Source organism: Pseudorca crassidens, chromosome 15, assembly GCF_039906515.1.
Source record: "Pseudorca crassidens isolate mPseCra1 chromosome 15, mPseCra1.hap1, whole genome shotgun sequence".
Lineage (NCBI taxonomy): Eukaryota > Metazoa > Chordata > Mammalia > Artiodactyla > Delphinidae > Pseudorca > Pseudorca crassidens.
The window spans coordinates 74,155,522-74,212,077 of NC_090310.1; the positions used below are offsets into that span (position 1 = coordinate 74,155,522).

Below are 56,556 nucleotides of genomic sequence, written 5' to 3' on the forward strand. Positions count from 1 at the left end.
TTTACACATAAGGAAACAAACCCAGAGTAATTTGCCCATAATCACTCTAGGACTGGAAGTATTTTCATCTTTGCACTTGGGAAATTGTACCAGTTTGTGCTCTTTACCTAAAGAGGATTCGTTTTTATTTTGTTTTTTTGGAGGTAAAACACAGGCTGGGAAGGCTACTCTGGGCCAGAGGTCCTGGCTGACACCCCCTCCTTTTCCTATCTAGTGCAGGGAGATAAAATCCAGGCGAAACTCACCTATCCTCCCCGCTCCCGTCCCGTTAGGGGATTCGATTACCGCCTCCCGCTTCTCGCCAACACCCCCGCCCCCGCCCCGCCCAGTTCGAACAGTTTTTGAGCCAGACTCGGGGACACCAGGAGATAGGCACGGCCAGAGAGCGAGGTGTCCGATCCGCTGGGGGATGGAGGGGCGCAGACTTGCCCAGACCCCCAGGGTACCCGTGGAGCCCCCTCCCTTCCCGCTGCCTGCATAAGGAGCCATCTGTTCTCAGCTGAATAAACAAGCGGGGGGAAGCCGCTCCCGGTCCCCTGCCCCCCGGCCCGACCCCCGCACAATGCGCCTTTCTCCGAGGAGACGCCGCCCGGGCGCCGCCGGAGCGCGCTCCGTCTGGCCTCCCCTCCGCCTGGCGGCACAGCAAGACACGCACACCGACCCCGTGGAAACCAGATTTTTTTGTTTTTTTTTTTTTTTTTGGTAAGAAAAAGAAAACAAAAAAAGAAATCCTACAAAGAACTGAGCGCAGCACGCGTCCCCCACATCCCCTCCCACGATCCCCCGCAGTCCGGCTTCTGGTCCAGGCGAGGCCAGCTCGAGCGCAGCGCTGGAAGCCCGCCAGCGCCTCCCCCCCGACAGCCCAAGCCTGGGGGACCCAGCTTCTGCCCGGCCCCAGCGCCCGGAAGGCGCACGAGGGGGCCCAGTCCGCGGGGCCGCCCCCCTTGCCCGGGTCCGGGCCACCCGCGTCCCTCACTTCTGGGTGGCCAGTTGGTTCTCCACATCCTCCAGGCGCGCCGTCAGCTGGGCCAGTGAGCGGTTAAGGAAGCCACCGGGGCTCGCGGGGGTCCCTTCTCCCCTCCAGTCCGCGCCCCTGGACCCAAAGGATATGATTCTGCGACAGACTCTCGAGCGCCCCCAGCGTGCGGCCCTGGAACTCCACAAGACTTTCGCACTCGCAGGGGCTCCGAAGCTCTGTCCCCGCGCTGATGCCCTCCTCTGGCAGCCGGGCACAGAGAGTGGGGGAGTGAGAAGCTGGAGGAGGACCAACCAGCCCTGGCTGAGGCTCTCCGATATCCCTCCACCCGGCCTACGGCTGAGTGTTCGGGTTTGGGATTTGGACAGACCTGGGATGAGTACCAGCTAGGTAGCTGTGATATTGGAAAACGCCCTCAACCTTTCTAAGCCTTAGTTTCCTTACCTGTAAAAATGGATACAATGAGAACACCTTTTCGTCCGGCGGTGCTCAGGATTCAGTGATTTTCGTGTGTGTACACATCTTAGAAGGTTTCTCAAACCTTGATGCTCATTGGAATCACCAGATCTTGTTAAAATATAGATTCTTGTTCTTAACAGGGAAGGGGCTGAGACACTGCATTTCTAATAAACTCCCAAGTGATGCTGCTGCTGGTCTGTGGACCACACTTTGAGTAGCAAGAGTCCACAGCAGCACTGTCCAAATGAAACTTTATGTAGTGAAGGAAATGTTCTGTATCTGCCTTGTCCAGTGCGGTAGCCACAAGACACAGGCGGTTATTCAACTTGAAATGTGGCTAGTGCGCCTGAGGAACTAAATTATTTAATTTAATGTAATTTAATTTAAATGGGTGTATGTAGCTAGTGGCTACCTTATTGGAGGGTGCAGATCTAGAGCATTTCCTGATGCAAGGAAACACTTTATAGGGTATTTCAACTAGGCCAATGGTTCTCCAAGTGTGGTCCCTGAACCGGCAGCATCAGCAACGCCTAGGAAGTTATTAGCAATGCAAATGTTCAGATTCCACCCCAGACCTACTGAGTCAGAAACTCTGGGGTTGGAGCCAACAATCTGTGTTTTAACAAACCTTCCAGGTGAGTCTGAGGCACACTAATGTTTAAAAACCACTGATCCAGGGGACTTCCCTGGTGGTCCAGTGGTTAAGAATCCCCCTTCCAATGCAGGGGACATGGGGTTAGATCCCTGGTGGGGGAACTAAGATCCCACATGTCGCAGGGCAGGGGGGGAATAAGCCCGTGTGCCACAACTACAGAGCCTGTGCGCTGCAACATAAGATCCCATGAGCCCCACGCAGCCAAAAATAAAAAATAAAATAAATAAATATTTTTTTAAAAGACCCCCTGATCCAAGTCTATTTCCTCATACATTTCAACATCTCTGAAATCCAATTGGTTGCCTTACAATTAAATTTGGCATCCTTTTTTTCTTAGCAGTATAGAAAATAACGAATCTTACAAGGGGTGGTATCTTAGAGTCACTGAATTATGTAAACGTGTGCCATTTTTAATATTACAGTACAATGCCTGGCACTTGGCCTTCAATACAGAGCTGCTGTTATGATTTAAAAGTTATATCTTAGTCTGTATGTCGTGTTTATCAATGGTATTGATAACAGGTCCAGAAAGGCTCCTAACTTTGCAGATGGGGAAATCAAGGAAATAAATATATATTAAATATATATACTTAATACACATCTTTGTGTACCTGAAACACAGCCAGTCCTGCCGCTTTGCCAGGTCTGTAAAGTTGAATTCCAACAAGGTAAAGGGCTTATGATGTGGCTCCCCTCACCAATGCTGAGTTGGGCGTGCCTTTGAAAAAATTCCCCCCAAATTATTCTGAACGCCCACTAATTTGGGGAACAGGTAGTTTAGTCCAGTGCTTCTTACACTTTAACATAATGCTAATCCCCTGAGGGTCTCGTCAAAGTGCAAAACTGTATTCGGTAGGTCTGGAGAGCGCTGGAAATGCTGTAGTTTTAACAAACCATTAGGTGACAGCCCTGCCGCCGGTCCACGGACCACACTTTGAGTAAAGAGGCTCTGTCCAGCGAGCCCATCCCCTGGCTGTCACTCAACGAAGGGGGCGGGAACGAATAGGACCGGGAGATCTCGGAGGGTAGGCAGTGAGAGAAGGGGAGGGGTCCCGAGACCAATGTGCTCACCCGGGCAGATGCTGCCTTTGAGGTTCTCCAGCAGGTGCGTCATGGTGCTGAAGTCGGGGGAGTAGGACACGTGCAGCTCCGCTGGCTCCGAGGCGATCTCTCGCAGCTCCTCCTCCACCGCCTTGCCTACGCCCACGGCGTACATGACGATGCCTGCAGCGTCGAGGGACTCAAGGGGGCACCCTAGGCCTCGGGAAAGCCGCCTCCCCGCATCCAACCCAACCTCAGGCCAGCGCGGCCCGCGTCAAGCCCACCTTCCTCCTTGGCGCGCGCCGCCCACACCGAGACGTCATCCTGGGAGCGGCCGTCGGTGAAGACCAGGCCCACGCGGGGCACGTTGAGCGCCCGGGGCCGCGCGCCCTGCGCCTCTGAAAAGCTGTGCTCCACCATGTGGCGCAGCGCAAGCCCGGTCATGGTGCCGCGCTCCATATACTCCACAGCCAGGACCGCCTGCTTCACCTCGGCCGCCGTGCCGTAGCGGCCCAGTGGGAACTCGGTGCGCACGCGGCTGGAGAACTGCACCAGCCCCACGCGCGTGCCTTCCGGGGACACGTCCAGGAAGTCCACGATCTGGTTCACGAAGCGCTTCACCAGCTCGAAGTTCTGCGGACGCACGCTCTTGGAGCCATCGACGAGCAGAACCAGGTCCACGTGGCCTTCCTGGCACCCTACGCCCACCCGAGCAGAAGAGCTGGGATTAAGGGATCAGATCCTTGGCTGGCAGCAGCCACCTGCTCATTCATTCACTCGCAAACATTTATTATATTACAGATACTATGTGTGAAGTCCTTCCTATGCCAGGCACTGTGCTAACTAATAATAATTATTATTATCATCAGTGGCATCATTATAATCTTTGCCATTTATTAAGCTCTTACCACAAGCCTGCTAAAAGCATCTTTTTAATCATCATCATCACAATAGCTACCATTTATTGATCACCTACTGTGTATCAGACAGAATTCTAAACTTTACCACTACTAACAATAATAAATAAAAACAAAAACATTACTATTTGACAGCTTACCATGTTACCAGGCACTGGGCTAGGTGCTTTATATATTTTTTCTCAATTCTCCCAATAACCTTGGGTATTATCCCCATTTTCTAAGAATCTGAGATTCTGAAGGATAAAGTCATTTATTTGCTCTGGATTCCACCACTAGTAGTGGCTGAGCCAGGATTTGAAGCCAGGTCTGTCTGACCCCAAAACCCAAGCTCTTAATCACTCTACAAGATTGCCTCCCCTGTTCTGAGACAGGGACCTTGCTAGGTCCTGAAGGAGGTTCGCCAATAAATGAAACATAATCCTGACCCATAGGATATCAGGATAGAGCAGAGCAGCGAGGCATGCCATTTGCTACCATCAAGGAAAGTGCTTGAATAAAGGGGCTTGCAGGGAGCAAGGTAGGGGTAATTCATTCTTCCTGGAGCTAGTGAGGAAGGCTGCATGGAGGTGGTGACATGTGATTTGATCTTCAGGGATGAGTAGGAGTTCTCCAAGGCATGAAGGGACATTCTAGATGTTGGGGGCAATGTGTGTGGAGGCATGGAAGCTGGGAGCCCTGGACACGTTTGGGAATGGGCAGGCCAGTATGGCTCAAATGTTCAAGTTTGTCAGGAGACAGGCTGATGGGGTTGGCTCAAGCTAGATTATAATGACCTAAGGCGGTGGTTTCAAAAATTTGACCACAACCCACAGTAAAAAAAAAAAAATTAATAATAATAATGTAACAATACATCATGATGCACTTATACTCACATATAATTAAAACTACGTTTCGTGAAACAATACTTACTCTTTCTACATCCATGCAGTAAACTCTATTTTCTCTCTCTCTCTTTAAAAAAAAATTCTAGTTTTTAACCCACTAATTTGATTTTGTTATCCACTGTGGTTACACCCACCATTTGTGTATCCACTGTGGTTACACCCGCCATTTGAAAAACTCAGGGGTAAGGCATTTGATCTTTATTTTGTAAGCACTGGTGAGCCACAGAAGGCTTTCGAGCAAGGGAGAAATGTGATCAAATATGTATTTTTGAAGTTAACCCTGGCAGCAGTGTAGAAGATTGAGGGGAAAGACATGGAGGCAGGGCAAGGCACACCCTCCAACTCCACCACCACCAGCGCACACACACACACTCATACCACATTCTTGGGCCACAGCAAGGACAGGACAGAGTCAAGGATACTCAGAATGTGGGCAGTGGGTCAGAGGCAGACAGAATCCCCTCCCACCCATAACTCACGGCTGCAGCTCTTGCCATCTGCCTGGAGCTGCCACCGCTCAGGGCATAGGCAGCGGTAGGAGAAGCCCTCACTCACGCACTGGAACTCGCATCCATGGTCTACGCCATTGCAAAGGTCCTGGGCTTAAAGGAGAGACAAGACAGAACGAGTCAGGGTGGACTCCACCAGCTAAGATCCCTCGTCGCTCTGCACAAATGCAGGAGACCCCTCCTCACCCTGACAGCTCCTGCCGTCGGGCAGCAAGTTGTAGCCCCCTCTGCAGCGGCACCGTGGCCCACCAAAGGTGCTAACACACTCATGCTGGCAGCTGTGGTTCCCAAAGCTGCAGTGGTCAATGGCTGGTGGGAAGGAAGAGACAGCAAGATGTCACTTCTGACTGGAGCCATCAGAGACCTTGGTCCAGGTGCTAATTGGGGGGTTCACTCACCCCTGCAGCTCCTCTGGTCCTGCTGGAGTACAAAGCCAGCTCGGCAGCGACAGAAATAGAAGCCCGGGGAGCTGACGCAGTGATGCTCACAGCCATGGGTCCCTTCAGTGCACAGGTCGAGGGCTGAGGAAGAGGTGAGGTCAGGCTATGCCCTGGGGCTGCCCTTGTCAGCCCTGACAGCACAACCACCTGGGGAGCTTTTTAAAAATACCTATGCCTGGACCCCAACCCCCCAAAATCCTGACTTAATAAGTCTGGGGTGGTACCCAGGCTTCTGTAATTCCTCCAAGCAAAGGCCCCCTTCCTACTGAGCCAAGCGGCCCTCCCAATTCAAGCTCCAGATGTATCCCAGTGGGCCCATGACTGAGCCAGGCATAAGAATGGGAATCCACAGTTGTAGAAGACAGGACCCCTGCCCTCAAAATGTTCACTAACTCACAGAGGAGGACCAGAGTTAGTGAGGCTCTGCCACTTTACCTGTCTGAGCCTCTATTTCCCCATCTGCAAAATGGGGATATAATGGAAGAGAACAGTTGTTATTTACAACTGCCTTCTGAGGAGGATGCACTATTGCCGCGCTGAGTATCTTCATGGTTTCGATGTGCAAATATGGCCTAGAGCTGAGCTGGGGAATAGGGGCTGGAGAGAGATGAGATGCCCTGCATAAAAGTGTGAGAATGTGGGGTTCCTAGAAAAGAGATGGGGAGTGGAGAGAGGAAAAAAAGGACAAGAGAGATGGTGTGGAGATGATTTACTGTGGGTTGAGTTTGCCAATGGAAAATCCCCTATAGAGGGGTGACTGAGGACTTTCGGGATCAAGGGTGCCTAATATCCAATTATAAATAATGGGTGTTTCTTTTTCTGTGTGTATGTTTGACTTCACTTAGACGTAAGTCACACCTCTGTCCACCCCCCATCTTTAGTAAAATAGACGTATGCGCGACTTAACATATACACGCCCTTGTGTGCACAAGTGTGTCAACCAAGGAAGAGGCTGAGTTACATCCACAGGACAAGAACAGCACGTGTGGATTGAGAAACTGCGCGAGGACCCATAAATCGAATTCAGCAGAAGCTCAGAGCTAGAGGTGACCACAGAATGTAAGCACTTGGGGAATTCCCGGAGATCTTGGGAAGGGTTTTGAATGTTCACAGGTCATCAAATGGGGCTTCACGCCAGCCTTTTCTAAGCCCCAGAAACAAGAAGACCCCAGCTGACATCTGGGTTATTGGAAACACAGGACCTCTTTTTCCAGAATGTGGTGAGCTTGAGAGATGATGCACGTAACTAACGCTCCTAGCTTAATGTCTGATGCTAACCTGGCATACAGTAAATGACAGCTGCCGTTATGATCAAAGGATTGGACATATATACACAGGGGGAAAAATCCTAACTGCATAAGCAAGGCATTGTGTGTCATAGCTTTTCAGAAAGCAAACATGAAGAACCAGGCCTTGAGAGATCTGCAGCTGCAAAGAGGAGTGGCAAGAGCAGCCCAGGTGAGCAGCCCGGAAAGAACTGAGATGCAGAAGCAGGAATGAGCAGCATATATGGGGGTGGGGAATGTAGGAGATGTATGGAGACCCCAATTCTGTCAAGTAACAGAAACAGTAAGGATATGCCTGTGAAATTACACAAGTTTGGGAGCTGTTTTGAAGCCAGGTAGGAGATGAGCCTGAAAGAGGGGGGAGACAAGGCTATAGAAAATACACTTAACTGTATTAACTGTATGACCTCTGTGAGGTCAAGATTTCTAGCCCTGGTCCCACCAAGGACTTACATGACCCCAAGCGACACCTTCCCTTTCCTAGACTTGTAAAGTGAGGGAGCTGGACTCTGACCTCCAAAGGCCCTTCCAGACTCATTGTACTGATGCTAGGCCAATGGGGAGCCACAGAAGGCTCAGGAGCAGTGAGACTGGAGGGTGGGGGTAGCTCTCACCCAAACAGCTCTTGTCATCTGCTGCTAGCCGGTAGCCGGGGTTGCAGGCACAGTGGAACGTGCCGGGGGAGCTGACACATTGGTGCTGGCAGCCGTGTCCCCCCTCAGCACACAGGTCCTTTCCTGAGGACATACAAGAGTAGAATCAGCAGGGGACAGATGGGGAGAACCCTCCAACAAGAGAGAGCTGAATGAGGTCAGAGCAGACCCCATGCTCAAGGATGTCTTTAGATGGAATATGACTTGGTTGAGAGGGGCCAATACAGGTGGGAGGTCTTAGGGAAAGTATAGGTCCTCAGTGGCCCCTGTGAATAGGCTCGGAAGACAGGAGCACGGGGCCAGAGCTGTCAGTGGGATAAGGGAAGACTATACGGTGTAAAGTAGAGGAAGAAGAGAGATGCTAAATCAAGGTAAGCGGCATAACTCAAGGTGTGACGAGAACAGATCTTGCAGCATTGTGGGAGGGGCTAAAACGAGAGGGGGAGGGGTCATCCCCAAGTGGGCGGGGCTTGACGCCCGAGTGGGCGATGGCTCTCAGCCTTGAGGGGTGGTGCTTCTTGTGTAGAGAGGCGGTTTTGGAGTTAGACATTAAGCCTGTGGTAAACCACAACAGCTCAACAAGGTACGCGGGCACGCTAAACGTTGCTCCTTGTGGGCGAAGCCTTGAGCAAAAATGAGCAGAGCTGGAATTCCACACAACCCGTGGTAGGCCAGGGCAACTCCACGGCCTGTTGGGAGGGGCTAAAGATGGCGTGGGCGGGGCCAGCCGGGAGGGGGATAGGATTCACTGTGGTGGGAATGAGAATCGGAGCGGTTGGAGAGTTCGAGTCTCGCTCCAGCGCTCCCCTCACTCACGACACAGCCGGCGCTGGAACTGAAGGCCAAATTCCTGGATACGGTCGAAGGACTCGACGAGGAAGACGTGCTCGTCCAGCGGGGGGGACGCCATGGCGCGCAGGGAGGCCACGTCAGCGCGCTGAACCCCCACGGCGTAGATCTCGATGCCGCGGGCGCGCGCCTGCGCCGCCACTTCGGCCACGCGATCCTGGGGCCGCCCGTCGGTCACGATTACAGCGACGCGCGGCACGCGCGCCTCCGGCGGGCGCGCGCCCTCGGCCACACTGAAGGCCACGTTCATGGCGTACTGGATTGCCAGCCCGGTCATGGTGCCCTGCGCCAGTGGCACTAGAGTGCGGATGGCGCGCTCCATATCCTCGCGGCGTGAGAAGGTTCCGAGCGGGAAGACGCTCTGCACTTGACTCGAATACTGGATCACGCCGACGCGCGTGGCGTTGGGCCCCACGTCCAAGCTGCGGAGGAGGCTCACCAGGAACTGCCGCATCGTCTGGAACTCGAAGGGGCGCACACTGCGCGAGCTGTCAATCACGAACACCAAATCCAGGGGCCCAGTACGGCACCTGGGACCTGCGAGGAGATCAGGGAGGACTTTCCTAGGTTAGCCAAGCCTCACGTCCCGGGAGAACCCCACAGAAACCCAGGGCGGAATGGTGCTCTCACGGTGTAACAGCGCCCAGCACAGTCTTAACCTAGCAAATGCAGGTTAGCTCCATCCACTCACGCAGCATTTGAGGAGGGCCTGGACTGGGAGACTGCACCAAATCTCTATCCTACAGCTCTGAGGGCTATACTGAGGAGGTGTTATCCACTTGCAAGGAGGGCGAGGGGACGTCGCAAACTCAAATGCCTACAGGAGTTAGGCAGGCAATATAAATAAATATAAATAAATGAGTGAATGTGATGGGTTAGGACGGAGGACCCAGAGAGCCTCTATAGCTCATAAAGTGGGCAGCTCCAGACAAATGTTGCCTTGCAGCCGTGAGATCTGCCAACCCCATGGTGGCAGATCTTGGGTCTTTTCAAGAGAAGCCCAAAATTAGGGTTTTTATGTGAAATCTCCTGATTTTTTTCAATTAACTTAAAAAAATTAAACACCAACTGGACAGTTCTGCATGAGCCCAACTTGGGTACCTCCAAGCCACATCCTACAGATGGGAAAGCTGAGGCCCAGAGAGTTGAAGCTGTGAACTCGAACCCAAGCGCTATGGTTCCAAAGCTCTTGTTTTGCTCTCCCCAGCAGGCAGTTGGCTGCAGATGGAGAACCTGCTTTTGCTCCCCTCCCCCTGCTTCTGAGGGCTGGGTTCTGGCTCACCTGCGAACTGGAGCTGGGTTTCCCAGGGCTGGAGAAGGAGCAGGAACATGGGCAGCTGCGAGCATAGACGCCCCCTCATCGCCCTCGGGGAACAGAGAACAGGGGTATCAGAGCCTGAAGGGAGGAAGGAAAATAGCAAAGCAGTAGAATTTGCAGAGTTCTTATTCTAGGTGATGGGCATTTTGAGGGGGAGGAGGGTCATGGGTTTATTTTACTAATCTCTCTAGTTTTGTGTATGTTGAAATTTTTCGTAATAAAAAAATTTCATCACGGTGAGATTGCTGGAAACACAAGGAATTCTGCTTTGCAGAACTGCAGAATAGTAAATACATAGAAATGAAGAGTGGCCCCCGCTCGCCACAACTGGAGAAAGCCCTCGCGCAGAAATGAAGACCCAACACATACAAAAAAAAAAGATACAGAATTTAAAAAGGAGAAGCCTTGGACTTCCCTGGTGGTCCAGTGGGTAAGACTCCGCGCTCCCAATTCAGGGGGCCTGGGTCTGATCCCTTGTCAGGGAACTAGATCCTGAATGCCACAACTAAGACCCGGTACAGCTAAATATATAAATATTAAAAATAAAATAAAATAAAAAGGAAAAGCCTTTCCTTAATGCCAGCCACGATGTTAAACGTTTTTCATGCATCGTGGCATTCATTGAACCCTCTCGACAATTCTATGGGTCTAAGGCTGTTGTTGTTCCCATCGCACAGATGAGGAAACAGGCTCAGAAAACTTCAGCGCTAGTACCCGAATTCGCGCGGCAAGAAAGTGGCTGCACCAGGATACAATCCTACGCCTGCGGGGTTCCGAGAACCAGCCCGCGTGAACCTTTGCAGAGGGAAACGATTCCCCACCGCACCCCCTCCTCTCTGCATACAAGGCGCCTCTGTGTGACTGTCCTCCCGCCCACCCCCCCAACCCACCCCACAGCCAAACAGGCACCGCCCCATTGCAGGCCTGCATCGCGTTGGTCTAAACCCTCCACGCAGATGAAGTCGCGACTTGGCGCCGCCCCTTCCCGCCAGCTCTCAGGAGAGGCCGCCAGGGGGCGCCTTCGCGCGTCTGGCTGTGTTGGCTAGGTGGCCGTGGGAAGCCCACATCTGCCCAGCAGGTGCCCCTGCCCAAAGCAAATAGGGGGCTGGGAGCCCCAGGGCCTTGGAGATAAGGCCCGGGCAGAATATATCCGGCGTTAGGGCCAAAGAGCAGAAGTGCGCAGGGTTCCGGGGACAGTGGCATTGGACGCGCCCCGGACGCGAGCCGGCCCGGGCCTCGGAGCGCAGCCATGGACCCTGTGGGGGCAGGTGAGCGCTCACTCTCCCGCGGCCCTTGGCGACGCCCCTTGAGAGTCATGAAGGACTCCCATTATACAGATGGGAAAAGTGAGGCCCAAGAAGGTGGCCCGCCGAGCTGCAAAGGAACCTAGGACTCCTGGCTTCCCTTCTCCCTTCTGAGCTGTCTGGCAACCTGGCCCCTAGGCGTCACCTCTTTTCCTTCCATTCGCTCCCTGGGTCCCTACCCCACCCCCACCCCCGCACCCCCTGCTGAAGCTGTGTTAGCCATTTTTCTGTTTGTGTTTCTTGGCAGAGGGGGCCAGCTGACCCTAATCCAACCGCAGCCCCGCCCCCTCCCCAATTCCGTGAATGGTCCTATTCTGAGCAAGGTCGGGTGCCTGGAGGGAGCGACAGGCGCCCTTCCCGTCCTGGATCCTCACCGTCTTCGCCTTTCAGGCCTGGTAGAGGAACAAAAATCCCTCTGGCAGGACCCATCGTGGGAGGGTGACTAAGCCAGATGTGCCAGCTGGAGGTGGGAGGGTGTGGAATGCCTTCTCCAGCTTGGGCCACAGTCAAGGCAGGCGAGCACCCTTGCGGAGTATGAGGGTAAAGGCACAGGGGCCTTCGCTGCCTCCCATCCGTTCCTACCTGCAGAAGCCTCTAAGCCCCCAAACCTTGATTAAGTTTCCCCTTATCTTGCTCTTGGCCTGAGCCAACATCTCGCCTGGCGCCCCACCTCCACCCAATCCTAAAAGTCGAAATAGTCCTTGCCTCAAAGTTCATCACCTTTCCAACCCCTCATTCTACAGAGGAAGAAAGCAGGACCAGAGAGGGTAATGTCTTGCCCGGGTCACACAGCAACGTGGCAAGGTGACAAAGTTGACACTAGAACCCAGAGCGCCTCTGAGGCGGTTAATCATAGCTTTAAGAAGAAATGCCCTTAGGGTGGGGAAAGTGGACTCTTGAGGGAGGAGAGGTCTGCGAATAATTCCTCAAGAGTTGGCTGAAGAATAAACACTTTGAGGACGTTCCGGGGAGCGGTGGGGGGGGGAGGGGAGCCGGGGGGGGAGGTTCCTGGAGGGAGGAGGTCAGGGAAAAAGTCCCCCCCTCTCCATTTTGGCGGCCGTGCTGGTGGGGCCTCAATTTGGAAAGGACCCTACATAGGTGGGGAAGGGCACAGCAGGTCGGACGGGGGCATCGTAGGCGGTGCAGCTGCGCTTAAATATGGTCGCCTGGTCTGGCTGGATGCCTGCTCCCCGCAGACCCCTCAGCGCACCCAGGCCCTCTGACTCACCTAAGCCTGCCGGACAGCTCGGAGGCGCGGCCGCAGAGCGGAGCCGACGGGCGGAGCCTCCCGGACAGTTGGACCAGGTAACGGCGCAGGAAGCGTGCCCGAGGTGCGGACGGCCAGGCAGCTGGAGCGAGCGGAGGCGGCGGCCGCATTTAACCCGGGGGCTGGCGGGTGGGGAGGGGGAACGCGGGCCGCGACCCCTCCCACTGGTAGGGAGCGACTCCCCTTCCTCCAAGGGCTGGGGCGGGGCCAGCGCGGCGCCCCCTGCTCCCGCCACCCCTGGAGCCGCAGACGCCAGCTGCGGGGCCAGAATCGGGCTACGGTTGGAGGCTGGGCGGCTACGCTCTCCGCAGCTGGAATGCGTTGGAAGCCTCCGAGGCCCTTCCCCGGGGAGAGCCCCAAGGGGCGGAGCGGGGCCTGGCTCGGCCGCCGGCTGCTTGGCCCCGCTTCCGAGGGCGCGGCCCGGCTCTTATCCCCCGCCGTCCCCTCCAGGGGTGGGGAGAGGTCCCGCACTCTGATTCTGCGAAGAGGGTAGCCTCAGGGTTCATTGCTCTTCCCAGGCCCCACCTGGTAGTCCCTCAAATTCCGCCATCACCGACGCCTTTCCACGGTCTCTGCAATTACTTAGGTCTTGGGCCCATCACCCTCACCCATCAAAACTCCCAGGCGAAGGCGCCACCAGGCCCCTAGGCTCTAACTGGCCCACTCCACAGGGCCGATGGAGGCCCTGTAATCAGGAGAAGGAAAGCTAAGACAGCAACAGGCACCTTCTCTTGGGAGAAAGGGGGCTGAGAGTGTTGCTTTAACCTGGAAAAGACGAAAATATTCCCCCAGGATCCTGGGCACACAGTTTGGGGGCCCATCCATTTTCCCAGGCATCTGCAGGTACGCGAGAGACCACTCTGGTCCAGGGGTCCAGCAAAAGCTCCCCCCCATCAAGACTGCACCGGGGTGGGTCCCCCCAGGGTGCAGGGAAGCCAGGCGCCCTCACAAACTCTGCCTCCATCACAAGACCGGCACAAGCGGGGCCTTTGTGGCTCTGGGGCCTCTCCCCAGTGCTCCAGGCTGCAATGGGAGTGGAGCCAGACTTGCAGAATGGCGCCTGGGTGGTCCCGGGTGGGCTCCAGGCAGACCTCAGTGAGCACCACGCAACCCAAATATTTAGCCCACAGCTTGCACCCAAGTCCCCTCCCTTGCCTAAGGCTTCTTCTCTTTGACCCCGAGGGGGCAGACCTAGAACAGTCCCTTCCTCCCATTCATTGCATTCCACCTGCCCCCTTCGGGCGCGCGCTATGCCACCTCGCCCCTTGACGCTCCCTGCTGTGGGCGGCCGGTCTGTCCCCACTCCCAGGTCATCCCCAGAGCCCGCCGCGGTCCTGAGGGAAGGTGTGCGCCAGTGCCTACAGCAACAGTGCGAGCAGACGGTGCGGATCCTGCACGCCAAGGTGGCCCAGAAATCATATGGAAATGAGAAGCGGTAGGTCCCTCAGTGGCCCTCCAAGGTCCCTGCGACCCGACCTTCTGCCCTGTGTGCCCCTCCCTTTTTAGTGTCTTTTAGAACCTGGAGAGGACTCAGGGCTCAGCTATTGGCCAATCAGGGGCCTTTTCCTTCAGCCACCATCAGCCCTGACTTCGGTTTATAGCAGAACCTCCCTGTGAATCTCTAGTCCCCATTCACTCCCTCATTCACCCATTCATTCATTCTTTCATTCCACAACTACCTACTGAGTGCTTATCATGTGTCAGGCTCTCTGGCACTGCTGGGCACCGGGCATACAGTTGAACAAGACAGCTATGGTCCCTGCACTCCTGGCATCTTCACTGTCGTGTGGGAGAGACAGACAATAAACTCCTCACAAATCAGTAAACAAGAGGCTTCCAGATTGTGGTGAGAGCTAGAAGGGAAATAGAACCAGGAAAGGTGATAGAAACTGAGGAGCGGGGATGTACTTTAGCTAGCAAGGTCAAGGTGGTAGAAAGACCCTTTAAGGAGGTGACATCTGAACTAAGACTTGAATGTGAAAATGGAGCCAGACATGAGAAGATCACGGGGAAGCGTGTTCCAATTAGAAGGAACAGAAAACACAAAGACCTTGACACAGTACTAGCTTGGCCTGTTCCAGGACAAAAGAAGTCAGAGTGGCTGGGATTAGAGAAAGAGGTGGGCATTGCAGGAAGTAAAGTTGGAGAGGCAAGCAGCGGCCAGATCATGTGAGGACTTTGAATTTAAACGGCTGGAGGATTTTAAGAAGATGAGTAACATAGTCTAAAAAAATTTTTTTTAAAAACACATTCTGGCTGCTGTGTGAAAAACAGGTTGAAGCGGGTAGGAGTGGAAGCAGAGAGGCCAGTTGGAAGGCTGATGCAGAGGTCCAGGCAAAAAGCTATGGCAGTAGGGACTAAGGTGGAGGTGGTGAGAAGTCAGTGGATTCTGGATATGTTTTAAAGGGAGTGGATAGGACTTACGGATGGATTGAATGAGGAATGTGAAAGAAAGAAAGATTCGGGTGTTCATGGGGTTCACAGTCATGGAGAAGCCTGGGGAGAGCGGTGGGAAAGATGTGTGTAGGGGGGGAATCAAGGATTCTGTCTGGTCTTTGCTACCTTTGAGACGCCTACAGGACAGTCAAGTGGAGATGGATACACGAGTCGAGCGCTTACATGTCTCCGCAGGTTCTTCTGCCCCCCGCCCTGTGTCTACCTCGCAGGTCCCGGATGGAGGGTGAAGCCAGTGCAGGGCCAAGGTGAGGGAGGACTCCAGGGATGCCGGGCGCCACCCTCTGTAAGGGGACCCTCAGTAGGGCTCGGGAGCGGGGCGGTTCTCAGTCGCAGTCTCAACGCGCCCTCTGGCGGCGAGAACTAAGCTTGCCTGACACTTGAGTCCCTCCAGAGCCCGCTCGCGTCCCTTTCCAGCCCACCAGGCAGGGGAGACCGGGCCCATCGTCTGCGGTTACATGGGACTGGACGGCGCGTCCGGCAGCGCTGCCGAGACGCAGAAGTTGAATTTCGAAGAGCAGCCGGACTCCAGGGTGAGAGCGCATGGGAAGGGGGTTCGATTCTTGCTCCCATCCTTGCCTCTCTCTTTGGTGCAGGGGGGCTCCTTTACTCCCCTGCAGAAGCCAAAAGATAGGTGAGGATGCCGAGAGACCGGGGTTCTGCCTTGAGGGTGCGCCCAAGAGCTTGGACGTGCAGCTTCATGTCACGTCCGACGGGGCGGACGTCAGATAACTGGGGAAAGTCAGTTCATCCAGGGACTGAGGGCTGGGGTCAGACGACCCATCTCCGCCAACCCTGTAGGAATTCGGTTGCGCCAAGACCCTGTACATCTCGGACGCAGACAAGAGGAAGCACTTCCGGCTGGTGCTGCGGCTAGTGCTCCGAGGGGGGCGGGAGCTGGGCACTTTCCACAGCCGCCTCATCAAGGTCATCTCCAAGCCCTCGCAGAAGAAGCAGTCGCTGAAAAACACCGACCGTGAGCGGGGTGGAGCCTGGCCGCTGGGCGGGGCGGGGAGGTGCCCCTGGTCTGGAAGCTGCTAGGTTTGGGAGGGGGGAGGGGGAGATGCCTGGATTGTAGGGTTGGGGTCAGAGTGGGAGAGGTGGAGTTTGAGTCGGAAGGGGGCGGGGTCTGGGTAAGTAGGTGTGTGGCTTAGGTCGGGGAATGGGAAAAGTTGGAGAGGCAAGAGCAGAGGGAAGGGGACAGAGGCCGACTTGAGGTTGGGGGGTCCCCAAAATGGTCGGCAGGTGTTGAGCCAAAGACAGATTAAAGGTGTTAATGAGGGCTTCCCTGGTGGCGCAGTGGTTGAGAGTCCGCCTGCCGATGCAGGGGACGCGGGTTCGTGCCCCGGTCCGGGAAGATCCCACATGCCGCAGAGCGGCTGGGCCTGTGAGCCATGGCCGCTGAGCCTGCGCATCCGGAGCCTGTGCTCCGCAACAGGAGAGGCCGCAACAGTGAGAGGTCCGCGTACCGCAGCATAAAAAAACCAAAAAAAAACCCAACAACAACAAAAAATGAAGGGTTAGGGATGACCCGGTGACCCCCAAGATGGCTGAACTAGGAATCAATCTAGTTTTCAGCCTGGGTTTTGCTGCAGACTTGGTCTTCATTTCCTGATGTAAAACAGAGCTGTTACCAACCAGTCAGTGTGCTGATCCCGTGGGTTGTTTTGAAACACTCCTCAGCACTTTCACCCACTAAAAGAAAGGCGGGATTCTAAAAGAAAGGCTGGGCCTGTGAGCCATGGCCGCTGGGCCTGCGCGTCCGGAGCCTGTGCTCCGCAAGGGGAGAGGCCGCAACAGCGAGAGGCCCGCGTACTGCAAAAAAAAAAAAAAAAAAAAAAAAAGTGATAATGAAAAGGCAGGGGAAATTCAGTTAAAAATATTTATCCAGTGCCTGATGTATATGCAAGTATCTGTTCTGGAGGAACGGACAGCCTAGCAGAGGAGAGAGACACACACAGCTGATCAAAGAGACAGTTTGAGATAAGTACTGCCCTGGATGCCAAGTGACAAATCCCAGGGCTGATGGCTTTGAAAATACGAGGAAACAAAGCCTGAATGACAATGACTACATCACTGCTACCCTCACTGGAAGATGGAAGGGAGAAGTAGGGGACGGGGGACTTTCTTGGCAGGTATATACATACATCACCCTGTTTGATGCTCACCCTTGTAAGGTGAGTCATCGATGAGGAAAATGAGGTTTGGAACGTTCATGCATTCATTTAAGAAATATCTGGGCCTAGGACTTCCCTGACGGTCCAGTGGTTAAAACTCAGCGCTTCCACTGCAGGGCACGTGGGTACAATCCCTGGTCAGGGAACTAAGATCCCACATGCCATGCAGCGTGGCCAGAAAAGAAAGGAAGAAAGAAAGAAAGAGAGAGAGAGAGGGAGGGAGGGAGGGAGGAAGGAAGGAGGAAAAGAAATATTTGGGCCTGTCACCTTCAGGTGACTTGCCTTAAGTTTTCCCAGCTAGAAAATGGCCCACCCAGGGTTTGAACTTGAGTCAATGTGACTGTGAAGCCCAGCTCCCACCCCTACACCTTACTGTCTGTTAAAAACCTTGAAGAATGTCTCAGATCCAGGCAGTGCTCTGGCTGGCCCTTGGTGTCAGGAAAGGGCCAGGCAGGGGTAAAGTGGTGTAGTGTGATGGTTTCGAGTGCAGATTCTGGGGCCAGGCGGCCTGGGTTTCAACCTGGCTCTGCCACTGGCTAGCTGTGTGATCTAGAGGGAGTTGTTCTCTTGAGTAGAGATAATATTATCTACCTCCGAGGGTTGTTAAGAGAAGCAAAAGAGCTAACACATTTTAAGCATTTAAAACAGTACCTGAAACACAATAAGCATTAGCTATCATCATTATGCAATGGATAGGAACTTGGGTTAAGTATACATTGCGCACCAACAGTATGCCTAGCGCTGTGAGGGGAGAGAGGGCGATGACCCAGTGCTTTCTCCCCAGGTGGTCAAAATCCAATTAGAAAACAAAGTGGCTGCTCTGAGCCCGTGTTAAAAGGCTGGAAGAGATCAATGTCAAGCCCTAGAAATGTACTGCTGTTTCACACCACGCAGCCTTTGCTTACGCAGCCCCCTGAGCAACTCCTACCTACTTCATGCTTCCCAGCTGAGAGTATAACCTCCTCCAGGAAGCCCTCCTTAACCCAGCCAGCCCTCACTATATCATATGGAAATTTTATATTTATTCCCTGTCTCCCCTCTGAGACTGTGAACTCCTCTAGAGCAAAACTGGGTCTAATTCACCCTTTGGCACCCAGTACCCAGCACAGTGCCAGCCACCAAGTAGGCACTTAGTAACTACTTGATAAAATTCTGTTTATTGAACTGAAGGATGCCCAGGCAGCAAAAAGAACCAGACAAAGGTACAGAAGCAGGACTACAGCAGGTGCTAGATAAATAGCGGTGACATATGAATGCCCAGTGTGTCTGGGAATTTGAGCCAGACTGGCTCAGGGGACAGAGGATGGGAACTTACCTGGCAAGTCCAAGGGACCAAGCCAGTCAGGGGCACTGATTCCACCTCCCCTCACAGTGTGCATATCCTCGGGCTCAAAGGTCTCCCTCTTCAACCGCCTGCGCTCCCAGACGGTCTCCACGCGCTACCTCTCTGTGGAGAATGGGGACTTCGTGGCCAGTGCGCGCCAGTGGGCTGCCTTCACTCTCCACCTGGGTAATCCCACCAGCAGGCCTGGGGCTGGGCACTTCACATGCATTCCCTTTTTAAATCTTCACAACTCCTCAAGGAAAGTAAAATTTGCCCCATGGAACAGAGGCTCAGAAACACAAAAAGACTTGCCAAAGGTCCCAATGAGTTGGTGACTGATCCAAGCTATTCAGACTCCAGTGTCCAGCCCCTTCCCTCAACTCAGCCCCCACCCCAGGGGGCAGACATTCGCAAGGATGGCCACAAATGACATCTCCAGGCTGAGAATCTTCAGCCTTAGCTGCCTTCCTGTGTGCCAACCTTGCCCATAAGACCCATGTGCAATGTGAGGTGGAGCTAGAGGCAAGAAGGGTGGGATTTGGGGCAGAAGCTTGGAACCCCTGAAACCCTCCTTCCTTCCCTCCTTCTTTTTACTCCCAGCTGATGAACACTGTTCCCAGGGAGACTTCCTGCCTCGAGAGGGCTATGTCCACTACGGCTCCCTGGTGCAGCTGATCTGCACGGTCACGGGCATCACACTACCTCCAATGGTATGGGAAGGAAGGGCACAGCTGGAGGGGTCCCCCCAGATCCACACAGAGGGTGTGACCCACAAGTGCAGCGCTGGAGAGTGAGAGCCCAAAGCATGATGACACCTATCCTCACTTGGGATACTCAGTGCTTTGTGGGGCTGGGTGGAGGTCGAGCGCTGGCGTGGGGGGAATATGCCAGTGTCCTGCCTGGCTACCGAAGAAAGAGAGAAGGGAAGCCTGTGGGCACCCAGGCAACTTGCTGCCACGCTTCCTCCCACCCTTTTGCTGTAGATCATCCGCAAAGTAGCTAAACAGTGTGCACTCCTCGACGTGGATGAGCCCATCTCCCAGCTGCACAAGTGTGCATTCCAGTTCCCAGGTGGTCCTGCAGGAGGAGGTGGCACCTACTTATGTCTCGCCACAGAGAAGGTGGTGCAGTTTCAGGTGAGAAGCAGAGAATATCAGCACCAAGGCGTCCCAGAAAGTCAGAATGCTGAGAACGTAGAACGTAAGGTCACCATCAGCATCATGGCTGCTACTTACTGAGCAATACTGCCTCCCGTGGAATGTTAGAATCGTAGACTATCGGGACAGAATCAGAGAATGTAGACAAAATAGTGATAATGGTGTTGAGCAATACTCCTTCCCAAAGGATATTAAAGTCATAGAATGTTGTGATATAAAATTGTAGAATGTAAATTAAAATAATAATAAGTAATAGTATTGAGTATTATCGAGCAAAGACTATTAGAATCGTAGAATGTTAAGACAGAATTGTGGAAAATTACTATTATTATCATAGTAATAATATATTACTATAAATACAAATAAACTATTATATTATCATAAGAGAGAAAACCATAACATGTAGAAAATAACATTATTATTCAGCAATAATCCCTCCCAAAGAATTTTTAAATTTTGGAACGTTAGGGCACAGAATTGCACAATGTTTAAAAACATGGAATTCTAGAATTCTAAGAAAATACACCTTTAGAAACCAGCTAGTCCAGCGAGCTGATTTAACTCTAAAGAGAGAACTTAAGGGTTTTGTCCAAGCTCACAGGGCAGGTAAACTGCAGAGCCGAGGACCAGAACGCTAGGAACGCGGAAGCCTCTGCACTGCGCTGGATGGACGCGCTGACAGCCACCATCCGCGGCTTCTGCCCCATCCCCTCGGATCTCCCCCCAGGCCTCCCCCTGCCCCAAGGAGGCGAACAAGGCAGTGCTCAATGACAGCTCTTGCTGGACCATCATCGGCACCGAGTCAGTGGAATTCTCCTTCAGCACCAGCCTGGCGTGTACCCGGGAGCCTGTCACTCCGGTGCCCCTCATCAGCACCCTGGAGGTGAATCGCGCGCTGGGGGACGCTGGCGGGCGTGGATACCGACCGCGCTGGAGGGTGGGAGTGCAGGTGAGGGAGGGCTGCGGGCTCTCGGCCACCGCTTCTCCCACACCCCCTGGTCTCACCCTCCCCCAGCTGAGTGGCGGGGGCGATGTGGCAACACTGGAGCTCCACGGTGAAAACCTCCACGCGGGGCTCAAGGTTTGGTTCGGGGAAGTGGAGGCCGAAACCATGTACAGGTATGAGGAGGGGGGACTCCCATGGGTCCCAGGGAACGAAGCAGGTTAGGGGTGGGGGGATGCATGTCATCACTCTCACTGCAGCCCTGACCTCGATGCCCCACCCCCAGGAGCCCGCGGTCCCTAGTGTGCGTGGTACCAGACATAGCCGCCTTCGGCAGCGACTGGCGCTGGCTGCGCACACCCATCACAGTGCCCGTGAGCCTCGTGCGTGCCGACGGCCTCTTCTACCCCAGCGCCTTCTCCTTCACCTACACCCCGGAGTACAGCGTGCGGTCCGGGCCTCCGGGTGCCTCTGCGCCCGCCGCCGACGCCGATGCGCTCCTGGAGAGCATCCATCACGAGTTTACACGCACCAACTTCCACCTCTTCATCCAGACGTAGCAGGCGCGGGGTGGACGCGGGGCCTGATCCCCGGCCGGTTTGCTGGGTCCTGGGCCCTGCCCTCTGCCCCTGTGCTGCGGAATTGAAGGCTGCAGCCCGAGCAGCAGAAGCCTCTCGCCCTAGAAACCCGTCCCTGTGGGTCTAACACGGGTCACTCACTCCTCCTTTTCCAGCTAGGAAGACACGACCTGAGTGACGCTCCCTTTGTGTCCAGTCAGGAGTGTGGCTTTCCCTGTCTTTGTTTCTGGTTCACTCTCTAAATCAATCACACACTCTCCGTCCCTCAGGAACTTTGTAAATCTCTCTTATTTGTGCATCCCTATCCCTCCATCTTTGTCTTTCTCCATCTCTCTATGTGTCTTGCATACAGTTCCACACACTCTGAAAAGTGTGTGAAATTCCAAGCCTAGAGCATTTCCCCTCCCGGCAGCTGTGTTTCCCCTAGAAGAGGAAATCCAGAGTTTCACACATCCGGGCAAGGGACAATGGACTCCTGAGGCGTGGCCTGCTTGCCCTGATGTACCAGGTCTTACGTGGAACACTGGATCCCACTCAGAGCACTGAGTCCCTTCTGGAGCATGGGGCCCCTGCCCCGGAGTACCGGGTTTCAGCCTGCAGTACAAAGCCCTAACCCTCCTTATTCTTCCTATGGCTGGAGCCAGGTACAGTACCCATGCGGGCTGTTTGGTCTCTGGTCCACAACTTTGGTGGCTGGTTAGATCCCTAGTGTGGTGGTCAGGTCTTGCCATCTAAACTGTCTACCCAGGCATTTCTCTCACAGGCCCAGTAAAATGCAGTCCTGAGGGTCAGAGATTGCTCTGCTGTCCTATCCAAGGCAGGGTCTGATCTGTATGACCCACCTCCACACAGAGGGAGGTGCCCCAGTGTACTTCGCCCCCCGTACACACAGAGGAAAGGACCACACGTGCGATGGAGAAGATAGCTTACATTTGTGACCCTTTCTGGAGGAGGAATGGGGGTTCAGAAGCAGCCAGCATCCCTGAGTCCCTGTCCCTGCCCTGGGGACCACCTGTTGCCTCTGGGGATAAGTTACCCTGCTAACTATCCCTCCACCTCAAGCAGAGTGGCACCCCAGGCCCAGGGGCAACCACAGGACACAAAACAAAACTTTCCGAAGACAACTCCAGGCAGAACTCCTGGGATCAACTGGGCGATAAGCCAGCCAAGAAAGTAGCTTCTTTGCTTGGAGCCCAGGGACCAAATCAAAATTCATCCCTGCCCAGCCTTCCCACCCTCTGCCAAGTCCATGCTCTACAGGGAGGGTCCTGGGTCGGGCTTTTGGAACAATGAGGCAGATCTCAGAGGTGCCAGCTACTTGTACCAGCCCCTGGGGGTGCCGAATGGGGAGAACTGGTCTGAAATGTGGGTTGAGAGCTCTCACCCCTCTGGGTCTTCCTTTGAACTCTAAGTTCATTTCCTGTGACACTCTTCCCCTAGAACACGGAAACCCCCGTGAAAAAGAAGCAGCTGACATTTCCCAAGGGGGCGAAATGGGCTTTGCTCTTAGGCTCCCCAAAGTCTTGGCTAAGTTCTGTCCTCTGCCATCAGCAAGCTGAAACCCATAATGATGGGAAAAGAGAAGCTTGTTCAAAGCCTGGCATGGCCCCGAGAGTGGATCCTGGCTGAGGAACGCAGAGAGCAAATTGATAGGAAATGTCCTCGACATGAGTGCCTGCCCGAGGAGAGTTTGAGCTCACTGCTCCGTGAAGATGTTGAAGCAGGAAGCCACTTGTATAGAGGCTAAGAGGAGTTTCATAGCACATCACATGGGGAGTTAGGGCTCAAGGGCCTTTCCAGCCCTGCCCTCAAGAACTTCCTCTACCACTCCACAAGGCAGGAGTCCTAGAAGCCAAGGACCTAGGTTGACCTGAAAGCCCAGGCCCAGCCATGCAGCTCTGTCTTTTTTTGCACTCCCCTCAGGGCACCCCAGGACGCTTGGTTCCACCTACGCACCCACCTGAAAGTCTGTGGCCTCAGAGCTCCAACCCTGGCCTCTCTTCTGAGTTCCAGCTGCTGGACTGTCCTTGGACGTCTTCCCTGCTGTGAGCCTGAATCCATCTAACATCAAACGCCCCTCTCTCTCTCCTTCCCTTTGGTAGAATAGGTTTCTTCCTCTACTCCACTGCTGCCCTGTTCTCCAAACTCAGCTCACAGAGTAACTTCTTCAAGATTTCCACAAGGCAAGACTGGCTACATAACTTGTAGGACCCAGGGCAAAATGAAAATATATGGCCCCTTGTTCAAAAATTATTAAGAATTTCAAGACAGCGATAGCAGAGCATGAAATCAAGGCAGGGCCCTGCTAAGCACAGAGCCTTGTGTGACTTTCAAGGTCACAAGCCCACGAAGCTGGCCCTGGCCCCAGGCTTTCCATCTCTTTTTCCCATAGAATCCCACTGGGACCATGTACTGCCCACCTTGGATCAAAGAGCTTTATATATGCGTCAATTGTCCCCTCTAGACTGTGACCTTCATATGGAAAGGAGCTCATTCAGGTGTGTCTTAGGAGGTGCATTACAACGCCTTGAACAGAGTTGGCGCTTAATAAATACCAAATTGCATGGCATTGCATTGGCAGGTATTTGGATTTTCCAAGTGCAAAGTGAAACCAGCAGATGGCACTGTTCTCCTCTCAAGAATTGAGTTTGTTTTGTTTTGTTTTGTTTTTTTGCGGTACGCGGGCCTCTCACTGTTGTGGCCTCTCCCGTTGCGGAGCGCAGGCTCAGCGGCCATGGCTCACAGGACCAGCCTGTCCGCGGCATGTGGGATCTTCCCAGACCGGGGCACGAACCGGCATCCTCTGCATCGGCAGGCAGACTCTCAACCACTGCGCCACCAGGGAAGCCCAAGAATTGAGTTTTCATTTATAGCTGGAAGAACTGTTGGGGTCCTTAAAGATAATCTTAACTCTTCCATGCTCTCAGGATTAGAACTCCACAGGGTTGAGAGTCATTACTGTGGTCCATATTTCCTCCTCATTTTACACATGGGGAAACTGAGGCTCTGAGAGAGAAAGTCCATGAACCTGAGAGCAGGTTGATGGCAGCACCTGATTTGAATCCTATATTTTTAATGCTAAGTCTGGGGCTCTTGAGATTCTTTTCGTTTTCTACTTAATACTCTTAATTCCCTGCTACGTGTAGGTAGAATGTGTGTTTTACAAGGGGCGGGGGGTGGGGGGATGAGGTAGGGCACATAGTGTACTCTCACTACGAATAAGGTCAAAATCTCCGTTCCAAAATCTCCCAATTTACCAGCTCTCATGCCGCCTGAGACCCCACTGGGAAAAAGCTAATCTTCCGGTTTAAGCATTGACCTTTGGGTTTCTCTCTCTGTTCCGTTTCTTTTCAGTTGTTTCCTCAAGTAGAAAGTCATTATATAACCAGTGTGGGTAAAATTCTCATACCCCTCCTCCCTGAGGATGCTGACAGCTGTGGGCACAGACCGTGAAGATGGCAAGGGAGAGAGGAATTAGCTTTAAGGGGAACGAAACCAGTAAGATGATATATACTAAGTTTTGCAACGTCAGCCCTGACCATATTCACCCAAAAAGGCCCCCCCAGGCAGACCTGGCTCTGTTCCAGACTCCAAGGGACAAAAGGCAGGCCGGGCAGCGGTGCTACGATAATGATTTCTGTGGTTAAGTGGTAAACACCTGTTACGGCTGGCTGTTCGCCTCCTGGGGGGACGGGGAGGGGCAGGTAAAGTTCAGGGATGGGGGCAGGGGGTAAGGCAGATCCTCGTGACCAAGTTCTCTATGGACTCACTCTGGTTATAGGGCATTGAAGTGGGCCTCACTCTGCCAAGCTCATCCCCAAGCCGCCATCTGGTTCTAAGTATCCTCCTCCCGACCCTGGCTGGGGTCCGGAAGTACACCAAGAGCCCCTCATCCAGCGTGGGAGTATCCTGGGCTTGGCTGGTTGTGTCCTGGTATATACATATACAGATGGTCCCCAACTTACCATGGTTCAAATTACGATCTTTTCACTCTGCGATGGTGCAAAAGCAATACGTGTTCAGTAGAAACTGTACTTTGAATTTGGATCTTTTTCCAGGCTGGCGAGATGCAGTCAGGTTTTCTCTCCTGATGCTGGGCAGCGGCAATGAACCTCAGTTCCCAGTCAGCCACGTGTTCGTGAGGGTGAACGGCTGATACACTGACAACCATTCTGTTTCTCACTTTCAGTACAGTATCAATAAATTACATGAGAGATTCAACACTTTATTATAAAATAAACTTTGTGTTAGATGATTTTACCCAACTGTAGGCTAATAGAAGTGTTCTGAGTACATTTAAGTTGGGCTAAGCTAAGCTAGGATGTTTGGTAGGTTAGGTGGATTAAATGCATTTTCAACTTATGATATTTTCAACTTAAAATATTTTCAATTTACGATGGGTTTATCGGGACATAGCCCCATTGTAAGTCGAGAAAGTATATATGTACACTATATGTATATATATACATTCCCTTCTCACACTAATGACTCATATGTATTTTCAGGGAAGTCACCTTAAAATGAAGGAATGCAGAGCTAACAGTGACATTTCAGACGACAGCCAAGCTGTATGTACTAGATGGGTGAGTTTGTCTAGTTCAAGGCACTTAACCTCTCTGTGCCTCAGCTTCCTCTTCTGTAAATGGGGAAAATAGGATTGGTTTCATAAGATGTCATGAAGAATAAGATAATACATGGAAAGTACGGTCAACAGTGGCCCAGAGTTAACCACTTTATATGCGCCAGTTGCTGCCATTGTTACTCCAGAGGCCCTTTTAGAGACGATCCAAACACTGCAATTTTCCTCCGACAGATGAGGAATCTGATGGTCCAGAGGAGGCAAGTGACCTTCCTGTATTCGTGTTTCATGTTACATAACTAATTAGCACAAACATAGCAGGTTGAAACAACATGGCTTACTGTCCCACAGTTTCCATGGGTCAGGAGTCCACACACAGCTTGGCTGGGTCTTCTGATGAGGGGCTCCCAAGGCTGTCATCAAGGTGTCAGCCAGGGCTGCAGTCTCTCTGAGGCACAGGGCCCCCTTCCAAGCTCACATGGTTGTTGGCAAAATCCACGTCCTTGTAGCTGCAGAACTCAATGGCAGCTTGCTTCTTCAGGGCCAAGAGGAGAGCCTCACTCTCATCAGGAAGGTCCCAGACCCTCTTATCCATATCTTCAACTGATTAAGCCTGGCCCACCCAGGATAATCTCCCTTTTTACTAACTCAAAAACCAACTAATTCAGGACCCTAATGACATCTGCAAAATCCTTTCACGGGTGCTACCCAATGTGCCCTTACCATGAGGGTGACATCCATCATATTTAGAGGTCTTGCCCGTACTCAAGGGGAGGGAATAGACAGGTTATGTACTCCAGGGGGCAGAAATCTTGGGGGTCACCTTGGAATTCTGACCATCCCATTCCCCAAAACCACATAGCAAATTATTGGCAAGGGGGAATCCATTTGGCCTATAGGCCTCTCTCTGCCCCAGGAAGGAACTGCCCCATACAGGGGTCAGTGCTTCTGGTGCTTCAGAAGATTGGCAGGATCATGAACAAAACTGGCCCAGTATTGTCCAAAACCACTCTGCATCCCCTGCCCAATTCTCAGAAATAATATGATACCAAGCTCCACTCAGAGTTAGCATTCCACATACATTAACCCCTGTCCAGAGTTGACCAGCTGGGGTGCTGTAAGAACCAGCCTTTAAGATGGCTTCTGACGAGTCCTGCCTCCTGCCTTCTGTAGTCCCCTCTCACAATGAATAGGGTTGACCCCTTTGATCAATGGGATTTAGTAGAAACGACAGTGTGCGACTTCTGAGGTTCGGCCATAAAAGGTGTTATAGCTTCCACCTGTCTCTCTTAGATCACTCTTTGGGAAGAGCCAGCTGCTGTGTCATGAGGACACTCAAATCAGCCCTATGGGGGTCCACATGGCAAGGAACTGAGGACTCCTGCCGACAGCCAGCACCGCTTGCCATGTACGTGCACCATCTTGGGAGTGGATCCTCCAGCCCAGTCAAGCTTTCAGATGACTGCAGCTCTGGCCAACATTTTCACTACAATCCCATGAGACTCCAGAACCACCTAGCTAACTCCTGACCCGTGGAAACTATGTGAGATATTTACATTGTGATAAATCCCTAAGTTTGGGGGTAATTTTACACGGCAATAAAAGATACAGGGCTTTCTGGAACTAATACCTCACCCAAAAGATGTGTTTATGATGAGGATCAGGTGCCACTTATGGAACACTTCCTATGGACCAAGTTCTGACCCACCTCCCTGGAGCCCATTGGAGCCCAAAGTAACAGCTAATGAAGGTGAAATCCAAACCCCGGGACCCTGAGCTAATCTCACACCATCCAGCCTAGCCCTACCGCAGTCGATAATGTTCTCTATCTGCTCTATCCAACAGAGTGGGCACCAGCCACGTGTGACTATTGAGTACTTGAAATGTGACTAGTGCCACTAAGGAACTGAATTTTAATTTTTTGAATTTTAATTAATTTTAATTTAAACACTCACATGTAACTAGTGGCCACTGGATTGGATAATGCAGCTCGAACAGATGGGAGGAACTGGGACTTCCCTGGTAGTCCAGTGGGTAAGACTCTGCACTCTCAATGCAGGGGGCCCGGGTTCCATCCCTGGTCGGGGATCCTGCACGTATGCCGCAACTAAGAGTCTGCATGCCACAGCTAAGAAGTCTGCATGCCGCAGCGAAGATCTCACGTGCCACAACTAAGACCCAGCACAGCCAAAATAAATAAATAGATAAATTAAATTAAATTTAAAAATAAAAAAAGGATCTTACCCACCTCAGAAGGTTGTTATGAGGATCGAGAGGCATCAATGGTATCTGACTAGAGCCTACCAGCTTCGATGCCCAGAGGCCAAGCAGGTGGACAGACTGTGGCAAAGCAGAGAGCCTGCATCTAAACAGGTACCCGCCCATCAGCAACTCCCAGCGGTTGCCATGCAGCCTGAGAGTTGCCAAATCTTGATTTTTTTCCCCCAAGGAGAAGTAGGGAATCAGTCTGGATTTTTATGGGAAACATCCTCACTTTCATAGTCGGCAACTAATTCAAGGATTTCTGCGTTTGTTTTTGAAACACGGTGCCGCTTAAACAAAAGTCCGAGGTAGGCAAGACATGGCCCACCGGCCAGTGTGCATGTGCTGACTTTCCTCCCTCCTGTCCGGGCTCTTTCCTGGCGTCTTACATCTCTGCCTCTGGTGTCTGGTAGCAATTACCTCAGGCTCCACTGAGATCAGGGAAAGGATGACGTCTGATGAACTTAAAAATGATAGAGGCAGGCGATCTAGAAAGTACCAGGTTTTATTATCTTTTTATCAAAAAATCAGTAACAGACAACAGTGTGAGGTGCTCACTCCCAACATGGCCAGAGGAAAAGGACACCAGGGGAGGAAGAGGACCCAGCCAGCTGGGACCCTGGGGTTATGGTGATGACAGGTGAGGGAAGCAAGGGTAATCCCCCCCCCAACCCCAGCCAATGGGGTCAGGAGGTGTCGCCTGCCCTGGCTAAGCCACTAGGCCTCTCCAGGCCTCTCCTCTCTGGAGAGGAAGGGTCACAGATAACAGGGCCAGGGCCTGATCAGTCCTCCCCCATCCCCCTTTGTCTAGGGAGACAAAGGTCATCTCAGCAAAACTGGGGCTGTGACTTGTTAAACCAGCTTAGTTCTCGAGCTGTGCTGTCCAACAGTCACCAGTGGGCTCTGCCCACATGTTTGGTACACCAGCCACCAGCCACGTGTGGCTGCTGAGCGCTTGAAATGTGGTTACTATAACTGAGGAACGAACGTTTGACTTCGTGTAGTTTTAATTGATCTCAATGTGGCTAGTGGCTGCCATATTGGATAGCACTGCTCTCCAATTTTCTCTTAAATGAGGAGACAGCAAATGAAGGAACCCCAGCTAGGCTCAAAGCAAAAGCTGGAGAGAAGGTTTCCAGCCCAATCAGGAGAAGGCACCAAAGAACAGGACCAGAGAAAGAGGCAAAAATCCACTCAGCCACACAAAAACTCACTCACTCACCCACCCAGCTTTACGTGGGAATATCATAGCACACTATTTCCTGAAAAAATATATTTATCTATTTTGCTAGAACCAAGGAAGAATAATAATATATTACATGAAAAAGAGACACAAATATCCCATCCCCTAGGTTATGTTTTGGGATCTGCTAGAAAACTATATTTCAGCAAAAGCTTCTTAGAGGAAGCAGCTTTAGAAAGGGCCAAGGTCATAAGCAGGGAAGTATGAAGAATTAAAAAAACAAAAAACACGGGGAGGGGATTTAAAGAAAAAGAGGCAAGAGGGAAGGAGAGGCCCTGTCTGAAGCTATAAATAGTAAAAAAAAATTAATAAAAATTATATCTCCAACTCTGCTCTCTCTTTCGAGTAACAAAAACAAAAAACATTAAATACAAACTTAGCAAGTACTGTGGAAAGGTGCAAGAGGGAGGAGAATGCCTCGGCTTCCGTGTATTCTTGCCCAGGTAGAGAGGCTCTGTACAAAGGAATGAACCATTAAAAAAAAATCCCACTAAAAATAGATTTATGAATATTCTACAAGTCCATTTCACAATGAACTTTCAGCTCTTCTCCCCACCCTCCCCAAATAAAAAATGTTGATTTCCAAAAGTCACTTGGAAGAGGCTAGAATGGCCCAAGGTGTACCACAGACTCTCATAGTGTGGTTGCAGGTGCCCTTTGAGGGACACATCTCCAGGTGCAGATAGATGGTTCTGGTTCCTTCTCCCAGCTCCTGGCAGAGGGGCCAGGCTGTGGAAGGAAGGGAGGGAGGGAAGAAGGCCGGGGGTGGGGGCCCCCCTCCAGCATGATTCACACAATAGCTTAGAAAGGCTCTGGATGAGGCCTGTTCAGTACAGGCTCTCAGCTGGGCCTCGATTCTAAACCGGAAGATGAAGAAACGATCCAATCCCAGACTTGGCCTTGAGAAAGGCCAAGTTTAACCCTGTTTTTCTGCTGGGACAATGGAGGCCCAGAGAATCAAGAAGAGGCAGGCAGGAACAGTAGAAGATGATGTCTCTTCTGACACTGAAACCCTAATCGGAGCTGGAAATGCTGATAGATCAGGACTGGGTTGCCCTCCCCCTCCCCTAATGTCCACCCTTCAAAATCCTTCAGCGGCCCTTCCCCGTGAAGTCCAAGCAGGTGCTCAGGAGGAAGCTTCAGGCATAGAACTCGTTGGTGGGGGCTTTTTTGTAGATAGGTTTCTTGCCCAGGTCGTAGCTGCCCTCGTCCTTCTTCTTCATGCGGTACACCAGCAGCAGGACCAGGAAAATGGCAAAGAAGATGCCCACGCCACCGCCCACAATCAGAGCTGGAGAGGAGAGAGGGGAGCGGTGAGGTGAGAGCTGGCTGCCCGTCGCGACCTCGGGGTACACTGGCCACTTCCGCCTGGTCGGTTCTCCTACCACTAGACGTCCTCGCCATCACTCCCCTGGGTGTGCTCTACTGATGCCTTACTGAATTTGATTCTCACAACCTCATTAACGAGAAGGGGGTCACTGTAAGTCACCGAAAAAACCATAGAACCAGAGTGACAAAGGCACCATTCCAACCCACATCTGCTTGAGTCCAAAGCCAGGCTCTTTCTCAACACCAGGCCAACTCCCAGCTCAGCCCTGAGCCAGGAAGAAGAGAAACTGCAGGCTGTGGAAATCCCCCTTAAACCTACTTACCCCATGGTCCTTAGCACAGCGAGCTCTCTAGCTGACCCCGTGGGCATGCATCCCTGTGCAGACCTACATGTCTATAGACTGGTATATACATTCTATACACACGCAGGTATATGCTACCATACACAGTTACCACATGCAAATGTGTCCACACTCCTACGTCATAGATAATTATATATGTGGTTTGGGACTTCCCTGGCGGTCCAGTGGTTAAGACTCCATGCTTCCACTGCAGGGGGCATGGGTTTGATCCCTGGTCGGGGAACTAAGATCCCACATGCTGCACGGTGTGACCAAGAAAAAAATTGTACATGTGGTTTATGTCCCTACATACGAACTCAGTGCTTAAGGCCTACGTTCCATTCCTATCTCTGCCACTTAACTGGCTGCGGGATCTAAATAATAAAATTCCTTCATCTCTCTCATTGCAAAATGGACACAATAGTGCCTTTCTCATAGGTTTGTCCCCAGGATTAAATAAATTAAGCCACTTAGAGAGCTCAGAACAGTGCATAGCATATGCTCAGTACTCATTAATGATGAACCTTCATGGTTTATATCTGTGTTCCTAGCACCCTGAATCATTCTGGCACAACAGTAGGTGCTTAATATATGACACAGTTTGGCTCAGAGAGGAGCACTGGCTGAGGGCACCTGGTTAGTGTCAGGCAGGTGTGGGCTTTTCAGGTGAACGTTATGTTCTCTGTACGACACCAGGCTGCCCGGAGGGCTCACTCCTGTTTGTTGAGCGGGCAGGGATATCTCCCAGAATCCTTTCTGTAGCAGATTGAGTCCCCTAATTCAGTCTTAACCTAAGAAGATTAATTTTCTGCCCCTGCACACACTCCAAATCCATGCACAGAATGGGGACAGAGTGGCAGAGAACCAAATCAGGCTCTTTCTTGACTAAAATGACGAAAAAGCAGCAACAAAGTACCCCCAGGAAATACCAGAAAAAGGACGTGGACTATCAGGTATCAACCCCCTTCCCGTTTCCATCGCCTTTCCCTCTGATGACTCCTCTGTTAGACCCTTGGTCTGTGCTGGGATTCCCCACAAGGTCAAGGCTCAAGGACAGTCTCAGAAGTGCCTGTGGTCCTAGGTTCCAATGCCAGGTCTACCACTGTCTGGTCTTGTGCCTTTGGACAAGTGACTAGGCTTCTCCAAGCTTCAGTTTCCTTATCTGTAGAGTATAGATAACCATACCTGGTGGATGTGGTTGTTATGGGGACTCAGTGAGGCAGGTGCGTTAATCACATGGCACATGACAAGCACTGGATAAAGTCCCAGGTGCTTTTTAAAAACTACTGGAATGGAGGGTCCCGCCTCAGCTAGCTCAACAATATAACTTTTCAACTGAAGATCTCACACTTGTGTAATTCTCCATTGGAAGTATTGAGATGACCCGGTTCTCTCTTGCTAAATGACCCAAAGTAAGCGGTTTGCTTTCTCTGGGTCTGAGTCTCTCTACGTATAAGAAACAGTTGTTTGGACTAGATCAGTGGTTTTTACGTTTTTCTTTAAAAGCAGTAGAACGCTCAGTTGGTAAAAGCCAAAACCTTATGCTTATCCCACATCACCAGATAAAAGTGAAACTCTGGGTGAAGAAAGACGGGGCAGGCTTTACCTCTGAACTTCCACCAAGTAGTTTGAAACTTACAAAGATTAAAAGGTCTCTAAGGGCCCCTCTAGTTTCGACAGCATCCCTCACCCCACCCACATCACACATAAAGTTCAAAGAACATTGACTCTGGGACCCGTGCACCAGGGTCAGCGCTGAGCTGGGCCCAATGTCCCCAGGGGTTATACCCCGGCAAGATGCAGGCAAGATCCTTCATCTGTCCTGGTTGCAGGCAGCACACAGGGCTCTTTCCCTGTACCTCCAGCCTACTCGGAGCTGCTGGCCCAGCTGCTTGCCAGAAGACAGGAAAAACCCAGCCTGAGCCCAGGGTGCCCCTTCACCAGGCTGGTTCATCCAGGCTGGCCCTCGGCCTGTAGAATCTGGCCAGAAAGGGAGTTCCCTCTGACAAAGCCCCCCACCCAGCTTTGGGGACCCCCACAGCTGCCAGGGAAGAAGAGAAGAAGCCAAATACCACCCCAGCTGAAGACCCCACAGCCAGGCTACACAGAGCCACTCCTGAAGCCTCTCCCCGGGACAGAGCTTTCGCCACGCAGCACATTACGGTCAAGAGTGCTACAGCTCTTGCCAAACATGTACTCCCTCTAGGCCTCTGTTTCTTAATCTGGCCCATGAAGTCTCCCTGGGTGCCACCTACTACTAGTGTACTGTACTGTACCGTCTACTATCGTGAACTATACTAACAAACCAGAACGGCCCTTTACGGTTTGCCAAGTTATTTTAGATTCTACTTTTCACGAAGTCATGAAACCCAAGGGGATAGCACTGTACCCATTTGCAGACAAGGAAACTGAGGGTCACTTCATCCATTGAGGCTGGAAAGCTTCTCAGCCTAGGTCACAAGGCTGCCAAGTGACAGCAGGGGGAGGGGAAGACAGCCCAACCCAAAGGAGCCTCTGGGCTTTCAGGGGACATTTTCAAGGTAGGTTAAACTTTTAATAATTGACTCCCCAGGTGCTAAACTCAGGCTGGGAAAGTGCTTTGTAAATAAGAGAAGGACTTATGGCAAGTGAATGACTCAACATCTATTTTTTTAGCCCTTGATATGTAATTCTTCCTCTCTGTGAAACAGGCTGCACACAGAGTCTTTGGGGAAGTGTCATCCTTCAAGGCCCCAGGGCACCCAGGGGTTGTAAGGAAGGGGTACCAAGTTGCCTAATGGGCTAGAGGCATCCTTGCCTGCAGCTCTATTCTGCCCCCACCTGAAGCCCTCTCCCCCTTCGGGGTATCTTGTGGGAAGCATGGGACCTTACCTGCCAGAACCTCTGTCCTCTCAAAGATGTTGCTGCCCTGGGCTGTGCTGGACATGGACACCTTGTTGGACACATCCTCGTCCCCACCAAAGGGTGACATCCTCTTGGGGATGACCTCATTCTCCTCCAGTTCCTTGGGTTCGGTGGGGACCCGGCTCCCAAGCCCTGTCTTCTCAGGTATGTGGTTATCTAGAGGCACCTGAATAGAGGGAAGGAAAAGAGACCAACACTCAGCATGGTTGGGGGAGGGACCCAGGGCAGGGGACAGGGACATTCAGCCAGGTGAGGAATCTGGTTCTGCATCTCGCTGGCCAAACCACATGGTCCTAGAGCAGAAATCAGCAACAACCTCTCAACAATTATGCTGTCAACTTTTCTAGTAAATCTGTCCCAAAAGGGGAATGAATAATGTGACCAAGGGCACAGGGAAGCAGGTGTTCTAGAATGTTCTAGAGTAATAGAATATTACTATTCTATTCTGGAGGGTTGTTTGGCAAAACTGCAGAAATAGCTTCTCCATTAAGGCAGCAATTTTGCCTCTGGGACTCTGTCCTAAGGGGCTAATCAGAGATTTGTGTAAAAGATGCTTGCTGTAGTGTTGTCACTGAAGGATCAAAAAATCATAAACCTCTTTTCCATCAGTAAGGGAAACTGGGTGAACTCTGATTACGCAGGCCATAAAAATGAATAGGAAAACATTTAATTACGTGTGGAAATACTCATGATCACTTTAAATGAAAAACGAAGTACATAGAACTGTATGTATAATTCGATATTAATGTTGGGAAATACCTAGAAACGCACACTAAAAAAGAGGCTGGAAACACATCTAAGTGTTTATCACTTACTGATTACCCCTGCAGAGAGGATGGCTTGCCCATGACCCACAGTTGTGCCTGTCCCAAGAGTCCGGGGCCACAAATAGAAGCCTTCTTGCAGAGTGAGGTCAGACTCCCACTTATTCTGCTCCCCTCAAGAGGTACTAAGAACAGGAGAGGCAAAAGCGTGTAGCTGCTTACCAAGGGATGGATCACTTCCGGGAAGATAGGGCTGTCCTCTGAGTCATCTGTAAGGACAGAAAGGCCGTGTGAATGTGAGGTCGGTTACCCCCAGGTCAATGACCCAGGGCTGGTGGGAGTTCGAATTCACAATCGGCCCCCAAATGTTCAGTGTCCAGCAGGTGATCATTCCCACCCCAGCAGCAGTCATCTCATCTGTAAAATGGGGCTCCTGAGACCTGCCTCCCTGGCTCTTTCACAGGAATGTTGAGCTGGTAACTGGGCAGATTTTTTTGTCAGCTCCAAACTCTTGCTCCATATAGATCCCAGGACCAAGAGCATCACCCGGTAGCTGGTTAGAAATGCAGAATCTCAGGGTCCACTAAATCAAAATCTGTATTTTAACAAGATCTCCAGGGGATTCATTTGAGAAGAAGCTAGATTGCAACAGTAAATATTAGAAATTGCAATATTCGTGTATTTCCCGAGGGTGTGGTAAATGCCAAGGGCTTTCACTCAGTCCCAACACCACAACACAGACACCGATGCACTGTCATTTCTATTCCCATCTTACAGATGAGGAAACCAAGGCTTAGAGGTCACCGAGTGGCAGTTGGAACTCGGGACTACGTGTCTCCAAAGCTCAAACTTCAAATTATTACACCACCTCACACATAGGAGGGATGCTTCTTGCAGTTCTGTCTAGCCCGGCAGCGGGAGCCAGGAAGTCACAGACCAGGAGAGTTACCGGCCCCTGGTCTGGGCCCCTTCACTACTCCCATGCCCTCCGAAGCAGGGGGTTTGCTCTCCGTTCCCACCCACACCGCTCTCGTCACCTTGCTCCCAGGCTTCTGAGCTGCTCCCTTTCCTTTTCAAAGGAAGAAAAACACTCAACAGTCCTCCTCCCCACGCCCACCCCACCCAACCCTGTCCGAAGGTGGACAGGTTCGGGCTGGCGCAAAGATAGAACTAAAATTGAACTCAAAGCAACAAACCATTTGCCCAGAGAGGGTTTCAGGGATGGGTTGATCCGGCAACTTTTGTTTCCCCCCTTTTTAGGGGAAGGGGCACGATAGGAAAATCCAACTTCAAGGCGGGGTCACCCTTGTAGGAGGAAGAGGATGGGTTCCCTCCAGCCCTGGGCCCCGGCCTGCCCACCACACCCTCCGTACCCAGATCTCCAGAGCCAGACAGCTCAAAGTCATGGGGCTCCTGCCCAGGTACCCCAACATCCTCGTCGTCCGGTAAGTCTCCGGAAAAGTGTCGGCCTTCTAGGAGGTCTCGGGGGTCGATGACCTCAGTTTCTCGGATCTAGGGTAAAAACAGGAGACACATCAGTCAGTCGCCTCCCAGTGCTCTATAGCAGCCCCTGAACCCTGGAGAGGCAGTGAAGTGGGCGTTCAGGAAGGTGAGCTGGGGTGCTGGAAGAGGATAAGGCCAGAGCCTGGAGACCTGGGTCCTGCCCCCTCCTGGCCCCTAACTTGCTGTGTGACCTTAGACAAATTCCGTTCCCATTCTGAGCTAATAAAAATATAAAGGTGGTCATGAACCGAATATAAATACCTTAGGTGCCCTGTACTGAGGCACTTGCTATATGCCAGGCTCTGTTCTTAATAACTCTAAAGGCCAGTCTTTAACTCCATTTTATAACTGAGGAAGCTGGGTATCAAAGATATTAAATCATTTTCTCTTGGTGACGGGAGTAGCAGATGGAGAAGTGAGGACTCCACATAGGGCTGCCCGCCTTCAGAGCCACTGTTCCCCATCCACGCTCCAGGGCGCTATGATGCTATCACAGCTGATTCACCCACGGCAGGGAGAGGGCCACTGGTGCTGGTCACGCCCTGTCTAGGACAACTTTCCCAGCTGAGTCGGATGGGGCTGGGACAGGCAGGGCTGGCCCACCCACACCCCAGGACAGCTTCGGGTCAGGGCTCTGCCCGGAGCTAGGGACTCAAGAGTACATGAGCACACTCGTGTATTCAGCCTTCCAAACATCTCCCACGGAGTCATTCTGCCGTGTGCTAAGTAAGCCCTGCCTCTGCCCTCACGGACCATCCACTCCAGGACCCATGTGTATCACTCAACTGCCACCTATTGGGGCTAGCTGTTCACAGCAGAATCTTAGGTCCATCCCCACTGAGAAGCTTTCAAAAAGAAAGTATGAAAGATCCAGGAAGGCGAAGAACTTTCCCCAAGTCCTACAGAACATCAGCTACCCTGCTCCCATCCCCTCAAGTTCAGCTGAGCGTAAAACAAAGCTCCTTCAAGAGAGTCGGGAAATATATGGGATGCGCACCACCCTTCCCCCTAGCTTCTGGGTTAAGCCTTCCTCTGCCCACAGAACAGCAGCCCTGGGCAAAGTTCATTCTTTCACTAATGAACTCAAATATTAAAGTGCCTATTATTTCCCAGAAGCGTCAGGGTTTCGAATACATTCAATACACACCCCTGCCCAAGACATTCTCTTTTCCCCAACCCCCTAACTGAAGGGGGTGGAAGGTCTCCTCAGAACCAGGAACACCAGCTGGAGCCCAGGGAGGCCCCTGTCCTCCCATTTCACAGAATTTGCAAGATGAGTCCCGGACACAGCAGTGACTTGCCCAAGGTCACACAGTGAGTTACCTACATAGCTCAGGAAAGAGGCCAGGGCGTGCTTCTGACTGCCCAAGCTGTCCTTCACCCAGCAGAGACTTGCCAGTAACACAGGGGAGAGCCTGAGAAGGAACATCCGTTCCTAAGACAAGGTTACCATCTGTGGGAGAGGCCCAGGCTTCCGGGGAGAGGTGGGCGGAACCGGACTATCATATCAGGTCCCCTTCCACCCTGTCAAGAGCAGCTGGATTCCCGGAAGGGAGCAGGGTCAGGCCGGGAGGAAGGCAGTGGGCAGGCAACCCCCTCCCACCACCAAGGCGAGAATCTCTGCTGAACGTTTGGTACACGTGGGGGTGGGGAGCCAGAAGGGGTTAAGCCCTGGTGGGGGATGACTTCATGACTCGGGAATCAGGAGCTGTGGGGTTGCCGGCGCTGGAATTCCAGCCCCCGCACAGCCCCATGCCTGTGGCTTCAGTTTGGCAGCACTGGAGGAAGGCTCCTCCGTGGTTGCGCAAGCTGCCTGTACCTAGGGTGGGGTCCCTGTGCTCTACCCCCATCTCCTGCTGCAAATTCCCCTGGGGCCCAGAATCAGAAACAGCAGGACCCCGGCGGCTTACTACACTAAGCACTTAGCGTGAATGAGCTCCACCTCATAGCCCTTATTTGCAGAAGTATTAAGAGGCGGGGGATGGGGGGGGGCGGGCGGGGAGATGCTCAGAAAATTAGTCACTTCCCCAAGATCACCCAGGCAAGAAAGTCCCCACACTGGACCAGAACCCAGGCATGGGTCACCTGAGCCTTTAGCCACATACGGATAAACACATGCATGAACACACGTGTACACAGAGTGCCCACCTACCTCGGTTAGGAGGGAGTCCTGTCAAGTGGAGGTCAAACCCAGCCCAGGAGGGAAAGAAGGTACTTTGGCCACTTGCTTATCTGGCCTGGAGACAAGTCAGAGCTCAAAGTCCTCAAGATGGGGGCTGGGGTCCCAACACTGTGTTGTTTCAGGCTGAGACCTTCCCCTACCTTCTCATTCCCAGGAGCCACGACTGGTTATTTATGAATCCCGCCTTTCTTTTAGTGGGTGAAAGTGCTGAGGAGTGTTTCAAAACAACCCACGGGATCAGTACACTGACTGGTTGGTAACAGCTCTGTTTTACATCAGGAAATGAAGACCAAGTCTGCAGCAAAACCCAGGCTGAAAACTAGATTGATTCCTAGTTCAGCCATCTTGGGGGTCACCGGGTCATCCCTAACCCTTCATTTTTTGTTGTTGTTGGGTTTTTTTTTGGTTTTTTTATGCTGCGGTACGCGGACCTCTCACTGTTGCGGCCTCTCCTGTTGCGGAGCACAGGCTCCGGATGCGCAGGCTCAGCGGCCATGGCTCACAGGCCCAGCCGCTCTGCGGCATGTGGGATCTTCCCGGACCGGGGCACGAACCCGCGTCCCCTGCATCGGCAGGTGGACTCTCAACCACTGCGCCACCAGGGAAGTCCCTAACCCTTCATTTTTATACCAGGTTCCTTGAGAGCATAAATGACTTTTCTTAAGGTCAGGAATGGCCAGAATTAGCCAGGATTAGATCCCATCAGACACCTATCTCAGCTCTAAAAGGACAGGGATTGGGAATTCCCTGGCAGTCCAGTGGTTAGGACTCCGAGCTTCCACTGAAGGGGGCACGGGTTCGATCCCTGGTTGGGGAAGTAAGAACCTGCATGCCATGTGGTGTGCCACAAATAAATAAATAAATAAGCAAGCGGACAGGGATCCCTAAAGGAATCTGCATGGCGTGTGGTGCGCCACAAACAAACAAACAAACAGATAAATAAATGGGCAGGAATCCCTAAAGGCTGCATTAGATGAGCCCAGGTGCCTCTTACAGCAAGTCAAAGGGCTTAGGAGGAGCTCTGTGAGGTGTACTGATGGAGGACACAGGAAATTAAATCCTCTCCAACTACAGAAGTGGCCCCTTCTCTGCCCAAGACCCCTAACAAGAGGGAAATTCCCAAGTGGGCAGAATCCCTAAGACTAGACCAGCAAGACGCAACCAGGCTCCCTGGGATTGTGGGCAAGTATCCCTTTTGTGTCTGTGTGTGGATGGGGGGATGCCAAGAGCCCTCCCTTCCCCCACCCTCTTTTCAGACAAGGCCCATTCAGTCTGAGGTGGCTTTGAAGAACCAGGCCCCCCAGCAGCCAGGCCGAGCCCTGACCAGAGAGGGACTCCACCCTGCACCTGGCTCACCCCATCCCTGCCCGGGGAGCGTGTGGTCACACGTGTGTGCACGCACAGGCACCCTCTCTGGGCCCTCAGGTCTCTCTGTATCTTTGTCCTACTCATAGACACACAACAGAAATCAGCAGCTGAATCAGCAGACCCTGGTGGGCACCTGGGGCTGCTGCCTGGAGGTTTAGAGATGCTGGATGCTTCCCCAGAGTCCCCATAGCAAAGAAGAGGGGTAGGCGCTACTTTGTGCTGTGAAGACTAATGCCTACCTACAGAAGGTGTCTGAGGCCCAACCATCTCACTTTATTACCCAGATTAAAAGATAAGGGCCTTTGCCAAGGTCACCCAAGCAGAACTGGACTTAGAACTTAGGTCCCTAAAAAAAAAAAAAAAAAAAAGAACCTAGGACAGAAATAGAGGCACAGATGGAGAGAACAAACGTATGGACACCAAGGGGGGAAAGTGGCGGGGGGTGGTGGTGTTGGGATGAATTGGGAGATTGGGATTGACATGTATACACTAATATGTATAAAATGGATAACTAATAAGAACCTGCTGTATAAAAAATAAATAAAAATTCAAAAATTCAAAAAAAAAAAAAAGAACCTAGGTCTCTGGGCTCCTGGGTTGGACTTGTCTTCCTTTCCCACTTCTAGGGTCTGGGCTGCCCCTAAAGGGCTCAGCAAATCCACGGGCAGCAGCTGTCACTCCAGATATAACCCATATCCAATCCTTAGGCGATTGGCATGAAGCTAGGAAACGTCAGCAACCCTACTGCAAAGTCCTACAGCTTCAGTCACCCAGGAAAATCATGGGGCCAGGCACTAGTACCCACGACATGCCGGGCACCAAACTGGGTTTTTCTCCGTATGAGGTGTTTTTATTAACACAACAGCCTTGTAAGGTGCTCTACCCATGTTGCGGGCAAGAGAGCTTCAGTTGAGTCATTCATGTAAAGTCACAGAGCTAGAAAGCGACAGAGGTGGGATTCAAACCTAGATCTTTCTCAAGACCACGTCTTAGCCACAGCCAGACTTCTCACTGCCACCCACAATTTACCTCTCCACCCCAGTGCCACAGCCCAGAGCGTACAAATTCCAGGCCAGGGCTCCAGGGCACCCCTTCCCCTGGTCAGGGAGTAAACAAAGGTAAAAGTGATATTGCTTAAACAAAAGAACAGAGACTTGGCTGGGACACCGGGGAGAAGTTCAGGGTCAGACAACGGGTGGGAGGAAAAGAGAGGCGAGCCTTCCCCCACCTGGCCCTTCCCCAGGGGAGGAAGCCACCCCCAGGGGTCAGGGACACACTCGACCCTTCTTTCGGGGGTGAGACCAGAAGGTCAACTGGGCAAGCCAAATTTGGGGGGAAGCTGGGATGCCGAGTACCCTGGGCCCTAACTGCTGAACCCAGCACAGTGGTCCCGGCAGGAGATCCCCAGAAGGGGCCACTGATCCAGGCATGGTCCTCCCCCATCCTCCTTCTGAAGGGTCAGATATCCCCTAGAATGAGCAAAACCTGGGTGCCACAATCAGGACTCTACATGTTGGCAGAAATGGAAGGATCTACCACCAGAGTGGTGACCTGTGAAGGCAGTTCCACCAGCAAACCGCAGTCCTATCACTCCCTAACTATACAAGCCTGGGCATTTATTTCACATCTTAAAGCCTCAGCTTCCTCTTTTTGTAACCAGGGCTAGTAGCACCTTGCTGAAGGATGAGGATTAAGTGAAACGCATTGGGGTGTGCAAGGGACCCAGCACGTGGCCTGGTACACAGCAGGTGCTCAGTGAGTAGCAGCTATTATTAATCCCCATCTGCCTTCCTTCTGGCTAAGGGGATTAGTGCTCAAAGGGTCAGAGAGACCTGGGAAAAGTTGTAGAAGCAGTTGCATTGCTAGAAAAGTGGTTGGTGGGTGGGGAGGTGCTTTGCAAACTGCGCAGGGACATACCGATAACTTGTTATTTATTTTGCTTCCGAGACCAGAGACTCTTTACCAACCAGTCAGGCCCCCTGATAGAAGAGAGAAAGGTCCAGAGATGGGCAGAGATCTGCGCAAGGTCACACAGCTTGGAGCACCTGTCCTAAGCAGATAGAGGCAGAGGAGAGACCAACTGCATTTTTCCAAAAAGAGCAAACGGCAGTGACCAGAGAGACACTTGAAACTCTACTTGGGGACCTGTATCCCCAGAGTATTTCCTGACCTGCCTTGAGGATGAAAAAAATATCTAGAAGGCCAGAAGAAACCACACACAAATGCAGGACCTGGTGTGCTGGTATGGGAAGGGTTAAGCCAGGTCTGGGGATGGGGGTTCGAATGTCGGCCCTGCCCACTCCAAGGTCGGGTTACTAGGAACACAATCGCTCAGGAGAGAAGCCAGGCCTGGCATTGCCAGCAGCTTTTCACCAATCCCCCCTGCCCATCCAGGGCAGCTCCAGGACCCAGGGGTGCCAGCTAGTAATAGAGACTGGAAGGGGAAGGGTGGGGGGAGCCTCTGGACATCCCCCTGGCCGAAGCTGATGCGGCATCCTTGTCACTAACACCCCGGATAATCGTGGGAGATTCTCTCTCTGGGCCTTGGTTTCCCCACCTATGAAAGGCGATTCTCAAAGAGACAAGCCTTCCTCTGTCTGGAGGCCTGGTAACCAAGCTGGGGACTGCTCCGATTACCGATTACCGGTGGAGACAGCCGGGAGGGGGCTGGTTCCCTCAGGGCCGCAGAGACAGAGGTGCATTGAAGCTGGGCTGGTAATCTAGGCAGCGGATCCGAGGTCCCTGCTGGATCCGAGGGCAGGGTATAAACAAGCCTCCCGTGTTCTCTAGGGCAGAGTCGATATAGCCTTGTCTCGGCCGATTAGATCAGCCCTGGGTGCTGGCTTCCTGCCCCTTCCCAGCCTCCCTCGCCACTCGGGGAAGCCACAGCTCCAGATCGGGTCAGTCTGTCCCGCAGACGTCTTTTGGCTGGGTTTCCCCGGGGCAAGGAGTGTCCCAGCCGTTGGTCACCACTGCCCCCACGCCCCGAGGTTGAACAGTACAGCCAGTCCCCCGCAGGCCTGGCCACGACCGGCGGGCCCCACCAAGTCACTGTTTCCACACATACCAGCCTCTCCCTGCCTCCCCTTTCCATTACCCCAGGTGTCACCTGACTAGCTGCCTCTGCTACTGTGCCAGAGAAAACTGGGGCAGCCGAGCTCCAAGCCTGAAGGAGGGGGAGGGGGGATGCAGAGTAAAGCAGGAGGGAGGGGGCTGAGTAGGAGGGCCTGGGGCTGGGGTGGGAGGTAGGGAGTCACAGGGGTGGGTAGGGGGGACCACAGAAGGCTGAAGCTGTTAAGAACTGTTAGGATCACAGAGTGATCTTTTTGGGGACTCCTGGAGCCCTGTGAGAGGGATAAAAAGTTCTGAACCCCAAGAACCATAACTACTGGTTTACATTTCTCAGCGCGCACACAGACAACCGCCTCCCCACGCCAACCTCTGGCCAGGTCAAGAACCCTTGTCTAGCCACTAATAATAAACTAAACTTAAACCAGAACTTCACAAGTTTGCCAAACACTGATGACGACCCGGAGTGACACAGGTGTTTTATAGAGGACGCTGGGGCTCACACCGGCCAAATGACTTATTAACTAACTGCGTGTCCCTGGCTGAGCAGTAGGGCTGAGACGGGAACTCAGGTTTTTCTGACGTGAAACGTACCCATTTTCCAGTCTCCCAGCCTCCCGGGGACAGGGCCAGAGGGGACCACGCCCAAAGATCACCAGTGAGTTAATAACAAACCCGCCCAAGTCAGGTTGCTTGAACTCTTAGGGTTAAATCAGGCCCCAGCTGTTGACACAAGCCTTCTCCTCTCTCCCTAGGCATCACACGATGAAAACATCTGAAAACTGGCATTCCAGAACACTGTACCTTTTCTGTCCACCATCACACTCCCTCCCCCAGAGCCCGGGGCGGTTTTTTTTTTGCAATTCCCTCGGCCTCTGGACTGGAAACACCGGCCCTCCCCCTACTGCACAAGGCTCCTCCAGCATGGGAGGCCAACCCCTGAGGCCCGGGCAGTGTCCTGGTTGTCCCGTCCCCCTGCCCCGTCTCTCTCCAGGCTGAGAAATTGCTCAGCAGGGGGATTCCTACCCATCCCCGCAGGAGGGGTAGGGCTGCCGGGAACTGGTTCTTGTTTAAATATCAACCCATCCGATAATTAACAAACTTCTAAGACAAACAAATAGGAGATTTGGGCTCTGTCAGCCCCACCCTAGACTCCTCCCTTCCCACCTTGCAGCTGTTGGGGGGAGGGGAGAGAGCTCTCCTGGGGCCCCTGAGGGTGGGATCCTCTAAAGGAAAGGACCATCTGGCAACAAGGCAGCCTGGGCAAAGCTGGGAACTTTCACTGAGGCCTCCTGCCTACCAGGCGGGATCCTAAGAGCTCCACTTGCGGCCTTGTCCTCTCCTACAAGCCTCCCCACAAACCCCATCTTCTTATAGACCAGAAAGCAGAGGCTTGGAGCGGCCCAGTGGCTTGTCCCAAGCCATGGGGCTGGTAAGAGGGGGGGGGCTTCACATCTCTGGACTCAGGTCTGCCTAAATCCAAATCAATGTTCCAATCCCAAGAAGCAAGAGAGAGCGTCAGAAAAATCAGAATCCTGGGGATCAATCTGGACTGTACCAGCTTTGCTCTGTAAACTCAGACCAATTGCAGCCTCAGTTTTGCTTTAAGGGAGGCGGGGGTGGGCGGGGGGGGGGGAGCACTACCTGCCAGGGGTCACTTATTTTCTTCTCTTTTGCTCTACGTAATCTTTTTTTGTTTTTAATTGAAGTACAGTTGACTTACAATGTTGTGTTAATTTCTGCTGTACAGCAAAGTGATTCAGTTATACGTATATATACAATCTTTTTTATACTCTTTTCCGTTATGGTTTATCAGAGCATATTGACTATAGTTCCCTGTGCTATAGAGTAGGACCTTGTTGTTTATCCATTCTATGTGTAATAGTTTGCATCTGCTAACCCCAAACTCCCGCTCCATCCCTTCCCCACCCCTTTCCCCCTTGGCAACCACAATTCAGTTGCAGAGGTCAACTCTATTCCGTCAGAGGCCACACACAGGCAAGGCGCTGTGAAGGTCTGGGGCCTAGTACTAGTATTTCCTGTATGTCCCTTCAAGGCCCTGGACACTAGTTGACTATCCCTAATAGGCCCCCAAAGGACAAGGTGAAACTCTGGAGCCCATGCCAACATGCCCACTGCAGGGCCATCCTATTAGCCAAGAGGCTGAAAGGACATGGGTGACTCAGGCAGGCCAGCTACCACTCTCCTCCAGTGACTCACAGAGCCCTGTCCAGCCCCTTCTCCCAATTTTAAGTCGTCACTTGGAAATCACACCCACCAGTCCAGGAGGCCGAGGACAGCTAGGAGCCAATTCCTCCCAAGAGGGACCTGGGGCGGGGGAGCCAGGCCAGGCTTCCCACCCCCTCATTCAGGCCAGCTCAGCGCTCCAAGTACTTGGAAAAGCCCTGTTTCCAGGAGCTGGGGATGGAAGGAGCTGAATGTCTCCACCACCCGCCTCCCCACCGTTGCTTCTTGCGTAGACTCTTAACCAAGGATGCCAAGAAAGCTCCTCTCCCCCCGCCAGAAAGGACCCTTTAGAGGGCTTTGGTCCAACAACCTCATTCCAGAGTGGGGGACACTGAGACCGAGAGGGCATGTTTGCTCAAGGTCACCCAGCGATTCAGAAGGAGGACCCAAGGCATCTACTATCAAACCCAGCCAATTTCCTCATCTGGAATGTTCTCCGAGGACCTGCAAATCAGACACCTTGTGTTACCTGACAGACCTGGTCCTGACCTTGGCAAGCCCCTACATTCCTCTGAGCATCACTTTCCTGTAAAAATGGAGATAATAATACCTACGTCACAGTATCACTGGGAGGCAATCATGTTAGTAAGAAATAACCTCAGTGCACCTTTTAGAATGAAGTTACATGCATACATTTACTCGTTCATTCATACACACATTTCCTGAGTACTAACTATGGGCCAGGTATTTCACTGAAAGTGAATAGAGCAGAGTTCCTGGCCTGGGTGTGTCGGGGGCTGGAAGAGGGGCGGAGGAGGAAGGGCTCAGAATTTGATGGGGTATGTTAATACCCTCATGAGCCATAAGTTTCTTCAAGGGAGGGAATGCCTTAGATGTCTTTATGGTTTCCACAACGCTTTCAAAGAGTAGCTACTTAATTATTAATAGAATATCCGAGCTGGAAGGGGTTCTCTATTCAGTTCAAACTCCATTTTACAGATGGGGGATGTCAACCCAGAGAGAGAAAGGGACCCAATCTCACACAGCCCTCCAAAGCATGGCCCAAATATTTTCCTTTGGTAGCTCTCTGGGCTTCTAAGAATTCCAAAGAACTCTCTCTGGCCACTCAAGGGTCCTAGACCCCCTGGGCTTCCGTCCCCACCGCTACTTCCAAGGAGAGAATTCTCAAGAAGACCAGAAACATCTCTTAGCTAAAGTACACGGGGTGCGTGGGGGACACTTCCCCAGGACTGACTGGGCCTGGTGCCACGTCTGTGCCCCTGGGCAGCAACACCACGGGGCGGGGGTCCAGCTCCCAAAACAAGGCTGCCTTTAATTGGCCAGGGAGGGAGTGGCAGGAAGGCAGATCAGGGGAATGCTTCCAGCTGGACAGGAAGAACTGGTTTAGGACGGCAAGCCCCACCTAACAGAGAAGGGTCTGGCTCAGCCTGGGTTCCCTTCCCAAAACCTGTGGCACTGAGGGGGCGGAAAGGAGGGCACTACCCACGGGGAGGACAGGCCTTTGGCTTAAACCTAAACTTTGGGCAGTGGCCCCAATAGCATTATTGGAGGGGGACTACAGGACAAGAGATTCTGATGGCCTGGGAGCTCTCTGCTACCCCAAGATGGTACCATTTCACCTCATCTGTAAAGTGGGCATAATATAATCCCCACATGCTAGGGTTTTTATGAGAATAAAATGCACCAGACCTGGTATATGGAAAGCACTCCATAAACAACTGTTATTACCAAAACCGTTCTCTCTGGGCCTCAATTTTCTCCGCCTGCAAAAAGAAAAGTGTCGACCGGATCATCTCTGTGGTCTAATCCGACTGTGACTAGGTCTGATTTTTCCAGCCACAACCTTGGGAGGATAAGTGCTGGGAGCAGGGTGCGGGGGGAAAGGGGGGAAGCCCCGGGACCCAGTTCAAGGTGGAAGATCTCGTAACATTAGCCAGGAAGGGAGCGCTGAGGTCAGGATGAGAGAGACGGACATCTCTCTCAGGAAGCAGCTGTCTAGGGCTCACTTCTCCAGCTGATGGGTCACCACATACCCTCCCCCAAACCACATCCTCCTGACTGCCCCCAGGCACAGCTGCCTGCTCCTCCCCCGACCCCCCAAGCACCTGCAGGCTTGGCAGCCCCTGAACCGAGACCGACATGTTACCTCTCAACCACCAGGGTCTTTCCCCTTTTCCCCACACCACCCAGGCCGATGCGACATGCCATGCCATTCCTTCGGATGCCTCCACAGCTGTGACGCCAACACATCCTTCAGCGGCCTAGTTTAGAGCACTGCACGGGGAGCAGCAGGCTTGGGTTCGAGTCCTAACTCAGCCACTCACCTTTTGGCAAGGTTGCCCTTCTTAGTTTGGGGAAGTCATCACTTCACTCTGGCCCTCGGTTTCCTTCTACCCCAGAATTCCTTGTGGCCGGCCCACCCCAAATCTTTTATGGATTCTAAAGAGTGACCCAGGGATGAGACATAACAGCAGCCACTCAGAGTAGCATCAGACTACACGTCAAGATACGTGCAAAAGAGAAAAAAAGGGACCTGGAAGCCTGTCTGCTTCATTTGCATTTGACTCAGCCTCTTATCAGCTGTGTGACCTTGGGCAGGTTAGTTGACCTGTGTAGCCTCAGGACCAGTTTAAAACAGTAAACAGAAGGGCTGAATTAAACTAGCTGATAGAGCCATTACAGCAGCTATTAGAAAGCTATTAGAACAGTACCATAAGCACTAAATGTTTGCTGTCATCACTCAGGGCTGCAGTTGTACGTGGGGACGGGGTGGAAGGGGGGCTGGGGTCAGGGGTGGGTATAGCTCAGGGTCTCACCCATACCTCAGATGAAGCCTGCCAGGCAGAAACGAGCACCCCTAATAATCCCAGAGGAATAGGAGCCCATAAAGAATTGACATTAATGATTAAACGCCACTGGACTTGCTCTCCCCAAAACAGAGGTTTAAGGGCACCAAGGAAGCACAAAGCCCAGGCTTTTTTGGGGGGCGGGGGTCAGATTGCCTCTCAGCAATTCCTGCACCCCAACTTCCCAGATGTGATTGGCTCACTCCTTCCCAGCTGGCTGCTGGGACGAACGGAGCTTCTGGTGGGCCCCAGGCTTTGTAAACTACAGCAGGGACCAGTAAGCGCTGAGAAGGACGCTCCTCGGGGCTCACTGAGACCTTCTCTTCCCCCAGCCCCCCTTCACCCCACCCCAAAGTGGGAGCTTTAGGTTTCCCCAGCGCTAAACGCTCTTCTGGCGGAGAGCAGAGACTTGACTCCTGGCCAAGTGGTGAGCCTAAACCGTCCCCTCCAGTCCGCCCTTGAAAAATCAGCGTCCCAACTTTGTAGGGACCCTAAAGAAGCACTGGTCACCTCCTGTCCCAGTCCCCCATACGCTTTGGGCCGATGGGAAAATCGAGACTCAGAAGGGGCAGGGCCTTGCCCGGAGCCACAGGCCAGTGGCAGGGCTGCGGCCAGAACGGAGGTCAGGGCTCACTCCTTGCCCCGGTGTGTGAAACAAGGCCCTGCAGAACCCTAAACCCCTCCCCATTCCTAGTACAGGCAGCCCTCTTCACTCCCAGGCCATCTCGGATTCTAGAGGGCGAGAAGGGGCGTCAGGGCTCCGAGCCTGCCCCAGGATCACCAGGGAAGGGGCGAGAGGGTGAGGGGAAACGAGGTGACACCAGCTTAGTCACGTCCGAGCCTTGAGCCCGCGGCGGGTCTGAGGCCAGAGGGAGAGGGGAAGCGCAACAGGCTGGGGGCGCACGGCGCGCGAGGGAGCCCCCCACCCCCCCTCTCCCCGGAGCCTCCCTGGGACCCTGGAGCCAAGTTTCCAACAAAGTGTCTCTGGCCTCTGCGTCTAGCTGGGGGCGGCGCATCCCCCTCCCCATTGCCCCCGCATCGCAGGATCCCAGGAACAAAGGAGGCACCAGTCCGCCCCCCCGGGGATCTCCCAGTACCCACCGACTCGGCGGCGACGGCAAGGGCGCCCACGAGGAGCCACAGCAGCGCGAGCAGGCGGGCGGGGGCCATCGTACCACTGTCCGGAGAGAGCGCGAAGGCTGGTGGCCAGGGCTGGCGCGCGTGCCCTCTTATAGGCGGTGATCGGTCCCGCCCCGGCCCCGCCCCGGCCCGCCCCCGTCGCCCACACCCGCCAGGAATTCCCCAGCGAAAGCTGGGCCTCCGGGGCGCTACGCCTGCCCGCCCAGCTGGAAACCCGAGGGACCCGCCCCGTGGACCGGGCCGCTCAGTCCACCCGAATCCCTGACCTCCAGCAACCCGGATCCCCGATCCCCTGCTAGGCAGGTGACGGGAGATCACTGTGCCTAACCCCATTTTACAGATGGGCAACTGGGGAAACTGAGGCCCACGGAAAGGAAGGACTTGTCCAGGGTCGTGAATTTAGATTAGCGCCCTTCCAACCGGGTACGCTGCCCTCTGAGGGACAGAAGACTTTCCAAATGGGCAGTGAATGCGGGTTGTTTTAAGGCAGGGGTCAGCCTTAAAACACAGCCACAGTTAGTGAAAGCTCTTCTATAAATCTATCCTAACCTGAAATTAAGAAATTAATCTCAGGTAACCATCAAAAAAAAAAAAAAAAAAAGAAAGAAATTAATCTCTGCTTGTCCAAGTTCTGAGAATCTCTCTGAAGACATCCCACTACTCATTTTCTGTAAAGAGCTAAATATTTTAGGCTTTGCGAGCCAGATGGTCTCTGTCACAATTACTCAAACTCTAGCACAGCAGCTCAAAGGCAGCCTTAAATGTTAATACTTAAAAGAAGGACAGTGGCTGTGTCCTGATAAAACACTATTATGGACTCTGAAATTTGAATTTCATGTAATTTTCACGTGTCACGAGATAGCATACTTCTTTTGATTTTTTTTTCCCCCAACCATTTAAAGATGTAAAACTATTCTTAGTGGGCTGAACACAAGCCGCAGAGCAGACTTTTTAGTCTTAGGGTGGCTGACCTCTGTTTTAAGGGATTTGTTTTCCAGATTTTGAACTTCTTAAAAAGTTTGATCTCGGGCTTCCCTGGTGGCGCAGTTGTTGAGAGTCCGCCTGCCGATGCAGGGGACGCGGGTTCGTGCCCTGATCTGGGAAGATCCCACATGCCGCGGAGCGGCTGGGCCCGTGAGCCATGGCCGCTGAGCCTGCGCGTCCGGAGCCTGTGCTCCGCAACGGGAGAAGCCACAACAGTGAGAGGCCCGCGTACCGCAAAAAAAAAAGTTTGATCTCTTTGAGAACCGGTGGACAAGTTTATCTTAATTCTGAGATCTGCTCCCACCCTTTGTAAAAGATAGTTTCATGTTCTCCTTATCCCCTGAATATCCTCCTTACGGTGTGTATTTGTGTGTGTGAGTGTGTGTGGCGGGGGAAGGGGTTTGGTAAAATTCTCTGAGGCCCCAAGTACAAGTACTGTTGGAATGATTAGGGGGGGTAGTATTCTATGACAATCAATCAGTGCCCAAAGTGCCTAGACTTGGGCACTGATTGATTGTATATATATATGTATTATATATATACACACACACACCTGTATATATACCATAAAGATATGTGTACATATAATACATGTATATATCTTTCTAAGGCTGAAGCATGGCTTCAGAACTGGGGTATTTGGCCTCTGTTGGCACATTATGAATTCATACACGAAGTGGAGACTTGGGAGTAACTTTCCCTCTTCCATACCTTAATTATTATCAAAGGATGAAAATCTTTTTTTTTTTTTTTTTTTGCAGTACGCGGGCCTCTCACTGCTGTGGCCTCTCCCGTTGCGGAGCACAGGCTCCGGACGCGCAGGCCCAGCCGCTCCGCGGCATGTGGGAGCTTCCTGGACCGGGGCACGAACCCGTGTCCCCTGCATCGGCAGGCAGACTCTCAACCACTGCGCCACCAGGGAAGCCCCAAAGGATGAAACTCTTTTGAGGCAGAGAGCCTTGACAGTAAAGCAAGCTTCCAACCCTGATCATGTTTTTCCCTACAGGTTTAAAGGTGAGCAATCAATTTCAGCTCTTCTCAATACTCTTCCTTAGGATTTGGAAATAAACTGAGAAAATAAATGAATTTCAGGTCAGAATAAGAAATCCTTTTGCAAGTCAGATGGTTTTTGCAATCCTTGATTTCCACAGAATGGAAGTAAGGTCTAATCCAGTTGTCAGTATATAGATCATTAAAAATAATTTTTGATGATAGGTCACTATGCAATTTCAGGTATCTGTCATCACATCACTGTAACAACACTCCTTTTGTTCCCATCAACTTCATTAACTGAAGAAGGTTTCTCAGCACTTACAGCCAGCCCTGTGCTGGTAAATGTGTAACAATAGGTTGGGAGAGGCGGGTAGTGCTAATTTGTACCATTGGCCAATTTCTGTGGTGTAAATACTCCCCCAGGGCTGATTTCAAGCTACCAATGTGATGTCACTGAACACAGAGTTGGTTAGAGATGAGCAGTATTTCTACCGCACAGACACAATAGTTGCAGATAATATCAAGAGCATAGATAACAGTAAAATGTAGGGAAATAATTAGTAAGTGATGAGTTTTGGGTACTTATTTCCTTTGTTTTAAATACAGTTCATTTAACTGTAAGTTTATATAATTTAATTTTTTGTAATCATTATGTGTTACAACTACCCACAAAATTTCCCTAAATTGAACCAGTACAAGCTGGCTTTGGCACACCACTGTTTGACCGCAAGAAAAAAAGAAAAATGGGCATAAAATTTTTGCTAAAAACCTATCTCATTCTAGCACAAGCAATATTCATTCAGGGATATGTGACTCATGGAGCAGGGAACCTCACTTTTCCTGCTTAGTAATTATCTAAGTTTGTAAGACAGGTTTCCCAAGTGTATACAGATGTCAAACGGTATGCTTTAAATACACGTCATTTATTTTATGTCAATTATATCTCTATAAACAGTTAAAATTTTTGTAAAACCTTTTTTTGAATTGTATTTTATTTATTTTTTATACAGCAGGTTCTTATTAGTTATCCATTTTATACATATTAGTGTATACATGTCAATCCCAATCTCCCAATTCATCACACCACCACCACCACCCCCTCCCCCACCACTTTTCCCCCTTGGTGTCCATACGTTTGTTCCCTACATCTGTGTCTCAATTTCTGCCCTGCACACTGGTTCATCTGTACCATTTTCTAGGTTCCACATATATGCATTAATATACAATATTTGTTTTTCTCTTTCTGACTTACTTCACTCTGTATGACAGTCTCTAGATCCATCCATGTCTCTACAAATGACCCAATTTCGTTCCTTTGTATGGCTGAGCAATATTCCATTGTATATATGTACCACATCTTCTTTATCCATTCGTCTGTCAATGGGCATTTAGGTTGCTTCCATGACCTAGCTATTGTAAATAGTGCTGCAATGAACATTGTGGTGCCTGTGTCTTTTTAAATTATGGTTTTCTCAGGGTAGTATGCCCAGTAGTGGGATTGCTGGGTCATATGGTAATTGTTTTTAGTTTTTTAAGGAACCTCCATATTATTCTCCATAGTGGCTGTATCAATTTACATTCCCACCAACAGTGCAAGAGGGTTCCCTTTTCTCCACATCCTTTCCAGCATTTGTTGTTTGTAGATTTTCTGATGATGCCCATTCTACATAGTTTTTCAATAATCATTAGCGAGTAACTAGCAGAAAGGATTGAGGAGTGCTAAGTTGAGACAGTTAGTGAAAGCTCTTCTATAAATCTATCCTAACCTGAAATTAAGAAATTAATCTCAGCTAACCATCAAAAAAAAAAAAAAAACGAAAGAAAGAAATTAATCTCTGCTTGTCCAAGTTCTGAGAATCTCTCTGAAGGCATCCAACATGTTTGAACGTAGTTATTTGTGAATTTGTGGGATTTTAAACTGTGCTCCTTGGATTGGGGATAAAAGTATGTGGATGGTCCCTACTTCTGTTGGGTATGTGTCTCTATGTAAAGTTTTCTGGGGCATAAAATTTGAGTCTCTCTTCAGAGCCACAAAGTCCTGACCCCGGAAGAGTTAAAAACAATTTGACCGGACCCTGGGCCCCTTTAAAAAGTTCTAATCGGTTTTTTCTTGGCTCTCACAAAACAAAATGCAGTAGTCCAAGGTTTGTAGAACTGAACTGAAGTCCCCAATTCCCTGCACCAGACTGAGACACCAAGCTCAAGAAGCTACAACCAATCCTGTGCTTAATGACCCACCTCCAAAGCCTCCTCCTCCAGGAAGCCTTTGAAAATCCCTCATTCTTTCCTTCTACCTCTCATCTCTCCTTCCCCTGAGATAACTTGTATTTCATTTGTTCCTCTCCTTTGGCATACATCCCTTTCTCACTCGTGTTAGAGTTAGAAATTAAGATGCCAGTCTTCAGGGTCAGAAAGATCTGGGCTGTAATCATGGCTGTGTGACCTGGGGCAGGATACTTTACCTCTCTGTGTCACAGTTTCCTCATTTGTAACTTGGGAGTTGTCATAGTTCCCATATCATGAGTGTTGAGAGTATGGTTCTTAGCACATACCTTGCACATAGATGTTACCCGTTGTTATGATAACAGAGGTCTACCTGTGACAGTCTCGAGTTGGGAAGCTCCCTCCGCAACAGGTCTCCACACACAGTAAACAACAGGGAATCATGTCACTATTTTCAGAACATCTGAGAGAGTGAGTCCTGGGGCCTTCTCTCTCCCAGAATGGCACCAGCCCTCTCTGGTCTTCTTTGCTCCATGCAAATCTCTCTTCAGCTCCAGATAATGACAACCTGGGGTTTCCAGAGGCTGTGGAATGTCCAGCCGCTGCCTTGCATAGCCACAGAAACTGGGAACACTGGGCTCAGAAGGATTCTCCCAGCCCATTCAATCCAACAGCACTCCCATTGAGACAGGCAAACCAAGGCCCACACAGTGAGTCAGCATCCACAAGGTATGTTAAAGAATTCTCCAAACAGCCCTCCCCTCTTTCAGTCACTCTTTTTCCTTGCTTTGCTTTACTTTTTTTGTCATAACACTTCTCTTACCTGACATCATATATTGATCCTTTTTCTTGTTTATCATCCACTTCAACTTCAGACATAAGCTTCACGAGAGCAGGGATATTGTCTTGTCCACGGAGAGATTCCTGGCACCTGGTCCAAGATCTGGCGCAAGTGGATATTCGGTGACTCTTCGCTCTTTGCTCTGTGGATAAATGGATAAATGCCATTTGAATGTTTTTCCATAGGGGCTCAGACATAGAAATTCACTCATTTGGTCATTTATGTAATAAACTTTTTTTTCTTCTTTTCTTTTTTTGGCTGCGTTGGGTCCTCGTTGCTGCGCGCAGGCGTTCTCTAGTTGTGGCGAGCGGGGGCTATTCTTCGCTGTGGTGCGTGGCCTTCTCATTGAGGTGGCTTCTCTTGTTGTGGAGCACAGGCTCTAGGGGCGTGGGCTTCAGTAGTTGTGGCACGCAGGCTTAGCTGCTCCATGGCGTGTGGGATCTTCCCGGACCAGAGCTCGAACCCCTGTCCCCTGCATTGGCAGGCAGATTCTTAACCACTGCGCCACCAGAGAAGTCCTGTAATAAACATTTGATGAACATCTTCCATGTGAGAGGCCTTTTGAAAAACCATGGTGGATGAGACCCCATCCCTGCTCTTAAGCAGCTCCTTGATTAGTGAACAGTAGCTACCAGGGGCCAAGAACATACTATATGCCAAGCTCAGGGCTGGCAACTTTATATGCATCTTCTCCGTGTTAGTGCAATGCTTCCAAGTGCAGGGAGCAATGTCTCACTCAGGACTCTTTAAGAAAAAAGGGCTTGGGGGTTATTAGAGGGATATAGGGGGGCCAAAGACTGAAACTGAAAGGAAGATATCAATAGCTGAGGTGATTCCAGGGGCTGGCAGACTTATCTTCAGCTCTTGAAGCCTGCCTGATCTTTATTTGAGGGTATCTCCTCTTCCTGGATGTGTGCCTCTGTCTCTTTTACTGACTTACTGGCTCTCTATTCTAGTCTGAATTTGGGGGACAGCCAGTCTGATTGGCTTGGCCAGTAGCCTTCATTGTCTCCTAGAGTGAGAGCTTTCAGGTCAGACCACTTCTTGGATTACTAGTGGGTCTAGAGGGTGAACGTCATCTAGCTTCTAACATATCCTGAACAGAGGGTTTGTTTAGTTAAAAGGGAAGGTTGAACATCATCCTCACTCTGACCCTGTAAAGTAGTACTACTTCTATTTTACAGATGAGAAAACAGGCTCAGAGAGGAGAAATGACAGCAAAGCTGTAACAAAGCTGCCCTTGCTGACCTACAAACCCACCATTGAGAAATACATGCTGATTGCCCCTGAGATTTGGGGGTTGTTTGTTATGCAGCAACAGCTGACTAATACAGGATTGAAATCAGGTTTCATTGATTCTGTCTCACTGTGTTGTCCCACTGAGTTCGCAGCTCTCATTCCTGTTCTCCCCTCAAAAACATCTTTGAAGTATACTGTCCCCAAGGGAGCAGAGAGGAAGATGCTAGAAAAGAGGTTGAGAGATTGGTCCCTGAGAACCGTCTGCATACTGCTTCCCCTGCAGTCCCCTACTCTGACAGCTAGAGAAAGGCATAGATATTAGTAATTCCAACCATTCACAGAGTACTATGTAGTTCTACAAAGAGATTTCATCTAGGTTATTGCATCTATACACCCCAAACAGTCCTAGAGGGTAGCCAGGGCTGGTGTTACTATAACCATTTAAAAACGAAAGCTCTCGGAGAGATGAAGTGAGTTTCCCAGGTTACGAAGCTTTCATCTAAACCCAGATCCCTTGGTTTCTAGCCCTGGGCTCTTTCCACAACACCCTATTGTTTCTGAGTCCCTGATAGAGAGCATCCTCTGAGCACTTAGATGTGGTTGGCTTAGTGCCATGTGATTCACACCCGGCAGCACCAAGGGCTGGAGTGCAGTGCACAGAGCAGGGCACTTCCATCCTCAGCCCATCACCTCCCTTCACCAATCATTCAGCTCAACGTACAATTTTCTCCCATCTTTCCTTGTTTCCATGAGGTCTTTTTCCCCTGCCTCTAGCCACATCTAGTCAAGGCAGAGATAGCACAATTATTTTCTAGATGCCACAGCCATCAGAATCTGCTCTTCGCAAACAGCAAAAGCTATTGGTGCAACAGAAGGTAACAGGGCAGGGAGGTAAAGAACCTCGGTGGAAGCCTGGCTTGGCCATTTGATTTATCACATGGGCGACTGACATCCCATGTCTCAAGTCTGTTTTCTCCTTTAATAAACGAGAATCATTGTGTGATGACATAGGGGCTGGTATAAATGCGCTGACACATCCTTGTCCTGGCTAACTCCACTCATCTTTCAGGGCTCTCCTTTCATACTACTTCCTCAAACAGACCTTCCCCTAAGGCCAATTATGTTCCTGCCCAAATTCTTTTACATGGTTTCTTTTATCACATCTACTGCAATTTATCTTTATTCAATTATTTCTTGATTTTCCTGCTTTATTGTGTATCTCCCCCACTAGATCAGAAGATCCCTGAAGGGAGGAGCTATGTCTGTTTTGGATACCTATAGGCTAACACAGCGCTTGCTACCTAGTAAGCACTCAATAAATATTTGCGGGGACTTCCCTGGCAG

The 56,556-nt window shown here is 51.6% G+C and overlaps 3 protein-coding genes across 10 annotated transcripts; 1 reads left to right on the plus strand and 2 right to left on the minus strand.

Moving 5' to 3' along the window:
• Positions 1-559: 559 nt before the first annotated feature.
• On the minus strand, positions 560-12,859 carry MATN4 (matrilin 4). Of its 8 annotated transcripts, XR_010935361.1 has the most exons (12): positions 12,523-12,859; positions 9,955-10,068; positions 8,640-9,209; positions 7,785-7,907; positions 5,843-5,965; positions 5,631-5,753; positions 5,415-5,537; positions 3,416-3,829; positions 3,162-3,314; positions 2,702-2,808; positions 1,421-1,543; positions 1,120-1,315 (listed from the first exon to the last, which is right to left on the minus strand). XR_010935361.1 is itself a non-coding variant. In XM_067708246.1 (11 exons), the coding sequence occupies exons 2-11, from the start codon at positions 10,031-10,033 to the stop codon at positions 973-975; spliced, it is 1,911 nt and encodes a 636-aa protein (XP_067564347.1). In that variant the 5' UTR covers positions 10,034-10,068; positions 12,523-12,859; the 3' UTR covers positions 561-972. The 8 variants fall into 8 exon arrangements, 3 of the variants coding, with proteins under 3 accessions (XP_067564347.1, XP_067564348.1, XP_067564349.1); XR_010935365.1 differs by lacking the exons at positions 1,120-1,315; positions 2,702-2,808 and adding an exon at positions 560-1,023 and having other exon boundaries at positions 1,437-1,543; XM_067708246.1 differs by lacking the exons at positions 1,421-1,543; positions 2,702-2,808 and adding an exon at positions 561-1,031 and having other exon boundaries at positions 1,111-1,254.
• Positions 11,240-21,286, plus strand: RBPJL (recombination signal binding protein for immunoglobulin kappa J region like). The gene is made up of 12 exons (XM_067708249.1): positions 11,240-11,258; positions 12,491-12,599; positions 13,871-13,996; positions 15,193-15,263; positions 15,433-15,548; positions 15,817-15,991; positions 18,565-18,702; positions 19,117-19,226; positions 19,500-19,652; positions 20,401-20,556; positions 20,689-20,792; positions 20,903-21,286. The coding sequence occupies exons 1-12, from the start codon at positions 11,240-11,242 to the stop codon at positions 21,174-21,176; spliced, it is 1,551 nt and encodes a 516-aa protein (XP_067564350.1). The 3' UTR covers positions 21,177-21,286.
• A 7,238-nt stretch (positions 21,287-28,524) lies between these two features.
• Positions 28,525-49,008, minus strand: SDC4 (syndecan 4). The gene is made up of 5 exons (XM_067708257.1): positions 48,894-49,008; positions 35,990-36,128; positions 34,839-34,885; positions 33,820-34,018; positions 28,525-30,569 (listed from the first exon to the last, which is right to left on the minus strand). The coding sequence occupies exons 1-5, from the start codon at positions 48,960-48,962 to the stop codon at positions 30,418-30,420; spliced, it is 606 nt and encodes a 201-aa protein (XP_067564358.1). The 5' UTR covers positions 48,963-49,008; the 3' UTR covers positions 28,525-30,417.
• Between the last annotated feature and the right edge of the window lie 7,548 nt (positions 49,009-56,556).

Bases quoted from the DNA above. Each gene is read 5' to 3' on its own strand.
- MATN4 (XM_067708246.1), bottom strand. From the start codon at position 10,033: ATGAGGGGGCGTCTATGCTCGCAGCTGCCCATGTTCCTGCTCCTTCTC. The intron at 5,966-7,784 runs GTGAGAGCTACC...CCTCTTCCTCAG, and splicing joins AGATGACAAGAGCTGTTTGG to CCCTCGACCTGTGCACTGAA. The intron at 3,315-3,415 runs GTGGGCTTGACG...TCGACGCTGCAG, and splicing joins GGCGCGCGCCAAGGAGGAAG to GCATCGTCATGTACGCCGTG.
- RBPJL (XM_067708249.1), top strand. The intron at 12,600-13,870 runs GTAACGGCGCAG...CCCCACTCCCAG, and splicing joins CTCCCGGACAGTTGGACCAG to GTCATCCCCAGAGCCCGCCG. The intron at 13,997-15,192 runs GTAGGTCCCTCA...ATGTCTCCGCAG, and splicing joins TCATATGGAAATGAGAAGCG to GTTCTTCTGCCCCCCGCCCT.
- SDC4 (XM_067708257.1), bottom strand. From the start codon at position 48,962: ATGGCCCCCGCCCGCCTGCTCGCGCTGCTGTGGCTCCTCGTGGGCGCC. The intron at 34,886-35,989 runs GTACGGAGGGTG...CTGTCCTTACAG, and splicing joins GTCTGGCTCTGGAGATCTGG to ATGACTCAGAGGACAGCCCT. The intron at 34,019-34,838 runs GTAAGCAGCTAC...CCCTCTATTCAG, and splicing joins CGGAAGTGATCCATCCCTTG to GTGCCTCTAGATAACCACAT.